The 72,089-nt window shown below is 42.5% G+C and overlaps 2 protein-coding genes and 1 non-coding gene across 4 annotated transcripts; all 3 read right to left on the bottom strand.

Annotated features, from left to right (window-relative positions):
* Positions 1-19,524: 19,524 nt before the first annotated feature.
* RPL39 (ribosomal protein L39) lies at positions 19,525-24,095 on the bottom strand. Its single transcript, XM_004442282.2, has 3 exons — positions 23,847-24,095; positions 22,229-22,332; positions 19,525-20,128 (listed from the first exon to the last, which is right to left on the bottom strand). The coding sequence occupies exons 1-3, from the start codon at positions 23,847-23,849 to the stop codon at positions 20,080-20,082; spliced, it is 156 nt and encodes a 51-aa protein (XP_004442339.2). The 5' UTR covers positions 23,850-24,095; the 3' UTR covers positions 19,525-20,079.
* LOC147911800 (small nucleolar RNA SNORA69) lies at positions 20,622-20,754 on the bottom strand. The gene has a single exon (XR_015550755.1). It is a non-coding gene; the product is annotated as a small nucleolar RNA SNORA69 (small nucleolar RNA).
* A 19,750-nt stretch (positions 24,096-43,845) lies between the features above and the next one.
* UPF3B (UPF3B regulator of nonsense mediated mRNA decay) lies at positions 43,846-60,741 on the bottom strand. Of its 2 annotated transcripts, XM_004442276.3 has the most exons (11): positions 60,505-60,741; positions 59,499-59,605; positions 59,222-59,328; positions 54,946-55,044; positions 53,344-53,454; positions 52,272-52,315; positions 51,614-51,796; positions 51,182-51,220; positions 49,183-49,343; positions 48,563-48,857; positions 43,846-44,843 (listed from the first exon to the last, which is right to left on the bottom strand). In XM_004442276.3, exons 1-11 carry the CDS (start codon positions 60,658-60,660, stop codon positions 44,694-44,696), a joined length of 1,452 nt encoding a protein of 483 aa, XP_004442333.1. In that variant the 5' UTR covers positions 60,661-60,741; the 3' UTR covers positions 43,846-44,693. The 2 variants fall into 2 exon arrangements, with proteins under 2 accessions (XP_004442333.1, XP_004442334.1); XM_004442277.3 differs by lacking the exon at positions 51,182-51,220 and having other exon boundaries at positions 60,505-60,740.
* Between the last annotated feature and the right edge of the window lie 11,348 nt (positions 60,742-72,089).

The raw sequence follows: 72,089 nt of genomic DNA, 5'->3' as shown, positions 1-72,089 counted from the left end.
CTTTCAAGATGTAATTCATGCTCTCAATCCCCCTGCTCCTCCTGGGGCTTAATTCTGCCGGTTGTCCCTCTCCTGGATCTTCAAGCTCACCCTCAGTTTAGTTCAGTGCAATAAACATGTATTGAGTACCTACTAGGAGCCAGGCTCTTTGAGTGACAAACAGTCTCAAGTCTCTCCCAGCCTTCTGGCCCAATCTTGTGACTCTCCCTCTTCTCTTTACAGCCAAGCCTCTCCAAAAGGAGGTCTCCTCCCTTGAGTGTCTCCATTTCCTCACCTCTTAATCACTCTTCAACTCCCTGAATTCTGGTTTCTGCCTCCATCATCCCAGCACAATTGCTTCCAGGAAGGTCTCCCCTGGAAACCTCCCATCTGCCAAATGCAAGTCCTCATCTTAGTTCACTTCTTGGCTGCCCTGGCCAATGTTGGCTATTTCCTCCTCCTTGAAACTCTCTTCTCTAGTCTTCCATGACCTCCTATGGCTTTAATTGCTGGTGTTTACCAGGTGGAAGTCCCAGAAACTTTTCTCTTCAGTCTACATTCTCTCCCTAAGTCATTTCATCCCTTCCCCACTCACCCTCCCTCACTCTGTTCCAACCACATAGTCCTCCCTGTTGTTCTTTGAAAGAGCCATGTTCTTCTGAACTCTGGGATTCCTAACGCTGTTCCCTCTCCAGAAACACTCTTCCCTCTATCCCTTGTCCCCTTCACCTGGCCCACTCACACTCATCCTTCAGATGTCAGTTTAAATGTCACCTCATTAGGGAAGTCTTCCCTGCCCCAGGCTAGGTTAGCACTTCTCCCATTCTGTTCCCTTTCATAGTCCTTATCACACTGAGAAGTTATTCATGCAGTTATTAGATTAATATCTCCCCTACCCCAACTAGACTTAAATTCCATGAGGGTAAGGCAGGGTACCTGAGGGTTACTGTGAAATATTCAATAAGATTACCTTTGGACCTTGTTATGAAAAGAAGTTAATCTTGTCAATTTGCTGTTTTCCTGTTTAATCTGAGGGATAATTCAAGGGTCACAAGGATTTATCAGCTTGTTTTACAGAAGAAGGAGAATACCTTCAAGGATCATCAGATAACCAGCCCCCAGCTGCTGTTGGTGTCCAGAAATCAGATTGCCCAGGGGCTTATCAGGAGTGAAAGAAACACGGATGACCCCTTTGTTTCTCTGAAACTCTTCCTGCCACATCCCTTAGCTCTATAACCCACCCTGCCTTCTTCTCTTGTTAAGGCAGATTTGAGAGAACTCATGCTCCTGCCTTCTGTCTTGGCCAATTCAAATAAACCTTTCTCCATCTCCAAGCACCAATGTCTCAGTGTTTGGCTTGCTGTGCATTGGGCATGGGAACTTGAGATTAGGAGGCTCAGTATCAAGGGCAGGGACCAAATCTGTCTATTGATCACAGTATCCATAGTTCCTGGTAGATGGAAGGTGCTCAATAAATAGGTATTGATTGGCAATGGAATCATAGATTTGACCACAAAAGCACAAGAAACAAAAGAAGAAATACATAAATTGGACTTTAGCAAAATTAAAAACTTCTGAGCCTCAAAGGAAACTATCAAAAATGTGGAAAGACAACCCACAGAATGGGAGAAAATATTTACAAACATATATCTCATAAGGGTCTAGTATCCAGAATATATAAAGAACTCTTACAAATCAACAACAAAAATATAAACAACCTGATTTAAAAATGGGCAAAGGACTTGAATAGACATTTCTCTGAGGAAGAAGTGCAAATAGCCAAGAAGTACATGAAAAGGTGCTCAACATTATTAGTTGTTAGGGAAATGCAAGTCAAACCCAGAATGAGATACCACTTCATATCCACCAGGATGGCTATAATCAAAAAGTAAGATAATAATAAGCATTGGCAAGGATGTAGAGAAACTGGAACCCTCATACTCTGCTGGTAGGAATGTAAAATGGTGGAGTCACTTTGGAAAATAGTCTGGCAGTTCCTCAAAAGTTAAAAATAGAGTTACCATATGTGATATTGTGATTTATAGTAAGAAATATATATGTGGTCTTTGACCCCATTCCTGGCACAGAGCTCCTAAAACCCTTGGAATTTTCTGTGATAAGAGTGATATCATAGGGCTTTCGGAAAGCCCTTAGGTAACCTAAGGATGGAGGCTGGTTTCCAGGGGAACCAACCATGTGATTAGAAGGTTGGAACTTTCAGTACCCTCACCAACCTCCAGGGAGGGGAGAGGGGCTGGAGGTTGAATCAATTGCCAATGGCCAATGAGTCAGTCAATCATGACTATGAAGCCTCCATAAAAACCCAAAAGGATAGGGTTCAAAGAACTTCTGGGTTGGGGAACACGTGGAGGTGCTGGGAGAATGGTGAGCTTGGAGAGGGTATGGAAACTCCTCGCCCTTTCCTCATGCCTTGCCCTATGCATCTCTTCCATCTGGCTGTTCCTGAATTATATCATTTTACAATAAACCGGCAATAGTAAGTAAAACGTTTCCCCAAGTTCTGTGAGCCACTCTAGCAAATTAATCGAACCAAAGGAGGGGGTTGTAGGAACCTCTGATTCATAGCCAGTCTGTCAGAAGTACAGGTGGCAACCTGGTTTGAGACTAGCATCTGAAACCCAAGGAGTGAGATCGCTGGAACCTCTCATCTATAGCTGGTCAGAAGCACAGGCGACAGCCTGGACTTGTGACTGGCATCCGAAATGGGGAGGGGGGAAGTCTTGTAGGACTGTGCCCTCAACCTGTGGAATCTGATGCTATCTCTTGGTAGATAGCGTCAGAATTGAGTTGAATTGTAGGACACCTAGCTGGTGTTGGAGAATTGCTCCTTGTTAGTGTGGGGAACCCCTCTCCACCATACACATTGGCATTGGTACCAGAACCTATTTACCAAATGAATCAGAAATTCCACTCTTAGGTATCTAGGTATCTACCCAAGAGAAATGAAAACATATGTCCACACAAAAACTTGTACATGAATGCTCATAGCAGCAATATTCATAACAGTCAAAAGGTGGAAACAACCCCAGTGTCGGGGGCTGGTCCCGTGGCCTAGCGGTTAAGTGCGCGCGCTCCACTACTAGCGGCTTGGGTTCGGATCCCAGGCGCGCACCAACACATCACTTGTCCAGCCATGCTGAGGCGGCATCCCACATAAAGCAACTAGAAGGATGTGCAACTATGACATACATGGGGCTTTGGGGAAAAAAAGGAGGAGGATTGGCAACAGATGTTAGCTCAGAGCCGGTCTTCCTCAGCAAAAAAAGAGAAGGATTGGCATGGATCTTAGCTCAGGGCTGATCTTCCTCACAAAAACAAAACCAAAAAACAAAACAAAAAAACAACCCAGTGTCTATCAATAGAGAATGAATAAACAAAATGTGGTGTAGCCATACGATGGAATATTATTCAACCATGAAAAGGAATGAAGTTCTGATACATGCCATAACATGGATGAACCTTGAAAACCTTATGCTAAGTGAAATAAGCCTGTCACAAAATACTGTATATTATATGATTCCATTTATATGAAATGTCCAGAATAGGCAAATCCATAGAGACAGAAAGGAGATTAATGGTTGCTTAGGGCTAAGGAGGATGGGGGACTAGGTGGATGATAGCTAAACAGCAGGGAATTTCTTTTTAAGGTGACAAAAGTGTTCTAAAATTGTGGGGGCCGGCCCGGTGGCATAGCAGTTAAGTGCGTGCACTCCACTGCTGGTGGCCTGGGTTCGGGTCCCGGGCACGCACCGATGCACCGCTTGTCAGGCCATGCTGTGGCAGCATCCCATATAAAGTGGAGGAAGATGGGCACGGATGTTAGCCCAGGGCCTGTCTTCCTCAGCAAAAAGAGGAGGACTGGCATGGATGTTAGCTCAGGGCTGATCTTCCTCACAAAAACAAAAAAACAAAAACAAAATAAAAAAATAAAATTGTGTTAATGGTTGCATATATCTGTGAATATACTAAAAATCACTGAACTGTATACTTTAAATGAGTGAATTGTATGGTTTGTGAATTATGTCTTAATAAAGCTATTTTAAAAAAAACAGAACAAAAGGCAAATGTCCTTTTATACTTGAAAGCGGTGAGAATACACACACAGCTATTGAATTAATTAATAAGAGAAAAGTATCAACTTTTATTGTTCCTTGTACCCTCAGTACCCAGTGTGATATGAACATTCATTTCGCATAATGCTTTTGGTCGGTCTATTCCATATTTGACACTTGTCTCAGCCTCAAGGACAGAGAGAGACCTGTAGGACCAAGGTTTGTTCCCACAGCAACCTGTGTACAGTTCTTTCAGCTCTCATCACACAGCAAAGTTTGTTGCATGTAGTGTGTAGGAGAGTCAGGCTGATGGCAGGGAGGAGTGGCAGCCTTCAGAAAGGGAAGGGGGAGGAAGTACATCAATAGAAAGTTGACAGAGGAACTAAAAGAACTAGAGCATTGAGGTCTCTGCGTGTGGAGGTAAGGCACCTTCCAGGCCTCAGATTCCCTGAAGCATCCCTGTGAGCTCAGCTCAGTATGAAAAATCATGTTCACATTGGGGGCCCTGGGTCATAATGACCAAATTAAAATGTTTAGTATTTCAGTTGAAGAAAGCAGAGTTTAGGATGCATCCGAAATAGGTAACAGTCTAAAAGCTTTTGTTCATAAGGGGTACTCCTCAGTAAACCAGAAAATGTACATTTATGGAACACAGTCAACAGATGAGATGCTCCTGGATTTAGAACATTTTAAAGGTTAATGGGGGCCGGCCCTGTGGCGTAGTGGTTAAGTCTGGTGCGCTCTGCTTCGGTAGCCCGGGTTTGTGGGTTCAGATCCCGGGCATGGACCTACACCACGGACCTACACCACTCGTCAAGTCATGCTGTGGTGGCAACCCACATAGAAAATAGAGGGAGATTGGCACAGATGTTAGCTCAGGACTAATCTTCCTCAAGCAAAAAAAGAGGAAGATTGGCAACAGATGTTAACTCAGAGGGGCTCTTCCTGACCAAAATAAATAAATAATTAAAGGTGCAATGGTCTTTTTGATATGTCACCTTGGCTAGGCTACAGTCCCCAGTTATTCACTCAAACACTAATCTAGGTTTTGCAGTCAAGGTATTTTGTAGATGTGATTAAAGTCCATAGTTAGTTCACCTTAAGTAAGGGAGATTATCCTATGTAAGCTGGGTAGGCCTGATTCAATCAGTTGAAAAGCCTTAAAAGCAGGATTGAGGCTCCCCTGAGAAAAGAAATTCTGCCTGTGGACAGCCCACATCTGTGAGGTGCAGTCTGCCCTTCTGGAAGGCCTGTCCTATGAGCGCCCAATTTGCCTAGTGTGGCCTCACAATCACAGAAACTGATTCCCTGCAATAAATCTCTTAATATATATCTCCTATTGGTCCTGCTTCTCTGGTTGAACCCTGACTCATACAAAAAACAACCATGTTAGTCCAAGATGATAAATTTGTGATCAGATTAAAGTTTATTCAGATGAACACACCTAGCACCCAGATCTTAGTTTCTAATATCATTCTCCAATAAAAGGAACCAAGGTTCCTAGGTTCCTTGAAGAAATGGCTGATTCTAGGGGTGGGAAAGTATTGGATTATAACACAAAATATTAAATTAATATCAAGATGGGTAGAATAAATAAAGAAATAGGGAAGAAGCGACAAATCTCCCATGCAGAAAAATTCCAAATAATTTATGGAGATACTCGTCCATTAAAGAGGGGGAGTGTAACTCCCCACTCCCACTATTTTACCCATTGTGACTTCCTTCCAAAGAGTACAATTGGGAAGGGGGAAAAACGAGTAACTTGACAGTGGAGAAACCTGACCAACGCTACTTTAGCCAGGTGATCAAGGTCAATATCAACATGATAAGTCATGCTGATAGTATGTACCCTTGATATGATCTGATGAGAATAGCACTTTACCTCTGTGATCTTCCTCCCCAAAATGTATAACCTCAGTTTAATGATAAGAAAAATATCAAACAAAACCCAATAGAGGAGCATCCTACAAAATATTTGACCAGTATTCCTCAAAACTGTCAAGATCACCAAAAACAAGGTAAGTCTGAGACATTATCACAGCCAAGAGGAGCCTAAGGAGACATAAGGATGATATGCAAAGTGGTATCCTGGATGGGATCCTGGAACAGAAAAAGGATATTAGGTCAAAACTAAGGAAATCTGAAAAAATTATGAAATTTAACTTTCGGTATTATCCTCTCACTTTTTCTGTAAATCTAAAACTATTCTAAAAAATAAAGTCTGGGGCCGGCTCGGTAGCATAGTGGTTAAGTTCGCATGCTCCACTTCAGCGGCCCAGGGTTTGCAGGTTTGGGTCCTGGGCGTAGACCTACACACTGCTTATCAAGCCATGTTGTGGCAGGCATCCCACATATAAAGTAGAGCAAGATGGGCACGGATGTTAGCCCATGGCCAATGTTCCTCAGCAAAAAGAGGAGGATTGGCAACAGATGTTAGCTCAGGGGTAATCTTCCTCACACACACACAAAAATAAAAATAAAAAAATAAATAAAAATTTGAAAAATGAAATAAAAAATAAAGTCTATTAAAAAAACTAGATCAGGAAAAAATTAGATGAACAAAACCTTATGAATATGTACTCTGTACAAGTTTCAGTACTAGGCTACAAAATTAGGAGTAATTCCACTGTTTCCATTTTCGTGTGTGTGTGTGTGTGAGGAAGATCAGCCCTGGGCTAACATCTGCGCCCATCTTCCTCTACTTTATATGGGACACCGCCACAGCATGGCTCGACAAGTGCTGCATCGGTGCACACCCGTGATCCGAACCTGAGAACCCTGGGCTGCCAAAGCGGAGCACGTGCACTTAACTGCTGTGCCACCTGGCTGGCCCCCACTGTTTCCACTTTTACTTTAAAAGTAAGTGTTGGGCCAGCCCCGGTGGCCTAGTGGTTAAGTTCAGCACACACCGCTTCTGTGGCCTGGGTTCGGTTCCTGGGCGCGGACCTACTCTACTCCTCAGTAGCCATGCTGTGGCAGCTGCTCACACACAAAATAGAGGAAGATTGGCAATAGATGTTACCTCAGGGCAAATCTTCCTTAGCAAAAAAAAAAAAAAAAGTAAGTCTTAATGATTTAAATGACTGGCAGTGGGCAGGCCCTGTGGCTTAGCGGTTAAGTGCGCATGCTCTGCTGCTGGCGGCCCGAGTTTGGATCCCGGGCGTGCACCAACTCACTGCTTCTCTGACCATGCTGAGGCCACGTCCCACATACAGCAACTAGAAGGATGTGCAGCTATGACATACAACTATCTACTGGGGCTTTGGGGGAAAAATAAATAAATAAATAAATAAATAATTTTAAAAATAAATAAATGACTGGCAGTGACTGTCCTATCTCCTAATCAATGCCAAATGAGTGGCTTTCTCCACCCAGAGGCATTAGCATGTAGCCCTTGAGTAGATAACCTCACCTTCTATTTCATCAAAAGACAGAAACCATCTAAAAAAAAATTTGTTCAACTTCCTGTAACCAAACCTATGAACTGATCTGCATGTGCACCCATTTTTTTTTCCCTCCTGTGCTCCTGTTATAATAACAACAGCTACCATTTGTGCAGTGTTAACTACGTGCCAGGCACAATAGTAAGCATATTATGTGCATTATCTCCTTTAATCATCAGACCAAACTTATGAGGTAGGTTCTCATAATTTCCCCGTTTTATAGTCAAGGAAACTGAGACTCAGGGAGAGCAAGTGACTTGCCCAAGGTCTCACAGCTAGAAGGTGATAGAACCAAGTCTTCAAACCCAGACTCCAGAGTGTGAACTCTTAGCTCCTAGGCTAAGAGTTAGCTCCTCTCCTCCTCTGTAAGAAAAATCCCTAGTCCTGTGCTCTGACTCATCCCTTCCCAGCCCCTGGGAGCTTTGATCCATTGACTATTCCTAGTGACCTCTCTGTCTTCTTACTTCTCTTCTGTGTCCTTCATATCCTTATGCAAACAAGCTGTCACTCCCAGGTCAACATAGAATCCCCTCCCCTAACCCCACAGCCACCTCCAGTTCTCTCTTGACTTGCCCATCCACAACCCAACTGTCTATTGGATATCTTCACCTGAAGTCTGACAGCCATCTGAAACTAAATATGTACAAAACAGAACCACTGATCCCACTTCTCTCCCACCAAAAACTATTCTTCTCATGGTCTTTCCCTCTCAGTAAATAACACCACAATCCACCCTGTTGCTCAAGCCAGGAACTTGAGCGTCATCCTTGCCACCTCCCTCTTTCTCTCCCCCTATAGTCAGTCAATCACAAGTCTTGTTGATTCTACTAAATCTCTATTATCTGTCCATTTCACCCCATCTCCACCTCCTCTGCCCTCTTCCCGGTCACCATCATTTCTCACCCAGACTACAAACCACAGCCCCCTACCAGTCTCTACTTGTAGCCTACCTGCAACCAGTCTGATCTCAGCAGTCCACACACTAACCTCAGTGACTTCTTAAACCCAAACCTGATAGGCCACTGTCCAATTTCGAAACCTTCACTGTTTTTCTGGGCCTCAGGATAGAATCCACGCTCTCTCTCAAGGCTTAGTGGATCCCCATGATCTGGCCCCTCCCTGCTTAGCTCTCCAGACTCATCCTCTCCACCCTCATCACTACTTCCTCTCAGCACCCTCTCCTGCCACCCCCAAATATGTTCCCTTTCTACACCCCCGCCACAGAGTGACTTTCAGTTCCCTAGTCTCCCAGCTTTCTCCTGACTGGGCACTTTTGCCGTCTGTTTGCCTAGGATATGAACACGCCACATTCCAACCCCCCAGACCTAACTCCTCTCTGGCCTTCTGGGCTCAGCTTGCTCTTCCTCACCCCCTCCCAATTTTAGGAGACATTCCCAAAGCCCTAGTGCCCTCCTCACCACAGCTCTTGGCACTAGGGGCTGCAAATGTCTGCACACTCGCCTGCCCCCCTGTAGACTGGGAGCCTGTGAAGATGCGGGCCTGTTGCTGTGGCTCACCGCTGCAGCCCAGCACACAGCACTGTGCGTCCGCCTCATAGCCTGTAACTGGTGTTTGCGGGATGAACAAGTGGGAGTTGGAGGCAGCTGACCTTGAATTTATATCCACAGCCTTTCTAATTAAACTAATCTTTTTTTGTGTGTGTGAGGAAGATCAGCCCTGAGCTAACATCCATGCTAATCCTCCTCTTTTTGCTGAGGAAGACTGGCTCTGAGCTAACATCTATTGCCAATCCTCCTCCTTTTTTTACCCCCCAAAGCCCCAGTAGATAGTTGTATGTCATAGTTGCACATCCTTCTAGTTGCTGTACGTGGGACGCGGCCTCAGCATGGCCGGAGAAGCGGTGCCTCGGTGCATGCCTGGGATCCCAACCCGGGCTGCCAGTAGCGGAGCACACGCACTTAACCGCTACGCCACGGGGCCAGCCCATAAACTAATCATTTTTTTGTAGCTCATTTGCCTTCCATTCCCATGCCCTTCTCCCTTTGGTGAGCCCTGTGGAAACACTTTGGCTAATGAACACTACATTGGGTGTACATTTAGAGAGTAACAAATGTGGCATTAGAGGGTCATGATTTTTGAACCAATTTCCTCATTTCAAATGGAAGAAAACTGAAGTCTCAAAAGCTGAAGTGGTTTGTTAGTGGCAGGCTCATTGTAGCTGTAAAACTGGGACTAGGCCTCAGATTTCTTGATTCCGCTACTTGGTCCCCTCTCTTACACCATGCTGTGATGGATTACAGACAACCTTCCCAGTGACAGCTGGGGTCTAGATCCCCTTCCATTGAATCTAGGTGGGTTCTGTAACTGCTTAGACCAATAAAATACAGCAAAAGAGATATACTGGGCAGGGCCCAAACTGAAAATGTGGGATCCCTTCTAAAAATTTGCTAAGAATTTCAAGACGGCAAAAGCAGGGCATGGAACTAAGTGCAGGGCCCTGTGTGACTGCACAGGTCGCACACCCAGGAAGCTGGTCCTTTGCCAGTTTCAGGGCCCAAGATCTTAAGAGACTGACAGCTGTTTCCAGTTCCTCTCTCTTGGAAAACTCGGTCAAGCCAGCTGCCACATAAGCAGTTGACTCCCCTGAGATCATGCTGTGAGAAGCTGAAGCTGCATGGAGAGGCCCTGGAGGATGAGACGCCATGTGGAGGGAGGCCAAGGAGTAGCAAGGTGCCCAGCATGTGAGCAAGAAGCCTCTCGAGAGCGGATCTTCCAGTCCCCGCTGCCCCTGCCACCCAGCCCGGGCCTGCCCACATTCCTGACCCACAAAATGACGACGGAAACAAAATGTTCTAAGGCCGCTAAGTTTTGGGACAGTTTGTTACCCAGCAATAGAGAATGGAAAAATATACTGTTTCTAGTGTTCTTCAAAATATCAGTGAAAAGCTATCTTTTAGAGCACAAAGCTTTTGTTTGTATAAAATGTTGCCATTCTGGGATCCCCAAATTACATAGTAAATATATGTGTACGCATATTACAAACATATGTCACTTTGGTGATTAAAACATACAAAATTGCATCTCACACAAGGGACATACACTGTTTTCACATCAGCCTTAATCAAGTCTTTTTTATTTAAAATACGTGAGTTCAGAATACTTTCCTGGGCCCCCAGGAATACTTCTCTATCATTGTACTTATAACACTGTGATCATTAATTGTCTATGTGTCTATCTCCCTGACTAGACCAGTGTTTTGCCAATTGTGGATGCAACCTATTATTGGGTCATGAAATCTATTTTTTAATGAAACAGAATAAAATAAAAATATAAGTATGCATGGCACACAAGTATTAAGTCAAGAAAATTGCAGGAGTGTGTGTGGCCACAGGACTAGACTGTGAGATCCCTAACGCAGCATCCAGGCCTAGCCTCTTCACCACTGTATCCCCAGCAGCCAGCACACTGTTTGGCACATGTAGATGTTCTATAAATATTTGTTAAATGCGGGCCAGACCCGTGGCGTTGCAGTTAAGTGCACGCGCTCTGCTGCTGGCGGCCCGGTTTCGGATCCCGGGCGCGCACCGATGCACTGCTTATCAGGCCATGCTGTGGCGGTGTCCCATATAAAGTGGAGGAAGATAGGGATGGATGTTAGCTCAGGGCCAATCCTCCCCAGCAAAAAGAGGATTGGCATGGATGTTAGCTCAGGGCTGATCTTCCTCACCAAAAAAAAAAAAATTGTTAAATGAACGAATGTTATTCTTGACTGTTCCTATTTGGAGATGAACATTCTCATCTTCTTGGGACCCTTTACTGTTTCCTAAGAATAGCACTGGGCTCCAGACGTCCACTTCCTACATAAATTAGGAAGTCTTATAGCAGTTTCTTATCTGCTCACTTTCAGTTTTCAGTTTGGTCCTAAATATCTACACCAGCGTGACCTGTTAACTGTCTGCTGAAACAGAAACTGTCCATCCCCTCCCGAATCTGGTTGAAAAATAAACAAGGGGGGCCGGCCCCGTGGCTTAGCGGTTAAGTGCTCGCGCTCCGCTACTGGCGGCCCCGGCTCGCACCAGCGCACCGCGCACCGACGCACCGCTTCTCCGGCCATGCTGAGGCCACGTCCCACATACAGCAACTAGAAGGATGTGCAACTATGACATCCAACTATCTACTGGGGCTTTGGGGGAAAAAAAAAAGGAGGAGGAGTGGCAATAGATGTTAGCTCAGAGCCAGTCTTCCTCAGCAAAAAAAAAAGAGGAGGATTAGCATGGATGTTAGCTCAGGGCTGATCTTCCTCAAAAAAAAATAAAATAAAATAAAAATAAAAGAAAAGAAAAGTAAAGAAGGAAGAAAAGGAAGGAAGGGAGGGAGGAAAAAGAAAGAAAAGACAAAAAACACTGGCCCGATGACGAGTGGTGTAGGTCCATGCCCAGGAACCGAACTCGGGCTGCCAAAGCAGAGCATGCCAAACTTAACCACTAGGCCACAGCACCAGCCACTATAATAGGGAACTCCTAAAAATGAATTGCTACCATTTACTAAATCCCGACAATAGGCCAGGCACTTTTGACACATCATCTCATTTAACTGTCACAGCAAGTCTGTAGCACAGTATTATTAACCCCCATTTCACACATACTCAGGGAGGTTAAGTAGCTCCTCTAAAGTCACCCAGCTAGTAAGTGAAAGGTATGTGATGTAAACCCCGCTTGCCCAGCTCCGAAGCTCTGTGAGCTTTCCACATGACTCTGCTGCCCTTAACCAAAGCACCTACAGGCAGGGGTGTGCTAAGTGCTAAGACCGGACAGCCTACAAATAGTACATTTTCTCTGTCAACTAAAAGGGAACCAACCCCCATAGACACAACCTTAAGGTAGCTGTTTATGATGTAGACATCATCAGTGGAGCTCAACAGCTTTTGGTGATTTGTAAACGTACCAGGAACACACTCTCCCATCAGCACGTCTCCTTGAGCGCCACACTTTAAAATGCATGCTTAATCAATTTCACTCCCAGGTTCAGGTGTTTGATTGGTTATTTTATTTTATTTTTAAATAAACATTTTATTTTCAAATAGTTTTAGATTTGCAGAAAAGTTGCAAGAATATTACAGAGTTCTCGTATACCCTATACTCAGTTTCCCCTAAGGTTGCTTTATATTTTAAATGTTTTCAATCACAACCACAATCATGAATTGATAACAACAGAAAAAGTTACCTCTACCCTGTGATGTTTGGAACCCATAAAAATATGTCTCAGAGGACACTCAGAGAGACAGGTGTCAGGTCATAGTGCATAAGGCAGTCACAAGGGCTTCCTCCAGAACGAGTGGTTCCAGATAAGAACATGGGACTCGTCCCTGAGTCTCCGGAGGGAAGTAACATTTGATTCTAGCTTGGACTCCTAACCGGCCGTGTAGCCCAAACCCAAGAATTTGGTCGTAGATGAAAAGGGTATGTCTTTTTCAAATGCCACAGCTCATAAGGTTGTCTAATTTGTTTCAGGATTCTCTCTTGCTTACTTGACATGTCATCTTTCCTATGTCTCCGTATTCTTGGAAGCCTCTGAAAATACTCACAGAAAAGCAAACTTAAAAATCAACATAGGGGGCCGGCCCCGTGGCTTAGCAGTTAAGTGCGCGTGCTCCGCTGCTGGCGGCCCAGGTTCGGATCCCGGGCGCACACCGATGCACCGCTTCTCTGGCCATGCTGAGGCCGTGTCCCGCATACAGCAACTAGAAGGATGTGCAGCTATGACATACAACTATCTACTGGGGCCTTGGGGGGAAAAAAAGAAATCAACATAGGGGCCGGCCCCATGGCATAGTGGTTAAGTGCGCCCGCTCCGCTGCTGGCGGCCTGGGTTCAGATCCCAGGCATGCCCTGATGCACTGCTTGTCAGGCCATGCTGTGGCAGCGTCCCATATAAAGTGGAGGAAGATGGGCACAGATGTTAGCCCAGGGCCAGTCTTCCTGAGCAAAAAGAGGAGGATTGGCAGATGTTAGCTCAGGGCTGATCTTTCTCACAAACAAAGAAACAAACAAAATCAACATAAAGGACTGTAGAAAGCACTGGGTGAACAGAAGCAAACAGAAGAGGACAAAGACACAGACACATAAGGGATTTCTTGAGGCAACACCAGGATGAGTGTGCAGCTCTCTTGTTCCCAGTTCAGAGCTCCATTGGAGTAAATGCTCTTGGGGGTGTCTGCTCAGTCCATACTGTTCTCTCTGGGCACCAGCCCACCCACAGGGCAGTCATGCTTATACAGGACCCTGCCCCCCTCAGCCACAGTTGGCTGACTCTTGACTAGCCAATCGGGCTCACCCTCTCATGATCTTGCCTAGTGCCTTAAATTCCCACCCTTTCCGCTGGTCGCCTGGCCTGGGACAGAGAGGACGCCATGTTTGGCCTTGTGCTGAGAGAAGCAGAGGAAGCAGGTCTGCCGAGGGACGAGAGTAAAGTGGACATGCTGGAAGAAGCTGAAAGAAAGGCCCAGAGAGGGAGAGCGGCCTGTCTGGCTTCTCAACGGCTTTCAAGACCCTCGTTCTGGTTCTTCTTGAAGCCTGGCTGCCTCCTGCTCTTGGGTTCCATGAAACATCTTTAAAGGCTTCTATTAAATTCCCCTCTTTTGCTTTAAAAGAAAAAAAAAAAGCAACATGTGAGCAGCTCTATTCTAACCCTGAAAGCTAAGTTTAATTTTCTTGTTCTTTAAAAAAAAATTTTTTCTAAACACATGCTCATTGTAGAGATTTTAATTAGCTCTTTTCATTATAAAAACATTTTTGTTACATCTATACATTCTGAAAATATAAAAATGAAAACTACCCATAACGAGATACATACATGTTTGAAAAAAGATGTGTACAAGCTGTTCATAGCAGCACTATTCATAAAGGTCCCAAACTGGAAACTATCCTAATGCCTATCAAGAAACTGAGGAAATAAATTGTGGTGTTGTCTTGACATGAGTACAGCCATGTTTGGCCGCTCCATTGACCTATAGCCACCAGCACAATAAGAAATATAAAAGCTGCTTTCTGCGTGGTGGAACTGGCCCTTCTCCCACGGAGAGAATTGCAAGTTGTAACATTTCAAGGCTCTTGGAGCATCATAGCACAGGATGGACTGGCCATCTGTGCCGCGCTAAGACGATAACCAAAGAGAACAATGCACGTACACAATTACTGGGCTGGGACGTTAGCCAAGGGGCTCAGTGCGCGTATGCCACTGATAACCATTTGTGCATGGGAACACTAGATGCTTGCTCTGTAAACTCTGTAACTGCTTATATAAACTGCTGGAGACTGAGACCCGGTGAGAGTTCCACCTGTGGAAGGGATGCCTTGCCCAGGACGTGTGATCCTTGCCCAGCCGTGTCGATTGACAGGACTCTCCCGGCAGTGGGGCGTGGATGTTGAGTAATTGATTTATTGTGAAGTAATTGATCTGATGTGTTCTCTTTTCCGTCAATCTGGTGTTTCTCTTTCGGGTTGATTTGTGTCATTTCCCTTCAATCGATCTGGTGTTTCCCTTTCCGATCAATCTGGTGTTTCCCTTTCCGATCGATCTGATGTTTTTCCCTCTTATTATATGACCTATTCGGATCTGCTGCTATCTCAGCCGATGTGGATGTTTTCCCTTTCCAGTCGAGCTGGTGTTTTTTCCCTCTTATTATTTGACCTATTCGGATCTGTTTGCAGACTATTGCCTTTACTATCCTCTATATAATAAAATATACCTTCAGTCCATTTGTTTGGAGTGGAAAGTTTCTTTTACGTCTCCGATCAAATCCCCAAACCTCTCATAACAGTGTCTTCACACAATGGAACACTATACAGCAACGAAAACAAGGCATCCACAACGGCATGCAACAACTTAATCTCACGTGACGGTGAGTGAGCAAAAGACACAAAGGTGCAAACTTTATTATTCCACTTATATAAAATGCAAAGACAGACAAGACTAATCTTCTCTGTTAGACGTTAGGACAGTGGTTATACTTGGGGGTGATGGTGAATGAAAGGGGGCCCGAGGAGGGGCTTCTGGGATGCTGATCACGTTGTTTCCTGATCTGGGTGGTGGTGACATGACTGCATTCACCCTGTGAAAATTCATCGAGCTATTCATGTAGGATAAATGTACTTTTCTGTATGTATGGTTATATTTCAATAGATTTTTTTTTAAATAGCTTTTAATTCCAGTACTGACAGTAGTAGGGGTTTTTTTTCGGGGGAGAGGGTAATTAAACTTTCTCTTTTTCTCTGCTTATTCTAGAAAACGATTCTGGTCAGACCTATGCTGCTGGTGCTTGCTTTTTTGGTGTGTTTTTGTATCATTTCCCTCACTGCTATTATATGCATCCTTGTCTTGATAAAACATCTTCAAAACATCTGTATTATCAGTTCTGCTGGAATCTAAATTATTCAAATTGATGGAGATAACAGTTTCATTTAGGGTCAGGCTGACAGCCTGTCCTGTCCTGCTGCTCCTGCCAGTCTCCATCAGCACCCTCGGCCATGCAGCCCCAAGGGGCCTCATCAGTGACTGTATTTCAAGGGCAGGCGCCAGCCCAGCAGTGTGATGAAGGAGGTGCTCCTACAGAGGTTGAGCGGCGAGAACAGTTCCATCCCCAACTCGCGGCATGACTGAGCTTTCATGATCTGAAAACTTTCAGATCCTTTCCCTACGGCCTTAAACTCCAGCCACCTACTCACTGTGTGCGCACACACGCATGCACACACACACACACTGGTTGCCTCGTGAACCTCGGTGAGGCCTTCCCTATTATCCCCATGTTAAGGCACACATTTTGTACTGCTCTTGCTCACTTGCATATCCATCTCCTCATTCACGCATTCATTTACTCATTCAATAAATTTACTTACTGAGCACCTCCTTTGTGCCAGATGCTGTTGTTAGGTGAGAGCAATCAGCAGTGAGCAGGACAGACCCTCTCCTTGGAGAGTTCAGTCTAGGGAGGGAGGCATATGTCAATTAACCACACATATTCCTTTAGTTACAACTGTGAAGGAAACCCACAGGGCGATTTGAGAGGTACTAAGCAGAAGGACCTAACTGGATTGTGAGGAGAGGAGCAGTCAGGGAAGGACTCCCTGTGGAGGTGAAAAGTAGGTTGAGGCCAGAAAGATGAATGGAAATTCCCCAGGTGAAGGACAACATTCCAGATAGAAGGAAGAGCATGTGGGAAGGCTCTCAGGCAGGGGGGAGCTTGGTGCTTTGAGGGACAAAGAGACCAGTGTGGCTGGATCCAGCTTAGTGAGTGAAGAGGTAGGAGCCACACCGTGCTCCTTTTGGGCCATTTTAAGGAGTGAGATTTATCCCAAGAGCAGTGTGAAGTGGAGGAGGAGGGGAGTGGTGTGCTGAGCAGATTTTTCTCGAAAAGCTTGCTCTGCCTGGCTTCAGTGCTATTAAACCCGAGTTTCTCAACCATGGCACTACTGACACTTTGGGCCAGTAATTCTTTGTTGTAGGGGGCTGTCCTGTGCATTGTAGGATGTTTGGCAGCATCCCTGGCCTCGCACTACTAGCCATCACTGGCACCTCCTCTCTCCCCAGTTGCGGAAACCAAAGATGTCTCCAGACATTGCCAAATGTCCCCTGGGTGGCAAAATCGCTCCTGACAAAGAATGTACCAGACCATTTATTTGGTTCAGCCCACTTAGTTTTCTCTGATGATGGTTTGCCATCTTCCCTCCCTCCGCTCCTAGATACCCATGTATGACGTGCACAGGCACAAACACATGTGCATGCTGTCGTGACTGTGACACCCTTACAGGCCATACTTGCCTCTGGCTCCCCAAACACCCACCAACGTTCTGCACAGGCAGAGGCTTGATATTCGCTTCTCCAGAATATAACACCAGGGAGGCGTAAATGGTTAACATTTCACCCTGTTCTTTCCAACAACTTAGAAAATCTACTCCCTGTTCAATCTGGTTCTCATCACCATTCCTGCTAACAGCAGCTACCTGGCATGTTAAGCACTTAAACTGTTAGTTGCTATTAGCAGGCATGGGAGTTGCACAACCTTTTCTCATCCGTAAAATGGGAGAATATCTGGTGGAGTTGATCCTTTACAGACATCATTCAATCCTTACAAACCAGAAGTAGTCAGCAATGATTCTGGATGAGTCTCTTAAGAGATAAAGTTTCCTCAACTAGTTCAGTGATGGAGCTGCGATTCAACCCGAGGCCTGAGTGCAAGGCCCAGGACTTTAACTCTTAAGTCACCCTGCCTCCCTTCCAAGGCCTTGAGGGGTCATCCTACTCCTCCAAGGTAGAATTCTGGAACTAGAAGGGAACCGGCATTTATCTAGCAGCTGACCATCTCTGTCCCAGCTCTGCCTGACTTCTCCCAGGAAGCCCTGCCCCTCCCCACCATCTTGGGTCCCTGTCTTATTTTAGCTTTATCCAGCATATAACGCTTGTCTGCTGGCAAGGGATAAACACCCAAACTTTAACCCTGCTCACTCTCCCTTCCTCTCCTCCTTTTCCTCTAGTCAGGCCCTGAACCAAGTGCTTTAGTCCATCATTACATTTCACCCTCAGGTGAATTTCACCCTCAGATCTCCCTCAGGGAGATCCCCCTGGCCCCACGTTGCAGATGATGATGAGGCTTACAGCTGGTGAATGGTGAAGAGCAAGATTGGAATCCAGACTATTCAGTTGTGTCACACTTCAGACTCCCAACTCTTGACCACGCTGCTGCCACCTGCTTCTCAGCTGGGCCATCAAGGGACAGGCAGTATCACCAGAGCTGACTGCGGATCTTGCAAAAGCTGACGTCTTATATTGCACCTCTGGTAGATAAATATAAATCCTAAACATCTCAAATCTCCCATTCCTCCCTTCAGGAAGCACCGATCTAGTCCTTCATATGAGGAAACGGAACCAGAAACTATGCCCATCTGCCAGGCTCAAAAGAAACCCCTTATACAACGGCCAACCATCCTGGTGTCCATGTCATTTTCCCTCTCACTTCTAATCTTACCTATCACCTACTCAAGCTCTGTAGAGAAAGCTCACCTTGCCATTAGTGTGACCCTGGCCTTGTCACCTCCCTGGACCCAGTGAATATGTCACAACCTACCTTGAATAGTGAGACTCAGATATTTTTTTTTTTTGGTGAGGAAGATCAGCCCTGAGCTAACATCCATGCCAATCCTCCTTTTCCCCCTTTTTCTCCCCAAAGCCCAATAGTTATGTCACAGTTGTATATCCTGCTAGTTGCTGTATGTGGGATGCCGCCTCAGCATGGCTGGACAAGCGGTGCATCGGTGCGCACCCGGGATCTGAACCCAGGCTGCCGGTAGCAGAGCATGCGCACTTAACCGCTAAGCCAAGGGGCCGGACCCTCAGGTATTTCTAATACTCCAAAATGGTTAGAAATTTCCCTGTCACACGACTGCCAGTTAACTGTATCAAGTCCCGCTGCTTTGGACTTGACTAACACTTTTAGCATGTTATCATTTACCAACTGCTATCCACATAGTGGCAGCTGTCTTTGAATGTGAAGGCAACACTGATGCAATTAGAGAAAATATTTGAAATCTAGGGGCTCGTAAAGGAAGTTGAGATGTGTTCCAAAGATCTGTTGGCAGCTCCAGGTTGCTGGGTTGGTTGGTATTCTGCAGCCCACTCTCAAACTTCTGGTAAGCACAGGGGTCCTTTTGAAGGACTGCAGTCATCTGAGCTTCCTAATGTGGTTGCAGGTAGGAACTCTTAATGTGCAACCCCCTCCACCACTTGCTGCACACTATACACAGCACCAACATCTCCTGCCACTTGCCTTTTCAGCTATGTCCAGCACAGGCTCCCTACAAGCTGGGTAGGGAGTTAACCCCAAACTTGATTCCCCTTTCCCTTGCTGCTGCAGTTTCACACCAATTCCACAAGTAATTAGGGCACTTTTATTTCCTCCCACCTTTTTCAGACATTTGCTATGGCTTGCGTATTAGCCTTTTATTAGCCTAACATACCATATTTGTCTATCAACCGATTAATCCCAAGTATCTAGAACAGTGCCAAGTACATAAATGCCCAGTAAATTCAAATTTATTAAGTGTAAAATATTCTTTTAATTTCTTTCAACCATTTAAAAATGCAGAAATTTAGTTCACAGGCACAACAGTTTGCCAATCCCCGGTTCAGATTCCTACTCTTATTGAAAACCGACATCACAGAAGAGCATATAAAGATGCTATTTAAGAATGTGCTACCCTCAGGTCCAAGGGTGACACAGACGCACTTCCCACAACATAAGGTGTAAGAGCCACTAGCCACACTCCAGATGCTGGGTAGCCAGAAAACATTTCTATCATTGCAGAAAGTTCTATTGGACAATGCCGTGTGAGATCTGGCAGGAGGGGGAATTCCATACTTCACAAACCAGAATACAACAGCAGTTCAAACAAAAGGTCTCACATATTTATTACTGAACCAACCTACTAGTTCAGACGCATAGAAACAAAGAGTAAGAGCAATTCCCGTATAAGACACATCCAACTGTCCAGATAGTGGCGTTTCAGAGTGATATGCTAAGATGCAAGTGACCTGGAGACAGCATAAATATGTGTCAGCTCAGCTGCGATTCCTTACAGACCCAGCTTGGTTCTTCTCCAATGTCTCCGCTTGGAGTTGTACCTACACAGAAGGAAACTGCAAGTTACAAAGGCAGTCTGACCTCAACTTAGCTGCTCACACTCACCACAAATTTTGCCTTTTAAGTACCATAAAATCCTTGAAAGGCAAAGGGTCCCGTTTCTCCTTCCTTTAACAAGTTTGGAGCTCTTTTTGGAGAGTAAAAAATGATTTGCTAGATGTATTTAAGAACTAGTCAAATCAATTTTTTACCTCTCAAAACGATTCCAGAAAACACACTGGTTCTTAACTGGGCAAGGAGTAGTAGGGACGCGCTCTCTCTCCAAGCCAAGGCTACACGCACAGCACCCACTTTTGACCAACAGACCTGGGGTAGATCCAGAGACACGTATTTGCACCCTTCCTTCTAAACATCAAAAACAGTCATTTCTACATAATGAGTCACACATAAAATCCCCTCCATAATTTTTACAATAGATTAACACCCCCATTTCAATACCAAGGCAAATGATTTGCAGAGCTAAGGCCATCTCAGAATTGTCCATGTCAATCTGTCGTGATTTTACCCTCATAAAGGCAAAATCAAAAATGATCAACACAAGATTTTCTTTCAGCAGGATAATGTCAGTACTTCCACAAAATGAAGCACTGTAATTGCAACCTGCTTTCAATACATTTTAAATGTTGGAAGACAACTGAAGCAATAGCAAAATTATTCTATTGTGCCAATTCTCTGGGCCAAGAGTGTATAATCCTAAATACAAAATACCTTCCCAACTCTAGGAGACCACAGAGCAAGAGACTAATACTGATAACTGCAAGTACCCTCTATTGAGCTAGACACTGAGGTTTATATAAATCAGAGTTCTATGCTAGCTTCATTATTCTGGGCTCCTGAGCTTTAAAGTCTTTATCTTGCAAGAGGGACCCCACTTGCTAGGCCCATTCTACAGCGTCAGCTTAAAAATGCTTTGAAAATAAGAATTTTTGTAATAATATTTGCTATGTCCTCCTCTGTGGTCTTCTGGGCTCAATTATTTGGGAGAACCAGGAAATCTAATACTTCATTTTAAATAAACCAAAGTTCTGAAAGCTGTTAACACACAAGGGCTGTCAGCCCTTGGGCAAATCTGATTTTTGTTTCGGGTGAGGAAGATTAGCCCTGAGCTAACATCTGTGCCAACCTTCCTCTACTTTATACGTGTGATGCCTGCCACCGCATGGCTTGACAAGTGGTGCGTGTGTCTGCGCCCGGGATCTGAACCTGCGAACCCCAGGCTGCTGAAGCAGAGTGCGCGAACTTAACCATTATGCCACCTGGCCAGCCCCTGCAAATCTGATTTTTGATGCTTATTTTTCTTCCCTTCAAGACCCGTCTGGTCTCCAAAGAGCAGTGGGGCTGAATGCCAGGCAGGAGACCTGACTTTTAGGTCTAGTCTTGCCTGGAGTTGGCCTTGATGACCTTGGAGGTCCTTTGTAGCAATTCTGGTAATGTCTTTCTTCCAAAACCATCAATTCAACTACTACTGCAGTAGAGAGTAATCGTCCAACCTTTAGAAAAGACAAACACTTCAAAAATGGATTGGGTGAGGGGTCGGTCCTGTGGTGTAGGGGTTAAGGGCGCGTGCTCTGCTGCTGGGGGCCCGGGTTCGGATCCCCGGCATGCACTGGTGCACCGCTTGTCAGGCCACGCTGTGGCGGCGTCCCATATAAAGTGGAGGAAGATGGGCACGGATGTTAGCCCAGGGCCAGTCTTCGTCAGCAAAGAGAGGAGGGTTGGCATCAGATGTTAGCTCAGGGCTGATCTTCCTCTCACACACACAAAAAATGGATTGGGTGAGCAACATGGTCTTGCCCACTGGAATGTGTAATGAGACAGCCTTCCACCTTATGTTCTAGCTCAGATGTGAGACAACCAGGAAATTAACAAATATCAGAGGAGTGTCTGTCCCTAAGCCCAGCTGTGGGCTGGGTACTGTCCAGAAAGCCAGAGAAAACACATTAAAAAAAAAAGAAAGAATTTCAGAATAATGGCACAGAATGAATCGAAATGCATATAACTTTCAATTGTATATTTATGCCCAAAAAGTAATCTTAAATTAAAAAAAAAACAAAAACAACAAGGGGTTGTGGGGTCCTTACCTGATTTTATTACCAGTTTTCATTCGAATCCATTGGGGAATGGGACGATTCTGCTTTTGTTTCTTGGCCAGGAATCGCTTGATCCTAAAAGTCTTGTGAGAAGACTGGGAAGGAAATGCAATCAATTTAGACAGCAATACCAGAGCTTGCTGGTAATTCAAAGTCAAGAACTTCATCAATGCAACAAACATTTGATTGTTCAATACATACCAAAAACAATCCTCTCTATGCTAAACCCATCCCGCCCTTTGCTTTGGTCCTCACAATTTCTCTGGAGGCAAATACCATAATTCTCATTGTTCAAATACACATCAGTAGAGTCAGGGACGTAAGTAAACCTGCCCCAAATCAGAGTTTTACTGTGCAGAGCTGGGATTCAAATTCAGGTCCTCTCTGCTCCAAGGCTAGGGTGCCTTCCAGTCTTCCCTGCTCACCCTAGGACTCGGGACACCACATCCGAGATGGCTAGGACTTGGAAACTTGGTTTTCACGAAAGAACACAGCTCTTGGTCAACCAGAACCTATCGCTTGCAAGTCAATGAGTTTCAGTGCACTACTTTGTAAAGCAAGGGTACCTACTTTCAAGGGTCATTGAGAGTAAGACACAAAGTCCCCGTCATTCGGTAGATCCATTCTAACCCACTGACCATTTTGGTATTAACCCTAACTCTATTTAAAATGTCACTTTTTCAAGGATGACTTTCCCAATTTCCAGTTGCATTTCTGGTTTTCATCAACTTGGGTCATCTAAGCCCAACCCCAACCACTCTCCTCCCCCGTTTGCAGGACAATCCGGAGAAATGGCAAGAGTGCTGGTCTAACGTCTGGTTAATTTGGCCCAACACACCTTGCATAATGATAGGGGCCGTTATAAAGAAGGCAAAGACAACACTCCTCTCTCCCAGCTCACAGTCGTAAATTTTATGTCAACTAATAAACCTTTAAAACACCACATACTGATTCTCTCCATAAACAATTTTAATTTCTCAGGGAACTATCACGGGAAAAACCCACGACACTGACTGTCCGCGGCTGGCGTTTTACGGAGAACGCCCTTTCGGCATATAAATTCACAAAACCGCTTCTTCCAGGCCCTTCCACGGGGTGCCGCTCAAGTCCCTGAAAAAAGGGCTAAAAAGTGCCTAAGTTCACAGCGTGGTATGTTCCTGGACACCAAGGTAAAAAATTTCCGACACCCAGCAGCCCACGTTTCTTTGTCGATACCCAGCACGCCCCGCGTGTTGCTGGTAGCCCGCAGTCGGGCCACGACTCCTGGGGTGTCCCCTCCCCGACTTTTCTCCCTGCCCTAGAATTACAGCTCGCTCCGGGAGAAGGGCGAAGCGAAGCGGGAATCCCTTCCCTCCTGGGCGGCGCCAGGTGCAGAGGGCGCCCCCTCGGCCCTCGCGGCGCCACCGCGGCTCGCTCCTTCCCAGAAGCCTGTTTGCTCGCTAGCTTCCCACCAGGCCCGCGGCCTGGAGCGGTCGCCAAACTCGACCTTTTCTGGAAAAAACCTTAAAAAGGCTCCCGCACTTCGACGCAGCCCCCGGCGCCGGCGAGCTCACGGAGACCCCAAGTCTCGCGAAGCCACCCCGGAGCGGATGGTAACGGATAGACTCACCATAGCGAGGACCACAGTCAACCGCACGCACCACGATCGCGGAGAAAAAGGAAGAAGCGGGCGGAAGGACGTAGTTAGAAGGCGCTCCGGAGGCGGGGTTTGGGAGTGACGTCACGCGCCGACCACAACCTCCTGTCGGCCCCACCCCCGCGCGCGCTTCCGAGAGGCCGTGGGAAACCGCGCTCGCTCGTGCAAAATGGAATTCGCTTTGCTTCACTTCCGTGAGTGGGTGCCTCAGGGGCCCGTCAGTGTGCCAGGGGCAACCTGTTTCGTGGGTGAGGCAGACAGCCCGTGATAGATGCCAAAGCAAAAACCCTTCCGAAAGCACAGGAAGCACAGTGGGCGGGGCTTACGCCAAGGGAGCGCGAGGGAGACGTCACGTCCGAGCGCAAGGGACTTCGGTCCTGGGTCTGGGAGGGAGCGCGCCGAGGGGCGGGGCTTGCCCCGCCCCGCCGCGGTGGCCTGGCGGGACAACTTCCTGGCCTTTTCTTGACTGCGGGTAGTAGTTTCCACCTGGCTGGGTGGTGCGGGACGGGAAATCACAGTGATGTTGGAGGAAGCAGGAGAGGTCAGTGGGGGCTGGACTAGATGGGCCCTGTAAGTCTAGGGACGGCCATGGAGCGTTAGGCTGGGCAAGAGGTTGCCAGTCAAGGTTTAAGCTGAGTTCAGTACAGAACCTTTTCCTTGGCTCCTAGGAAGCCCAGACTGACTGTACTGACTGTAACCACTTTGGCAAAATGTACAGGAATTAATGGCATACTTTTTGGATGTTAATGATCCCCATTTTCATCTTTTTCTTCTCCCCTTTTAAAAACAAAATCCTCTGTATCTTTGCAGTCACCTCAAGCATTTTTGCACCAATAGATTAAGGTAAGGGTTTTTAACCTGGGGTCCCCAAAGAGTCCATGTATAGACTGCAAAATGAACTTGGATAAAAAAATCACAAATTCGGTAGCCTCTATGGAAAACGGTATGGAGATTCCTCAAAGAATTAAAAATAGAGATGCCCTATGATCCAGCTATCCCACTACTGGTAATCTATCCAATGAACATGAAATCAATAATCCAAAGGGGCTTATGCACCCCTATGTTCAATGCAGCATTATTCACTATAGCCAAGAAGTGGAAGCAACCTAAGTGTCCCTCGACTGACGATTGGATCAAGAAAATGTGGTATATATATAAAGTGGAATAGTACTCAGCCATAAAAAAAGACAAAATCGTCCCATTTGCAACAACATGCATGGGCCTGGAGGGTATTATGTTAAGTGAAGTAAGCCAGAAAGAGAAAGACAAACACTGTATGATTTCACTCATATGTGGAATATAAACCAACACATGGACAGAGAAAACTGTATTGTAGTTACCAGGGGCAATGGGGGTGGGGGGTGGGCACAAGGGGTGAAGGGAGACATATATATGGTGATGGACAAACAAAAATGTACAACCCAAAATTTCACAACGTTAAAAACTATTAAAGCATCAATAAAAAAAATCACAAATTCGTGGGGCCGGCAGGGTGGCGTAGTGGTTGGGTTCGGGGGCTCCCGTTCAGCGGCCCAGGGTTTGGATCCTGGGTGAGGACCTATACACCGTTCATCAGGCAGTGCTGTGGCAGCACCCCATAGACAAAGTAGAGGAAGATGGGCACTGATGTTAGCTCAGGGACAATCTTCCACACACACACACATACAAAAAATCACAAATTCGTTTTCATCGAACTCTGACTGAAACTTAGTGCTTTCTTTATTTTTAAATGTATGCAACAAACTACGGTACCTGTGACTTAGTCACCAATAGAAATCAAAGATGCTTTCATATCACATTACAGTTGATGGAGATGTCTCAAAATATCTAATGTTTATACACTCATCACTTTTTTTTCCCTCCCAAAGCCCCACTATATAGTTGTATATTCTAGTTTTAAGTCCTTCTAGTTCTTCTATGTGAGCTGCCACCACAGCATAGCTACTGACAGACAAGTGGTGTGGTTCCCTGGCGAGGAGCTGAACTGGGCCGCCAAAAGGGGCACATCGAACTTTAACCACTAGGCCGTCAGGGCTGGCTCACTCATCATTTCTTTGAAATTACAGTAGTTATTACTTCCACAAGTAGATCTGTGTTAAGAAGCCCATATGTTACTATAGCACACGTTTCTTTTAGAAAATATTTTGATAACTATATTGTAATATAATTGGTTTTCTTTGTAATCCTATGTACTTTGTTTTATGCGTTTAAAAACATTCTGAAAATAAGTTCATAAACTTCGTCAGATTGCCAAAGGGTTCCAGGCACAAAAATGGTTACGAATCCCTGGATTGGAGTACAGTGACAGATGGTAGAACAAACAAACTAGGTAGGAGGCTTTGGAAATAGTCTGGGCAAGAAATGATGGTGGCCCAAAGTAAGGTAGTCCCCATGACATTGAATAAGAAGAAATAAAATCAAGAGATGATTATGACATAAAATTAACAGGACTTGGTCCCAGGTTTCTGCTTTGGGCAACTGGATGCTGGTGCCTTAGGTCTAGAGAGGGAATACAGAAGCCATAGGAAGCTTGAGCCCAATTTAGTAATTACCATTTTTTAACAGCAAAAGTTTTATTACATTAATCTTATCCAGTTTTTAAATTCAGACCCTCATCCAGATAATTTTACATATAACTGAAGTGAGACTTCAGGCTTCTTAATTTGGATTTTTATTATTTATTTAAGAACCAGTATTTTCTTTTATTTATTTAAAAAAATTTGGGGGGCCAGCCCCATGGTGTAGCGGTTAGGTGCTTGTGCTCCGCTGCTGGTGGCCTGGGTTCAGATCCTGGGCGCGCACCAATGCACCTCTTGTCAGGCCATGCTGTGGCGTTATCCCATATAACGTGGAAGAAGATAGGCACAGATGTTAGCTCAGGGCCAGTCTTCCTCAGCAGAAAGAGGAGGATTGGCATGGATGTTAGCTCAGGGCTGTCCTTCCTCAGAAACACACAAAGACACTAAATAAATTAATTAATTAAAAAAATTTTATTGAGGTATAATTTGACATATAACATTATATAGTTTCAGGTGTACAACATAATGATTTGATATTTGTATATATTGCAAAATGATCACCACAATAAGTCTAGTTAACATAAGTCTAGTTAACATCCGTCACCATACATAGTTACAAATTTTTTTTTCTTGTGATGAGGACTTTTAAGATCTACTCTCTTAGCAACTTTCAAATATGCAATACAATGTTATTAACTATAGTCACCATGCTGTACATTACATCCCCACGACTTAAGTATTTTATAACTGGAAGTTTGTACCTTTTGACCCATTTCTCCCACCGCCAACCCTCTGGCAGCCACCAATCTGTTTTCTATGAGCTTGTTTTTTTGTTGTGGTAGTGGTTTTAAATTCCACATATAAGTGAGATCATTTGGTATTTGTCTTTCTGTGTCTGACTTACTTCACTTAGCATAACGCCCTCAAGGTCCATTCATATTGTTGCAAATGGCAAGATTTCATTCTTTTTTTTATGGCTGAAAAATATTCTGTTGTATATGTATACCACATCTACATTATCCATTCATCCATCGATGGACCCTTAGGTTGTTTCCATATCTTGGCTATTGAAAATAATGCTTCAGTGCACATGGGGGTACACATATTTTTTCGAGTTACTGTTTTCATTTTCTTCAGATAAATACCCAGAAGTGGAATTGCTGGATCATATGGTATTTTTAATTTTTTGAGGAACCTTCATACTGTTTTCCATAGTGACTGACCAATTTACATTCTCACCAGCAGTGCACAAGGGTTCCCTTTTCTCCACATCCTTGCCAACATTTGTTATTTCTTGTCTTTTTGATAATAGCCATTCTAACAGGTGTGAGGTAATATCTCACTGTGTTTTTTTTTTAATTTATCATCTTATTTATTTACTTTTTTTGAAGAAGATTGGCCCTGAGCTAACATCTGTTGCCAATCTACCTCTTTTTCTTTTTTTTCCCCAAAGCCCCAGTACATAGTTGTATATCCTAGTTATAGGTCCTTCTAGTTCTTCTATGTGGGATGCCACCTCAGCATGGCGTGATGAGCGGTGAATAGGTCTGCGCCCAGGATCTGAACCGGCGAACCCCAGGCTGCCAAAGCAGAACACACAAACCCAACCGCTACGCCATGGGGCCAGCCCCCTCTCACTGTGGTTTTGATTTGCATTTCCCTGATGATTAGTGATATTGCACATCTTTTCATGTACCTGTTGGCTATCTGTATGTCTTTTTAAAATGACTTTTAAAAAAAATTTTATTTATTTATTTTTTCCCCCAAAGCCCCAGTAGATAGTTGTATGTCATACATGCACCTCCTTCTAGTTGCTGTATGTGGGACGTGGCCTCAGCATGGCCAGAGAAGCGGTGCGTCGGTGCGCACCTGGGATCCGAACCCGGGCCGCCAGCAGCGGAGTGTGCGCACTTAACCGCTAAGCCATGCGGCCGGCCCAACTATCTGTATGTCTTCTTTGGAAAAATGTTTGTTCAGATCCTCTGCCTGTTTTTTTTTTTTTTTTTTTTTTTTGCTGAGGAAGATTCACCCTGAGCTAACATCTGCTGCCAATCTTCCTCTTTTTGTATGTGAGCTGCCGCCACAGCATGGCCGCTGACAGACAAGTGGTGTAGGTCCATGCCCAGGATCTGAACCCAGGCAGCCAAAGCAGAGCACACCAAACTTAACCACTAGGCCACCGGGGCTGACCCTGTCTGCCCATTTTTTAATTGGATTGGTTTTTGCTATTGAGTTGTATGAGTTCTTTATGTATTTTGGATATTAACCCCATATCAAGTAGGTTCCTTTTTCATTTTGTTGATGAAACCAGTATTTTCTTTTGGTGACCAGAAGGAGCAGCAAATAAGCCTTTAGTTGATAAATTATCATCATCATCTTCCTCATAGCCACCATCTACCTCAAGTTTAGGGTGTGAGTGACACTGTGCTAAGAGCTTATATAAATCATCCTTTTAATTCTTACAGTTTTATAGGGCGCTTATTATTGTTGTTCTTCCTGGCTTTCCTTCTGCCTCGCATGCCACCCCTTCTCAGTTTCTTTTGCTGATTCTTCGTTAACTCACTTACTTTTAACATTGGGGGGCCCTGAGGCTCAGTCTTGGACCTTGTCTCTTTTCTATGTACACTCACTTCTTTGGTGATCTCATCCAGTATCATGGCTTTAAATACTCTCTTGGTTGACGACACCCAAATGTATCTCCAGCCTGGACCTCTCCTCGAACTTCCGCTACCTTCTCAACATCTCCCCTTGGATGTCTAATAGACTGCTTAAACTTAATATGTCTCAAACCGAACTCCTGATGTTTTCACCCCCAACTGGGTCACTCAGAGTCCTCCCCATATCAGCAAATGGCACCTCCATTCTCCCTGTTCTTAGGCCAAAATTTATCTTCCACTCTTCTCTTTCTCTCACAACCCACATCTGGTTTGTCAGCAAATCCAGTCAGCTTGCCTTTGAAATTTATCCAGAATCTCAGGATTTCTCATCACCTCTACCCTGGTCCAAGCCACCCTCTCTCCCCTAAATTGTTTGAAGGCTCCTCACTGGTTCTCTCCCTGCTTCTGCTCTGGCTGCCCTGGAGCAGCCAGAGTGGTCCTTTCAGGACCTAAGTCAGATCATGGCACTTTTCTGCTCAGAACCCGCCAATTGTTCCTCATCCATCTCCTAATAAAAGTTCAGGTATTTGCAGTGGCCTAAAAGGCCTGAACCAGTTGGACTCCATTATTTCTCTGATCCAACCTCCTGCTACTCTCCCCCTCGCTCACTTTGCTGAAGCCACACTGACCTCTTTGCTCTTCCTCAGGCACGCCAGACTGTTCTCTCCACAGCCTGAGTACTAGGTGTTCTCTGCCGGGACTCCATTCCCCCAGGTATCCCATGGCTGGTTTCCGCACCTCCTGCCAGTCCAGGCTCAAGTGTTGCCACTTTAGAGAGACCACCCCCTGAACACTCTATATCACCCTCCCCTGCTTTGTTTGTCTTGATAACACTTATCACCTTCTAACATGCCTTATCCTTTATTTGTTTATTGTCTAATTCCCCACTGGAATTAAGCTCAATGAGGGCAGAGATATTTTTTAACTTTTTATTTTGAAATAATTATAGATTCACGAGAAATCACAAAGAAATGCACAGAGAGGTCCTGTGCACCCTTCACCCAACCTTCCCCAGCATTAATGTCATACATAACAACTGTACAATATTAAAACCTGGAAATTGACATTGGAACAATCCAAAGAGCTTACTCAGATTTCACCAGTTATACATGCACTCATTGGTGTGTGTGTGTGTGTGTGTGTATGTGTGTATGTGGTTCTATATAGTTTTATCACATGTGTAACTTTGTGGAACTCCCACCACAATATAATTTTATTTATTTATTTATTTTTCCCCCAAATCCCCAGTAGATAGTTGTATGTCATAGCTGCACATCCTTCTAGTTGCTGTATGTGGGACACGGCCTCAGCGTGGCCGGAGAAGCGGTGCGTCAGTGCGCGCCCGGGATCCGAACCCCGGGCCACCAGCAGCAGAGCGCGTGCACTTAACCGCTAAGCCACAGGGCCGGCCCCCCCACCACAATAAAATACAGAACTGTACCCCCAGCTCCAAGACCTGAGCCTGATACATAATAGGTCTTGGTATCTGTTGAACTGAAAAGGCACTAGAGTGTAGTGACAGCACAGACTCTGAAGCCGGGACTACCTGGGTTTGAGTACCAGCTGTGCAACATACTAGCTGTGTGACCTTGGGTACATAACTTAGCTCATCTGTGCCTCAGTTCCTTCTTCTGTAAAATGGGGATAAGTAATAATACTTAACTCAGTGCTATGGTGAGGATTCCAAGTCACTGGTAAGACATGCCAAGCACATAGTAAGGCATGAGTTAATATATACCCAGAACGTAATAGCCATCAAGGTCAGTAAACAGCAGCGATTATTACTTGCATTCCCTTGTATTGTAACAGGGTAGATATTGCTAGGAACTATAAGAAAGGTACAAATAACCTATTACAAGAATGTTGAGGGGGTGCTGATTGCCTGCTAAGGGGAGGAGGTGGCATTTGGATTCAGCCTTACAAGGTGAGTGGTGGTGTTATGGGCTGAATTGTGTTCCCCCCAAATTCACATGTTGAAGCCCTAACCTCCAGTACCTCAGAATGTGACTTTATTTGGAAGTAGGGCATTTACAGAGGCGATTAAGTTAAAATGAGGCTTGCAAGTGTGGGCCCTCATCCAATCTGACTGGTGTCCTTAACAGAAGAGATTAGGACACACAAGGACACACCAGAATTCACGCACATGTGGAGAGACCATGCGAGGACACAATGAGAAGGTGGCTGGCCATCTGCAAGCCAAGGAGAGAGGCCTCAGGAGAAACCAAACCTGCTGACGCCTTGACCTTGGACTTCTTGCCTCTAGAACTGTGAGAAATTTCTGTTGTTTAAGCCACTCTGTCTGCGGTATTTTGTTATGGCAGCCCTAGCAGACTAATACAGGTGGGATCAAGACATGGGGAGATGGGCAGAAGGGCATTCCAACTAGAAGGAACAGCATGCTGCCAGTCACAAGAGTCAATGTGGAGTACATTCTGATTGGCTAGAGCCAGGGGAGGCAAGTTTCAGGGACTGGAATTCAACAGAGCTGGGTCCCACAGGGGTCAGAAAGGACAAGGGCTGTGAAGAGGCTCCAGGATTTGACATAAGGTGCTCCTTGGTGCCCGCGCAAGTTGGGCAGTATAGATGGGAGGTGGGGAAGGTAGTAAGAAGGGGAAAGAGTGGGTGGTGAGGTGGGGTGGGACTTGAGGGGAGGAGCTGCTTTTAGGACGTTTGGGTGTGAAGGGAAGGAGACAAAGGAGGGCAGTGAGAGAGGGCGGTGAGCTCAGGAGTTGGTCCTTTCTGGTAGATCATGGAGAAGAAGACAGGAAGGAGAGAGATTAAAGATACAAGAAAACCCAGGTATGATGGATAGTGGTGGGGGCTGGGGATCTCAGAGGACATGGGGGTGGGCTGGGGGCATCAGGAGAGGAGTTTGCTCTGAAAAGGAGAACAGTCATTTCCTGCAGTGGGAGGGAAGGAGAAGGATGGATGAAGAGAAAATTTGTTCTGTAAATTTAATTTTGTTTTTTAATGATGTAAATATTTTACATGGTTCCATTTACATCCTACATGACCCTACATTTCCTCTCCTATGTGTTTCCCCAGTAGAAAGGTGTACACATGTGCATCAAAAGTATGTACTAAATTGTTTATTATTATTATTATTTTAACTCTTTCTTTTTGCTGGGAAAGATTCACCCTGAGCTAACATCTGTTGCTAATCGTCCTCTTTTTTTTTTCCTCCCCAAAGCCCCAGTATATAGTTGTATATTCTAGTTGTAAGTCCTTCCATGTGAGCCACTGCCACAGCATGGCTACTGACAGATCAGTGGTATGGTTCTGCAACCAGGAACCGAACCTAGGCCGCCAAAGCAGAGCATGCTGAACTTTAACCACTAGGCCATCAGGGCTGGCTCTGTACTAAATTGTTTATAGCAGAATTATTTCTAATAGCCCCAAACTAGAAACTCTCCTAATCTGTCACCAGGTGAACAGATAAATTGTGGTATATTTCCTGAGGGCTGCTATATAGCAGCAGTTCTCAAAGTGTGAGCCAGGGAACTCAGGGGCGTCCTCAAGACCCTTTCAGAGGGTCTGTGAGGTCAAGGCTATTTTGATAACAAGACGAAGAAGTGATGTGCTTCTTTCACTCTCATCCTCTCCTGAGTGTGTGGTAGTTTTCAAGAGCCTCCATGACTTGTAATGACATCATGTCTCTGACAGAGAATAGAATGTGGGCTTGTGTGTTCTTGGGTTTTAAATATTTCTCAGTTTTCATTTCTAATACAGTAAATATCGATAGATATAATCCACACAAAAAAGGCCCTTTGAGGTCCTCAATTTTTTTTTTATTTTATTACTATTTTTTTTTTTTGGTGAGGAAGATCAGCCCTGAGCTAACATCTGCCAATCCTCCTCTTTTTTTTTTTTTTTTTTGCTGAGGAAGACTGGCCCCGGGCTAACATCCGTGCGCATCTTCCTCCACCCTACATGGGATGCCGCCACAGCATGGCCTGACAAGCGGTGCGTTGGTGTGCGCCCGGGATCCAAACCGGCGAACTCCAGGCCGCTGCAGCAGAGTGCGCGCACTTAACCGCCTGCGCCACTGGGCCGGCCCCGAGGTCCTCAATTTTTAAGTGTAAAGGGGTCCTAAGACAAAAACATTTGCAAACTGCCCCTATATGGCAATGAGAATGATCAAGCTATGCCTACCCACAACGGCATGGATGATGGATCTCACAAACAGAACATGGAGCCAAGGAAGCCAGACACAACAGCATACATACTGTATGATTCTGTTTACGTAAAGACGAAACACAGGCAAAACTCATCCATGCCATTAGAAGTCGGGAGAGTGGTTATCCTTGCAGGGAGGGGGTGCTGGTCATATTCTGTTTCTTCCTCTGGGTGCTGGTTCTCTGGGTGTGTTCACCTTGTGAAAATTCATCTAGCTGTACTCTTTGGGTTTGTACACTTTTCTATATGGGTGTTATATTTCAGTATAAAGTTACAAACACATTTATATGGGGGCTGGCCCTGTGGCCTAGTGGTTAAGTTCAGCACAGTCCACTTCAGTGGCCTGGGTTTGGTTCCCAGGCCTGGACCTACACCACTCATCGGCAGCCATGCTGTGGTGGTGACCCACATACAAAAGAGAGGAAGATTAGCACAGATGTTAGCTCAGGGTGAATCTTCCTCAAGCAAAAATACACCAAAAGAACCCACATTTATATGGACCTGCAGACAAAACTATAAATGAAACATTTACAGAGGTCTAGCTGCCATCCCAGTCTTCTCTCCCTCCCCCTTAGGCTATTTTTTCCCCATCAATAATTTCTATTAGTTGCTGGTCTCTCCTTCCACGATTTCTTTTGGAAAATATCTGAATATTTTCATTTTCATTTGATTTCAAATATTCATATATTTGAATAATCCCCACCTCTGCCTTCTACGGCAAAGTAGCATGTTGTATGCAGGAGAGAGAGCGTGTGAGGTGGAGAGAAGGAGAACCGGAGTGGTGCACAGGAGATGGCTTGGAGTGCAGGAAATTAGGAGGCTCAGCGGCTTCTGCAGAGAATAAAGGGATTTGGAGCAAGAGGACAGGACTTGGAATACACACATGCATTCACTCGAGAAGGTGAATGCCCTTACCAGGTGCAATAGTGGGACAGATTGTTCTGTCACTTGCAGCACAGTGTGGCCCATGTGCTGAGAGGGGTGCACGGGATGCTGGGAGAGCACAGAGGAACCCCTCCCCCAGCCTGGGCAGTAGCAGGTGGGGAAGAAGTCTTCAGAGGAGGGGCTGCTTGAGGGAAATCCTGATGGAAGAATAGGAGGGGGCAGAGAAGGGGAGTGAGGGATGGCTTTCCAGGAAGAGGGAACTATATTTGCAAAGGTGTAGAGGCCGAGAGCAGGTATCCAGGGCCTCCCAGGGTAGGCCCAGGAGTCTGAGCTTTATCCTGGAGGCCAACAATGTGCAACTTCTTTAGCAGAATAATTCTTTGGTTTAAAAGCCATTTTATATAGAAACCCACCCTTGACTCCTCTTTCTCTTACATCCCTATTGCAATCTAATAGCAAATTCTGTCAGTTCTCGCTTCAATATATATCTAGAATCCAAATGTTCCTCACTGCCCCCACCCTGGCTCAAGACACCACCATCTCTCACTGAGATCATAACAAAAGCCTCCTAACTCTTCTCCTTTCTTCTTCTTCTTCTTCTTTTTTTTTTGGTGAGGAAGATTGTCCCTGAGCTAACATCTGTGCCAATCTTCCTCTAATTTTGTATGTGGGACGCCACCACAGCATGGCTTGAAGAGTGGTGTGTAGGTCCACACCAGGGACCTGAACCTGTGAACCCCGGCCACCAAAGCAGAGCACAGAAACCTAACCACTACGCCACCGGGCCAACCCCCTCTTCTCCCTTCTTCTGACCCTGCCCCCTAAGGTCTTTTCTCAGCACAGCAGCAGAGTGATCCTGTTAAAACCTGTCAGATCATGTCACTCATCTGCTTGCATGGCTCTAATGGCTCATCATCTCACTCTTGCAAAAATCCAAGTTCTTACAACAGCCTACAAGGGGCAAACACCATCAGATCTTTCCACCCCCACCTCTCTGCCCTCACTTCCTCCTGCTCTCACCTTCAGTTCACTCCAGTTTTCTCCATAGAACTTATCTGACTAACATATTTTATTTCTTCTTGTCTGACTCCCTCCCTCTAGTGGAAATTCCATGAGGAGTTCGGTGTTTTGTTCACTGCTGAGCCTAGAAGAGTGCCTCGCACATAGTAGCTCAGGGAATATTTGATGAATGAATGAAGGAACTCTAATACAGCCAAGAGACAGAAGAACAGGCTCCTCAGGGCAGTCTACATCTTCATTGTTTGGCCGGGATACTTGTTTGAGGAACCCCTGAAGTGCTTCTGCCCAGCCAAGATGGTTTCTTAGAGAAGAGTTTCAACATGACTGCTGAAAGCAAATGGGAGCCATTGAAAGCTTTTGAAGGGTAAGTGGCAATTATGTAAGTATTTTAGAAAGATCCCTTGGGCAGCTATGTGGAGAGCAGACGAGGGTAGAGGCAAGAGTGGAAACAAGGAGATCGACGGGAGGCTGTTTCCCAATGCGCTGATGCTCTTTTTTGTTGCAGTTGCCTACCAGTCCCTGAGTCTCTCCCTCTCATTCCTTGCAGATTTAGCTCCTGGCTCACTGTCACTCTCTCAAACACTACTCCTGTCATGGTGAGTTCGATATTCATGCAGACACCTCCAGACCCTTGGCCTCCTCTCCTTCAGCCATCTTGTCTTCCACCACACTGCAGCCACTTGCTGCCTTGCGATTCCTTCGACCTTGGCATTAGCCCATTCTCTGCTCTCCTTGCAGCTCCCTTCCCCTAGTGCCCCAACACTGACTCCATTTCCACCCCACTGGGACCGGCAATCCATTGAACCTGTCCTTTTTCGTTTTTCTCTCCACCACCCCTCCTTGTCTCCTGTTCCATCCTTACTTAGCTTAAATTATATCAACCACTCACTTGTACACACCTTGCCCTTTCTTGTACTTGCTGGGAGAAACCATAACCCTGGTAAATCCAGTTCTCCACCTGCTCAACAACCTGCACCTGTGGCAGCTGAAGGTAACCGACTAGCCTCACTTCAAGTTCATTACCACTGACTTCAAATGGGCCCTCAATTCTGCCCCACAACCCTACATTTCTTTAGTCCAGCCACCCTCCCATTCTCCTAGAGCACTGCTTCTCAAGCTTTAATGTGCACACGAGTCACCTGTGGATCTTACTAGACTACAGATTCTGATTTTGCATTTCTGATAATTTTCCAGGTGATGTGCATGCTGCTGGACTGTGGACCTGCACTTTCAGTAGCAAAGTCCTAGACCAGGGGTTGGCAAACTTCTTCTGATAGTAAATATTTTAGGCTTTGCAGGTGACATAGTGTCTGTTGCAACTACTCAACTCTGCCATTGCAGCTAGACAATAAATGAATGGGTGTGGCGGGGTTCCAATAAAATTTTAGTTACAGAGACTGAAATTTGAGTTTCATAGAATTTTCATGTGTCACAAAATATTATTATTCTTTTGATTTTTTCAGCCATTTAAAAATACAAAAACTGGGGCTGGCCTGGTGGCATAGTGGTTAAGTTTGGCACGCTCCGCTTCAGCGGCCTGGGTTCTCGTGTTCGGATCCTGGGTGCGGACCTACGCTACTTATAAGCCATGCTGTGGCAGCGACTCACATGCAAAACAGAGGAAGATTGGCCACTGATGTTTGCTCAGGGTGAATCTTCCTCTGCAAAAAAATAAATTAATTAAATAAATAAATAAAAATACAAAAACTGTTCTTAGTTGGCAGGCTGTACATAAATAGGCAGTGGCCCGGTTTGGTCCACAGTTTGCCAACCCTTGGCCTAGACAACTGTTTCAAACCTCTCCTCTCCTCAGACCTGCAACCCTTCCACCGCTGTTCTCACTCGCAGTTGATGACCTCGCTTCCTAGTCACTGAGAAAATTTAAGCAATCACAGGAGAACGTCCATGACTCACCTACCACATCCCAGCTACCAGCACCTGCACTTGAATCCTCTGCCTTTGTCCTGTTCCTACAGATGAAGTGTTGTGCTATGGCCAGCCTTTCTGCTTGCTTGTGCCCACAATCCTAACCCCTGTCACCTAGTCAAGAACCTTCTCTGGCAATTCCTCCCTTTCTGTCCCTGCTTTTCACTGGATTGTTCCCATCAACATACAAATAAATAGGCTCTTTCTCCCAACTCCCTTTCCACTACTGCTCCTTTCCTCCTTCCTTTTACAACAAAACTGTGAAAGATTTGTCTGTATTTACTGGGTCCAATTTCTCTCCTCTCATTCTTTTTTTTGAGATATAATTCACATACCATACAAGTCACCATTTTTTGTTTTGTTTTTTGTTTGTTTTTAAATATAAGCTAAAACCATTTAAAAAGTTACCGTGTTAAAACATACAATTCAGTAGTGTTGAGCGTGTTCACAAGGTTGTGCAACCATCACCGCTGTCTAATTCCAGAACACTTTCATTACCCCAGAAAGAAACCTCTACTCATTAGCAGTCACTCTCAATTCTCCTTCTCCCCCAGCCTTAGGCAAACACTAATATACTTTCTGTTTTTATGGATTTGCGTAGTCTGGACATTTCATATATATGGAGTCATACATTATATGCCCTTTTGTGTCTGGTTTCTTTCACATAGCATAATGTTTTCGGGGTTCTTTCATATTGTAGCATGTGTCAGTACTTCACTCCTTTTTATGGCTGAATAATATTCTACTGTATGGATGTATTATTTTGTTTATCCATTTATCAGTCGATGGACACTAGGGTTGCTTCCACTTTTGGGCTATAGTGAATAATAAAGACTGGCATACAATTATCTGTGTGAGTACCTGTTTTCAGTTATTTGGGGCATATACCTAGGAGTGGAATTGCTTGGTCATATGGTAACTCTATGTTTAACATTTTGAGTAACAGCTGGACCATTTTCCACAGTGCCTGCACCATTTTACATTCCCTCCAGCAGTGTTATGAGGGTTCCAATTTTTCCATATCCTCACTAATGCTTGTCGTTTTCCATTAAAAAAAATTATAGCCATCCTAGTGGGTGCCCATCCTCTCAGGAACCCACTCCAATCAGGTTTTCATCTAGCACTCAAACTGAAAGTGTTCTTAATATCACCAGTGACCTCTGTGTTGCTAAATCCTAATTTATCTGATCTGATCTTAGTTGACCTATCCATAGCATTTGTCTTAGTTGACTTCTCTTTGGAATACTTTCTTCACTTGGCTTCCAAGACAGTACCTTGCTTGGTTTTCTTCCTGTCTTTCTGATGGCTGCTTCAGAATCTCTTTTTCTGGTTCTTCTTTTTCTGAAATCTTTTTGCACATGGAGGGTTTTTTTTTTTAATGTCTTTGCACATGGAGGGTCTTTTTTTTTTTTTTGAGGAAGATTGGCCCTATGCTAACACCTGTTGCCAATCTTCCTCTTTTTGCTTTTTTTCTCCCCAAAGCCTCAGTTCATAGTTATGTATCATAGTTGTAAAGTTGTAGCTCTTCTATGTGGGATGCCACCTCAGCATGGCTTGATGAGCGGTAAGTAGGTCTGCGCCCAGGATCGGAACTGGCGTATCCCGGGCTGCCGAAGCAGAACTCGCGAACTTAACCGCTATGCCACCGGGCCAGCCCCTTTCTGGTTCTTCTTTATCTCATGTCTAAATGCTTGAGCACCCCAGACCTCAGTTGTTGAATCTCTTTTCTTCAATCTGTCCTCACTCCATGGTGATCTCAATCTCATGGCTTTACATGTCCAAAACTGAGCTCCTGATAGCCCCCTTCAGCACCAAACACACACACACAGACACACACACACACACACACACACACACACCCCTGCTTCTCTTGCAGTTTTCCCCATCTCAATAACTCCATCCTTCCAGTTGCTTAAATAATCTTTGACTCTTCTCTCTCACACCCCACATCTGGTCAGTCAGCAAATTCTGTTGGCTCTACCTACAAAATATGTTCAGAATTTGATCACTTTTTTTTTTGTTTTGGTGAGGAATATCAGCCCTGTGCTAACATCTGCCAATCCTTTTTTTTTTTTTCTGAGGAAGACTGGCCCTGGGCTAACATCCGTGCCCATCTTCCTCCACTTTATATGGGACGCCGCCACAGCACGGCTTGCCTAGCGGTGCGTGGGTGCGGACCCGGGATCCGAACCGGTGAACCCCGGGCCGCCGCAGCAGAGCATGCGCACTTAACCGCTTGCGCCACTGGGCTGGCCCCAGAATTTGATCACTTCTACCTCCACTGCTACCACCGTAGTCCAAGCCAGCACCAGTTCTCTACTAGATTATTGCAGTAACTTAACTTCCCTCCATCCTTCTATCCTTTCCCTCTTTTGGTCTGTTTTCAACACAGCAGCCAGAGAGATCCTTTTATTTTTAAATATTAAGTCAGATTATATCACACTTCTGCTCAAAACTTTGCAATGGTTCCTATGTCATTTGGAATAAAAGCCCAAGTCCTAACTATGACCTATAGGATCTTGCCCCTGTTAGCTCTCTGACTTTATTCCATCCCTTTCAACTACTCTCCCTCTAGCTCACTCTATTCCAGCCATAATGGCCTTTGCCATTCCTGAAGAGGCCAGGCCCACTCCCACCCCAGGGCCTTTTCACGTACTTTTTCCTTTGGAGGATTCTTCCCCCAGATATCCATAGAGCTAGCTCCCTCATTTCCTTCTCAAGTCTTTCTTTATTCAGAAGTCGCCTTCTGACTGAGGCCTTTCAGCCCCACCCATAAACATCACATTCCCTTCCCCTGATCTATTTTTTCTCCTAAGCACCTGTCACTTTTTTTTTTTGTGAGGAAGATCAGCCCTGAGCTAACATCCATGCCAATCCTCCTCTTTTTGCTGAGGAAGACTGGCCCTGAGCTAACAAACATCCGTACCCATCTTCCTCCACTTTATGTGGGATGCCGCCACAGCATGGCCTGACAAGCGGTGTGTCAGTGCGCACCCAGGATCCGAATCCAGGCCACCAGCAGCGGAGCACACGCACTTAACCACTATGCCATGGGGCCAGCCCCTGTCACTTTCTAACAATACACATTTTGTTTATTTTATTTACTTTCTCTGTCCACTTGAATGTGAAAGCTCCACAAAGGCAAGAATTTTGTCTGTTTTGTTCCCTGATGTAATTCCAAAATCTAGAAGATGAATGGCACACGGTATGTACTCAAAAAATAGTGAATGAATAAATGAATGAATGAACAATGGCAGCCTGAACTAGGGCAGTGAAGGGGTGGAGAGGAGGGTGAGGAATTGGATGGACAAGCAGAATACAATGATTGATTGGCTGTGGGGAGTGAGGATGGAGTCAAATATTACCCTCAGTGCTGAGTGGATAGGTGGTTAATGTCCTCTGTGAAACAGGAGGGTGGGAGAAACCTGAGTTCAGTTTGGGACCAGAGATACCTGTGGGTGATTCGGGTGGAGATGTCCAGTAGGCAGCTGGATCTGAGATCAGGGGAGTGGTCAGGGCTGGGGATACAGAGGATAGGCTTAAAGTCTGCAAATATAGATAATATATCATGTATTACAATAGCAATGAACAATTATGTATTTACCCATGTCTCCATAGTTGGAGCTTAATAAATATTTGGTGAATGAATAAATGAGCTCTGTGCGATTTCTAAGGATGGCTAATCCTATGTATGTAGCTGTCAATATATACTTTCCAAGAATTCACCAAGTGTGAACCTATCTTTACTACCTTGCCTTCCTTAATGATATAAATAGTCATAATAAATTTTTGTGGTACAGAGGACAGCCCCAGAGACAGTAAAGAAAATTCTGGGCAGCCCCCATAAAAACTTATACAGACATATATACCAACAAAAGGCTACAAAACTCCTCTAATTAACCTCTATCCTATGGAATTAGTTTAAAGATAACGTCTCTGAATACCATAGAAAGTTACATCTTAATTTATAATCAGTTAAATTACTGCCTCAGCACTACCTTGTGTATTCCTGCTGGGCCAAGGGGGTGCCGTTCCTGATTCTGAAGGCATGAAAGCCTCACAAATGCGCAAACCATCCTGTTTTCACTGCCCTCGAGATAACTATTCCCACTGCCCTCACCCCTTGAATTTTCCCTGCCTACCTCCCTTAGCCTCACTTCTCTCTACCGGAGCAGCGAACTCCCCATGGCTGTAAGCATCATGAGGGCAGGGACCGTAGTCTCAGTGCCAACACATAGGAGGTGCTCAATGAATGTTTAGATATCCAGTGTCTGAGCTGTCTCCATCCTGTCTTTATTTCCAAAGAAATCAAACCTGTGTCTGAGGAAAAGTAGGTACAAATGGAATGAATGCTTACTTTTCTATTGTTTACAGCATAGTTTATTTTTATTAAAACACGAAAATATGAGTTATGAGGAAGTGGTCCTCCCCACCCCCTGACACAAGGAAGAGAGCAAGGGAGCAAACTAGAGAAAGGTGGCACTGTGGAAAAGGAAGTCAAGATGGATTTTAAAAATTCCTTAGCAGGAGGGAGGGCCCTCCGGCAGTCTCACCAGTTGATCTGGTTTAGGGATCTTCTCCAGCAACACTTGGTAGCTTAGGGGCAGGAGACTCCCACGCCAGGCCATGCCACCCCAGCCCTTTTCACATGGTGCATTGTGCTCTGGTTATTTCTACAGTCACATGTCACTTAACGACAGGGATGTGTTCCGGGATATGTTCTCAGAAATGCGTCATTAGGCAATTTCATCATTATGCAAACATCCTAGAGTGTACTTACACAAACCTAGATGGCATAGCCTACTACACACCGAGGCTAGATGGTACTAATCTTATGGGACCACCATCATATATGCAGTCTGCCGTTGACCAAAATGTCGTTATATGGTGCATGACTATAGTTGTCTCTTGCCACTACTGGACCATGGTTCCTCAAGGACAATGGTCTTGACCCCCCAGGGCCTGGCATACAGTCAGTGATTAGTAAATGTCTGCTAAATGAATATATGAATGAGTGGAAGAAATTTAAGGGGGGGTGGGGAAGTGTGGTTTACCAAGTTGGACTGGCAAGGCAAGTAGAACAAGAAGGAGGTGCTAATGTGAGAACAGCCTTGAGGGGCTGGCCCCGTGGCGTAGCAGTTAAGTGTGCACGCTCCGCTGCGATGGCCTGGGGTTTGGGTCCCGGGCGCACACCAACATACCACTTGTCAAGCCATGCTGTGGCGGTGTCCCGTCAACAGGCCCCAGGCTGGGTAAGGAGGCAAGTGATGCCAACTCATGACTGATGGTTCCGGAATCACTTCTCCCAAGGCCAACTCTAACCTCTGCCACCCAGAGGCTCTGTTTTCACCTGCCTTCTCAGGAAACCTACACTATTGGTTATTACTTCTCCTGGGTATTCATCCTTTCTCAGAGCTTTCCTTTTGGCTTCTAAACATGCTTTAGTACTCATATTTAAAAGAATCCTTCATCAATACCCTTGACCTATCTCTCTCACTGCCAAACTTGTCTAAAAATTTGTCTATGCTGTTTCCATTCTCAACCCAGTCTTGGCTTCTATTCTGCATAGTTCCAGGTCATCAATGATTTGTAAGTCACTGAATCCCATGGCCTTTTTCAGGCACCACACTTGACCTTTTAGCAGCATCCAACCATGATGGCTGCTCCCCTCTCCTTCTTCACTCTTTTCTCTTGGGTTAGGTAATACCAGAGTTGTCTTTTTTTTTTTTTGCTGAGGAAGATTGGCCCTGAGCTAACATCTGTTGCCAATCTTCCTCTTTTTGCTTGAGGAAGATTCACCCTGAGCTAACATCTGTGCCACTCTTTCTCTATTTTGTATGTGGGTCGCCGCCACAGCATGGCCGCTGCCAAGTGGTGTCAAGTCCGTACCTGGGAACCGAACCTGGGCTGCTGAAGTGGAGCACACCCAACTTAACCACTAGGCTACCAGGGCTGGCCTTGGAGTCTTCTGGTTTTTTGCCTACTCCTTTTCTGTCTTTGTAGATATGCTTCCTTAACCTGTATAGTAACCTTAGAGTTCTTCAAGGCTGGGCCGTAGGTCTGCTTCTGTTCTTTCTTCACTCTCTCTCCCTAAGTGACTAAATCCAGGCCCATGGCTTCAGTGATCACCTAAAAACAGATGAATTCCAAATCTATCTTCAGCCCAAATCTCTTCTTTGAGCTCTAAGACCCATTTATCAAACTGCCCCCATCTACATTTCCCACCTGCCACTCACCCCTCACTGTAACATGGTTTCTGCTTCACCAGTTCACTAACGACCTCAATACTGGCAAATCCAATGAACACTTCATATTTCTTATCTTCCTTAACCTCTCTGTGGCATGGGACACTGCCAGCCATTCTCCTCTCTGAAATTTTCCCCACCCTTATTTTAGTACTCTCTCCCAGATGAGAACCATTCTCTTTCAGTCATCTTCGATGGCTCTTCCTCTTTACCTGCTGCTTCAAATACTGGTTTCTAAAAGCTGAGTAAAACAAAGCAGTGACTTATTAAGTAAAGGCACACGGATGCCATGTTAGGAGAAGCTGGTAGGATGAAAATTAAGCAGCAGCTTAATTAACCAAACATTTTGGTTCTTATGGAACAAGTGTAGTGAACTATGATTTGCTCTTCTTAGTGGGCAAAATAAAGGCATAATGCTAGTGAAGGCAGAAACGAATATCATTCATCCTCTTTCAAAATTCCCAAGAGGTTAATTCAGTATCAGAAGTTTAATTTCTCAAAATTAATAGCTATTTAGTAAAGTTAATAAATGCACTTAGCTTCATACTTGAGCAATGTTCATATTTATTGACATCAATGCAAAACAAGTTAAGACTAAAAGTTGCTATTTAACAGGAACAAATACTGGTGCAGTTGCCTTCCTGGGGAGGTACGCACTCAGATCATGAGACCTAAGATAAAACAAAGACTGGATTGTCAAGAACCAAACAAGGGTTAAATTTTACTTATTAATATAAAAATTGCTAAAGGCAAAAGGAAATGTTTAAAAATAATCTTTATGCTAAGCTCACATAAGCAAACAAAAAACTAAACCTCAAACTTTAGGACATAGGATATAGACAAAACATGACTATTTAAATTTTTGCATAATCGAAATTTGTTATATCCTTCACCGTACTTGTACTACAATTACATGCTTGTTGCTTCTACGCTATACAAAGTCAACAGTTATCACCAACAATGAATATAACTAGATCTGAACAAGACTTCAAAGTGACTCTGCTCCACTCAAATTAGGAAAATTCAATCCAGGATTAACAAAACCTTTTGATTTTAGAGCCAGCTCTCTTTTCTTCTCATGTCATACCTAATTAAGTCCTCACTTAACATTTCCCGCTGGCAAATTGCAATCCATGTCCTCTCCCTCATCTTTGTCTGACACTTTAAAATTAATTTGTAGGAACTGCATAAAAATGAAATTGTACTTCCAATCTGAACCTGCAATCAGGTTCCTGCTTTGACACAAAACATACTCCTCTGCAGTGTACCCCACCAGCACAGCGACCCCCTTTCTCTCTCTCTATTCCTTTGCCCTGAAGGCACTTCTGGATTGCTTAATACGTGCTCTTTGGCTGCCTAGACGGTCAGGACACCTAAGGCCATTTGGACTTATCACTCCTCTCCTCCTTCTTTTCTATGGCTAATACCACTTTCCTGCTTTTTTTCTACTGCTGAATCTCCAGACTTGGTGCTGTCATCAGGGGGACAGAGTCGATTTCGGCTTCGAGCTCCTGGTTGGTAAAGCTGCATTGCTGGGCGATCCTAAGATAAAATGAAATGTTAATGTTACAACATTGCTACTAAGCGTTTACAGGGGATTTTCAGTTATAAGTTATGTATTGATATATACCAACAACAACTCCTACAAGAGCAAAAATGTGAGGACACAGTATATGACAGTACGTGTTGATGGTTGATTTGCTTCTAACTGCCCACTTCCTTTCCCCTATCTCTAAAGGAAAGCAACCATTTCCTAAGTATTATTTTATATGCCTAGGGCAAATTTTTGATAAATCTACAGCTAAATTTTCTTAACCATCTCAAGAAGAACTGAATCAGAGTGAATTTTTTTTTACTTAAAAACCACAGCCATTACCTAGCTCTCCTCCCCATCAGGAAATTGACTTTTTTCCCCCTTTTCTCCCCAAAGCCCCAGTAGACAGTTGTACATCATAGGTTGCACATCCCTCTAGTTGCTGCATGTGGGACGCCGCCTCAGCATGGCCGGACAAGTGGTGCGTCGGTGCACGCCTGGGATCCGAACCCAGGCTGTCAGCAGCGGAGAGCGCACACCCAACCGCCAAGCCATGGGGCCGGCCCCAGGAAATTGACTTTAAAATGCACCACCACATATGAAAATTTTAGGAGTAAAAACAACAATAAGAAAGAACGCAAAGTCTTAAGTGGAGACCTCCCTGAAGTTATGAGCTCAGACCCCATGTAACTTGCCACAAAATTTTTTTTTTCCTGAGGAAGATTTGCCCTGAGCTAACATATGTGGCCAATCTTCCTCTATTTTGCATATGGGTCACTGCCACAGCATGGCCGCTGACGAGTGGTGTAGGTCCACACCTGGGAACTGAACCTGGGCCACCGAAGCAGAATGTGCCGAACTTAACCACTAGGCCACCGGGGCCAGCCCCATGATTGTTTCTTAATTCAGGTATGACAACGTAACACCCCAGCTTGAGATTCTCTAGCTGGCGCTTTTGATCTCAGATTCCTAAATAAGCCTCAATAAAGTCATCATGTACCTCTCAGTTCAAGTAATGTATTTGGTTTATGACAATATGATCCTGGAAAACTTAAACGTATAGGCCTTTTTTAGAATCCAACAAAACATTACATGACGCTTCCTTACCCTGTCTCCCTGATGTATGAAAGTTAGCGTTAAAGCATTATTCTCAGTTGAATAATTCCAGCAAAGTATTTCACTATTTTCACAAGAAGAAATGTTAAAACAGATAAGACTCCTGCATAGTAAAGAAATGGATGATGGGGCTCCAACTGTGCAAAGATGGGACCATTTAAACATCAATGAGGACAGTTAAGTGATAATGACAAGTTGAAATACACCAAATGTTTCTAAATCCATGAGTTCTTAACGACTAAACAAAACTCATTGATGACCACTAGAAGTTGCTGGGACACCAACTCATTACTCTGAGTTGTAAATAAAGGGAAAGGATCAAGTGTTTATCTTGCCTTTCCCGTGTAAACTGAATTTCAGGCTAACCAAACAGATGATGAGGGAAAATTCCTCTTTATAGAAGAACATCAGACAATAAATGCAACAGGAAAGACAGAATTCGTATATCACCATTTTCCAATCCCCCCAACACATGAAATAATGAATCTAAGCAAAATCATTAGGAGAAGGGCTGATGAAATTTTTTATGACAAATGGATCAGGCTTATAATACCTGAACCTATTGTTCAGTTGTTTTTTTCAACTTTTTATCTTGAAGATGTTTAAATCTATAGAAATGTTGCAAAACTTGTACAATGAATACCTAATTCTTGCCCAAAATTGAACCAGAATATATTCAGGCCACTAGGTGAGGGCCACCTATTTTTGTGAATAAAGTGTTTTTTTTTGTGTGTGTGTGTGTGTGTGAGGAAGATCAGCCCTGAGCTAACATCCATGCCAATCCTCCTCTTTTTTTGCTGAGGAGGACTGGCCCTGGGCTAACATCTGTGCCCATCTTCCTCCACTTTATATGGGACACTGCCACAGCATGGCCTGACAAGCAGTGCATCGGTGCGTGCCCAGGATCCGAACTCGGGCTGCCAGCAGATGAATGCACGCACTTAACCGCTGCACCACGGGGCCGGCCCTGTGAATAAAGTTTGATCAGCACACAGCCATGCTCATTCTTTTACATATTGTCTATGCCTGCTTTCCCACAGAGCTTGGTGGTTGTGATAGAGACCATACGGCCCACAAAGCCTAAAATATTTATCATCTGGCCCTTTAGAGAAAAAATTTGCTAATCCCTGCCCTAGATATAACTGCCAGTTTTCAAGGAAACATAGAAGATAGAGGAACATGTTAAATGATACCCCAGGGATGTAATTAGCCAATCCAGACCGTTAGAAGCTCTACAGGACAAATTGGTTTCTGCAACAAATAAATGGTAGGAAAACAAAAGGAGGGGGAATTGTTTAGATTAAAAGAGTCTTAAGGAGGGGCCGGCCCCATGGCTTAGCGGTTGAGTGCGTGCACTCCGCTGCCGGCAGCCCGGGTTCGGATCCCGGGTGCGCACCGAGGCACCACTCCTCCAGCCATGCTGAGGCCGCGTCCCACATACAGCAACTAGAAGGATGTGCAGCTATGACAGACAACTATGTACTGGGGCTTTGGGGGAAAAATAAATAAATAAAATCTTAAAAAAAAAAAAAAGAGTCTTAAGGAGACATTTCAAGCAAATACTATTTGTGGAATTTGTTTAGAGCCTATAAAAAAGATATTAATGGGGGCCAGCCCGGTGGCACAGGGTTTAAGTGTGCGCGCTCCACTGCGGCGGCCTGGGGTTCGCAGGTTCGGATCCCGGGCGTGCACCAACGCACCACTTGGTAAGCCATGCTGTGGCGGCGTCCCATATAAAGTAGAGGAAGATGGGCACGGATGTTAGCTCAGGGCCACTCTTCCTGAAGAAAAAAGGTGAGGATTGGCATCGGATGTTAGCTCAGGGCTAGTCCTCCTCACACACACACACACACACAAAAAGATATTAATGAGGAGCCGGCCTGGTGGGGTAGTGGTTAAGTTCACGCATTCTGCTTTGGCGGCCCGGGGATCACGGGTTCGGATGCCAGGTGCTGACCTAAGCACTGTTCATCAAGCCATGCTGTGGTGGCATCCCACATGAAAAACAGAGGAAGACTGGGACAGATGTTAGCTCAGTGACAATCTTCCTCAAGCAAAAAGAGGAAGACTGGCAACAGATGTTAGCTCAGGGCCACTCTTCCTCACCAAAAAAAAAAAAAAAAAGATATTAATGAGACAATTGGGAAAATCTGAACACTGAGTAGGTAGGATGTTAAAGAATTATAGTTAGTTTTTGTGTGTGTGTGTGTGTGGGGTGTGTGTGTGTGAAAATGCTATTAGGGTTATATTATTAAGAAAAAGAGCCTTTTATCTCTAATAGTGACATATTTAAAGAAGAAACTGTATGTCTAGGATTTGCTTGAAAATAATCCAGTAGGGGTAGAGTAGAAAGAAGGTTGCCCATGAGTTGATAATTGCTGAAGCTGGGTGGTGGGTACATCATATTATTCTCTTTTCTCTCTACTTTTGTGTTTATGTTTGAAATTTCTACAAGTTAATAAAAGGACCCAATCAAGACTGAAAAAAAATTGCAAATAAAGTTCCCCTTCAAAAATTCTATAAAAAAACGAGCTAGCCCTTTCCTTTACGCTTGTAGGAAAAGAAACATAAAATCCTCATGACAATAAACAAGGGTAACGAAAAGCAGCACCTTGTTTCTTATGCGATCTCTCTTAACCACTTCCTCTTTCTTTTCAGTTTTTTCTGAGCTGCCTACTGATTCTGTATTTTCAGGCTTCTTCCCTTTATCTCGAAGTGCTTCTTTCTCTTTTTTCACATCTTCCTCCTTTCTTTTAAAAGCCTTCTCTTTCTCATAGCGCTCCTTCTGCCTACGGCGCTCTTCTTCTTGCCGCTTGAGTCTCTCTCTTTCCCGAAGTATGCGCTCTTGATCGCGGTCGTATTCCCGTTCCCTCTCCCTGTAGTCTCTGCCACTCTCATCTTCAGGTCTGCATGAAAAACAAATCCGAGTGTACTCTCAAAGAACTCCTAATCACAGATGCAGAACACTCTGATTCTGACTTGGCCACTGCAATGAGGCTGCACTCTTGGAGCAGAGTAAAAAGACACTAGTGTTTTGAAAAACACTAACAAAAACCAAAAGTCATTCACCCAGATTAAGACAGTAGAATATTTGAAAGCTTTCCTCCTTCTCCCTCTACCCCTCATAATACAGTGTATCTTAATTTAGGTACAAGTCTAAGACACAGCAGTAAAACTAGCATCTAGAAACACACTGAAAACAAATGTATCAAAGAGCCCTTGACTACCGACCTCTTAGGCTTTTCATCCTTAAGTTCACCATCAGACCGCTTGGGCAGTGTACAACTTTGCCCACTGGCTCTTTCATCATTCAGATTCTCTTTGTCCAATTTCTTGGCTTTTTCTCTTTTGTCCAATTCTTTTTCATCTCCTTTTTCTGGCTTCTTGAGCAGCTTTAAAGAGAACAAATTTATTTTTATTTTGAAGAGTGGGACATTGTCTTCTGACTCGATCAAAGAAAACAATATACTAAATATTTTTAACTTAGACTATAGACGGCCCCATCTCTGCAGGTACTTGTAAACTTTCAGATGAACAACTAGTGCACAAGAGCAGTAATTTACTAAAAGGATGCTATTAATGTGAAAGTGTTATCCACTCAAATGAAGTGGTTTAATCACTTTGTGGCAATAGGATCAAGACTCCTTTGGCTTTAAATGGGTCAACCTTTAAGTGAACCAATGCATACTTCCAAGCATGCCTTCTGTAGCAAACCAGCATGTTGATATAACTTGATGGGAAAATATGCCACAAATTTAAAATGGCAGGCATATCATTACTGTTGGACTGTTTTTATGTAGTACTTGGAATGACAAATACCTTGATCACCAAAGGAGAGATCCATTGCAAGAATAATTTTGCCTTGAGCCTGAGAGTAACATACTTATGACGGTACAATCATATTATCATTAGAGATGAAGAGCAAGAATTATTTGGCATTTGACTTAAAAATTCAAATACCTCATACAACGGAACAGCGAAGTTCCATATCTACTGAGTAGGAATTCTGCTTAATGTCATATATATATATGACAGAACGCAATTCTAAAATAAAAGTGGTGTATAAAGTCCAAATTGCTAACAAAAGTTTCTTTCTCACACCAATGCTACAAATCTCTCTAGAATACCCCTAAGTGTTGGATATTCAGAGAGATCCTTAGACAAAATAGAAGAATTTCAAGTCTCAGAATGAAGGCATCATACAAAGGTTCATCTCAGGGTGAAGGCATCATACAAGTCACCAAGCAAAAGGCAAAGCACCACAAGACTTAAGCGTGAAGTACTGCAGCACACAGCCACTGCAAATGGCGAGTCCCACTGGACCCTAAGAAGGCACCAGTGTGAAGTGAGGATACCATGTGCAGGTTTCATTGGAAGTGTTCTTATTTCTCTAATGAACATCTCTGTTAGAAGCCAAGATGTTCATTACTCTAATAAGAACATTAACGAATGTCTCGAGCATGGCTGGCTCTACCTCTGCCTTGCTGATAATTAGGAACAGCAAGTCAAGTCACTTGTAGCATGGCGGACGGAGAGAATGCTAGAAGGAATTAAGATGGGAACCTCCCCACCCCGCTGTCAAGCCCCTTAGCACCAATAATGAGCCCTGGAGAGCCTCGGGGAACCCTAACCACATCAACTTCTGAATTTTGAGGAGGTAAAAGGAGGAGACCCCGCCACCATCTCTGTGAGATTTTTCTCTGACTTTCTCTGAAGTCCTAGGTACTAGTACTTCCCCAGGAAGTTCACTGGAGCAAGGGCTACCCAAGCTATGCCCTCAAAAGGGAAGCAGCAAGGCTGGGAGCTTTCTATAGGTTTTCCTCTTCCTACATGCAATGCGTTAATCAGGTTCCCAGGTAGATGCAAAAAGACAACGTGGGGGATCATGTAAGAGGGGAAAGCAGATAATGCAGGATATTTCTCCCTAGTCCTCCCACAAGGCAGCCAGTTATGAGAGGCATAGAAAAAGAAGAGAAAGAGCTATTTAGGCATGGTTGTCCTCTAGCTGTATACTGTTGAAGCTTCTGGGTGCACAGCAGAGCATCAGGAAGTCATCTAAGCTTCCTTCTAAAGTAGGAATTTAAAATGGCTCAGCTTTTAAGAAGACTCAAGTCAGTCTGAAGGCGTTTTCTACAGGTAACACTACCACCACCACCAAAAGGACTTATTAACTAAGACCTGTGTGTGTGACATGATACTAGGTGCTCTGTATCATGTACTTGGTCCTTACATTTTTCTGATTCACAGCTTGTAACAGAAACCTGTGTACCTGAAGACAGTGGAAAACAAACAGATGAAGCAACTTCACGTATCAAATATGAAGGAAAAGCTGAATAAAACCCACAATTCATGCCAGCCAGCCCTAAGCCCTTATTTATGAAGAATTGAATAATAATCCCCAAATTGAACATTTTCAATCATAAAAATAACACAGATCTGCACTGAAGAAATATTATGTAAACTACTAAATTCTTTTAAATTATCTTAAATTTTAAAAATAATACTATTATAGGAAAGATTTCTATTGGTTCACTCCCCCCAAAAAAAGACAAAAACAAAACCAAACAACTATATTTACACCAACACAAGATGCATGCATATTTAAAGAAGTAGATACATGCAGTTTTCAGCAACATGCAGTCAGTTTAAGTTATTTTCATACCTTAATCTTTGGTTCATCCTTTAATTTGTCCCTTTCTGGAACTCTGTCTATCTTCTTTAGCTTTTCTATATCTTTCCTTTTTCGTTTCTCTTCTTCTTTCCATTTCCTCCTCTCTTCTTCTCTTTGTCTTTTTCTTTCTATTTCTCGCCTCCTTCTTTCTTCTCTTTTTTCTTCTCTCATTCTCTAGAAAGTAACATCACACAAGCCTTCAAACAAGATAATCATCACCAAAAACTTAATCCATCCCAAAGGTACGGTGGGCACCCACTAAACTGGGTCATCTTTCCTTCCGACTTTCTACAAAGTGGCATTCTACCTCCCTAACCTCCCCCCACCCCGTTCAGAATATGAGAGAGAATAAAGACCAGGGCCTGCTAGTATCACAGTCTCCCACTGCTGCCTTGCTATATTTCCAGGGGCTTTCAGAAAATCAAGAGAGTGTCTTTGGAACAAGCTAAGGACTCTGGGTTTGCAGTGAATCCTTGGTCCAATAACCAGAGTGAAGAAAAGGGCCAGAGTGAGGCCAGTGGGCCAGATCTTTAGAATAATGGTAGAAAAAGCAGCCATTTCTTCTATAGGATCCCAATGCTCTTATGTTTACAGAATGTGAACCAATAAAATAAAAGTATTGAGAGAACTATAAAAACAAAAGGTTTACCTGCTTGTTTTTCAGGAAGCTCAAAAGTGGGGTTGTCTTTTTAGCTACATAAATGTAAACAGATTATTAATAATACTTATCAACCCCTAGAAAAGGATTCCATTTTCTGACATTCCCTACCAACCACCCAAGGTGGGAAAATTACACCCCTTAAACAGAAAGTTCACAACTTTATTATCAGAAAGAAGTTTTACAGTATTTTATTTCAATTCTGAAAGTTTAAAATACTTTTTAAAAAGTGAAGAAATTCAAATTAAAACAATTTTTTAAAAGAGTAATTCCCAATGTTGGTGAGGATTAAGTGCAAAGGACATTCTCTTGTTTTACAGATGGCAGTATAAATTTGTTCAACTGGGAGGAAATTGAGGGAAGGGGTTAAAAATATCTAATCCTTTTGACCCCATAATTCCACTTCTGGGAATTTATCGTAAGGAAATGATCAGAGATAGGCTTACACTATGCATCCAATAATAAAAACCAAGTTTTAGAGGAATATGTAACTCATTTTTCAATGTTCTGAACAATGCTATCTAGCCTAGCTAGCTTTTCGAAAGCATACTTCCTTTGGATAAATTCCTGAGAGGAAACCCTGGGTCAGAGGCTATGCTTATGTTTAGAGCTAACAGAGTGGTGACAATTTACTACTAGAACCAAGATTCAAGCTAGACTTTCTCAAGAGGTTTTCAATTTTGCAGTAACTAATTTCATTTTTTGATATTTTCAAGTCAAAGATTTTTTTTTTAGGAATGGGAGCTTCTTTACTAGAAAACACCAACTGATCTTCAAACACTTACCAACATCTAAAGATATCATTAGTCTTCAAACTTTTTATACTTATGTCACATTTATGTGGCACTAAATAGGCCACAGATAATTTTCCCCATCTTATCAATGCATTCTCATAATCCTGTGAGGCAAGCATTATCACCTGCACTTTACAGTAGAAACAGAGTCTCAGAGAAGTTAGTGCCTTCACCTTGGTCACACAGCTAGCAAGTGGCAGAAGTGGGAGTCAGACAGGTAGGTCTTCTGATGAAAAAGCCATTGCCCTTAATTCCTTTTGCCCACTTACCTATTAATTCTCTATTTTTTGCTTCTATTTCCTCTAGCAGTGTCTCTGGAGTAGATGTCATTTTCTCATTATCTGCAGCATAACTTTCCAAAAATTTTCTATATTCTGGATCTAAATAATTGTTTAAATAAACAAAATATAGCAAACTTTAAACAAAATAGGAAATATTACCTAGGATATTTATTTATCAAAGATAATTTTTATTATTAAGATATTTATTATTTATCAAAGTATCAAAATATTTATCAAAGTACTACTTATCAAAGTATCAAAATATTATCAAATATTTATTATTTAATCAAAGAAGATAATTTTCTACTTTATGGAAAACTGAAAATAAACCTAACCATGGTATAGTGTAACAACAGATAGATTACGTAGGGCTTTATTGGTCACTTACTCTCAGAACTACTATTAGGGATATCCACTAAGGGAGTCTGGTGTCACATTGGGTCCAGGAAAATGAGACACCACACATTATAGCAGAACCTCCAGGAATGTTAAGTAGTTTGCTTTTAGAAGTCACTGCTCCTACTAATCCAGAGTCACACTTATGGGAGAACTGAAAGTTATAGTCATTGGACCTTAAGACAGTATTACGTATAGCATGTAAGCAATTCCTGTATGGGTATACCTCACTTTAAGTAAACTCAACATATGAAAATCAGGTGTTCCAAAAAGACAAATTAGGGGAGATGTCTAGACGTGGCCTGGAGGTGTTGGTAATTCCTGGAGTTCTTTCCTAGACGCCACTGACATCAGAAAGGGTAATACATCTGAGTCATTATATTGCTTGTATTTGGAGTTTCTATGCACTGTGGAGCATGTCACTTGATCTAGTCTTCCAGGTCTGAATCTATGATATAATAAGCAGTTGTGTGCTGAGTCTTTTCTGTGTTTTCTTTATAAAATACTCATTATAGTAAAATAAATAATGGAAATCAAACTAGATGATTCTAAAATATCAATCTGATATAAAATATTGCAGCTAAGTCCTTATTCAACATAACAACATTACAGAGATCTCAAAATCTGGATCTAGTTTCCCTTAAACAGCAATTATTCCAGCTTTTCAGTTCCTCCATCACTTCAATGTAATTACTATTTGTGCAGTTAACTATATATTCAAAGCCTAGAAAATAGGACTGGCCACTTTAGCTACTTTATATATTAAGTTACTAAAGTACAGAAATTTTTCCATCACAGCTCTCAGTGATAAGTCTTCCTCTTGATAAAAAAAGTCAAATAAATAACCATAAAAATGGTAAGAGGCCTCAAGGAGTTGTTGTACTTTGAAACATCCGATTTTTTTCCATTGTCTTCTAATCTGCAAACCTACAGTGATTTACTACTCAAGAGTCAACAATAAATTGCTTAATGGTGGAGGAATGAAATGCCACTAGGCAAAGAGAGTGGAAATTACAGGAAACCCACCTTCATTCTAAAAATTAAGCAAAGCTTTAAACAGCGAATTACACTTCTCATGAACTTTATTCCATATGTTTTCTTATTTAAAAGATTGGAGTCCAGTTAATTCCCACAAAGGTAATATTTTTTAAAAACTCAAGGCAATAGTATTATATAACCAGAGCTATACTGTACCATCATCGATAGTCCCAACTTTGGTATCTCTTTTCTTAGTCTTCTTTTTTGCAGCTTTTTGAAAAGGTGCAAATTCTACTATAGCAGGATATTCCTGACCTGTTTAGAAAAAATACCACACTTGCTATAACAAAGAAAATGTCAAAAGTGGATACAAGAGAGTCAACCTACTGCTCTCTATGCCTCCTTTGATGGCAGTCATCTGAACAGGGTCTCCTAACGGGCATAAATCACACTGGCACAACTAAAATCAACATGTTACCAAAGAAGCCCCAAATTCATACTGATACATAATGAAAAGATATGGCAGGGAATTAAAATATTTATTTAAATTCAACTGCTAAAGTATGATATTTTGATATGTGGGAACAAAATCTACCAACTAATTTTCATTTAAAAAATACATCAGAGCCAGCCCCGTGGCTTAGCGGTTAAGTGCGCGCGCTCCGCTGCTGGCGGCCCAGGTTCGGATGCCGGGCGCGCACTGACGCACCGCTTCTCCGGCCATGCTGAGGCCGCGTCCCACATACAGCAACTAGAAGGATGTGCAGCTATGACATACAACTATCTACTGGGGCTTTAGGGGGAAAAAATAAATAAATAAAATCTTTAAAAAAATTAAAAAAAAATAAATAAAAAATACATCAGAAATAGAAAGTAGGGTCAGCACAGTGGCTTAGCGGTTGGGTTCGCACGCTCTGCTTTGGCGGACTGGGGTTCACCGGTTTGGATCCTGGGCACGGACCTATGCGACGCTCATCAAGCCATGCTGAGGCAGCGTCCCACATAGAGCAACTGGAGGGACGTACAACTATCTACCAGGGCTTTGGGGAGAAGGAAGGAAAAAGGGAGGAGGATTGGCAACAGATGTTAGCTCAGGGAGAATCTTCCTCAGCAAAAAGAGGATGATTGGCCATGGATGTTAGCTCAGGGCTGATCTTCCTCACACACACAAAAATATTTCTTAAAAAAAGAAATAGAAAGTAGACTGGGGTGACACCTAATGGGTATGGGGTTTCTCTTTGGAGTGATGTGTTCTAAAAGTAGATTGTGGTGACAGCTGCACAACTTTGTGAATATACAAAAAACACTAAACTGTATACATTTTACGGCATGTGAATTATATCTCAATAAAGCTGTTATTAAAAAATATACCAGGAGACACCAAAAGCACAGGCAACAAAAGTAAAAAACAGATAAGTGGATTACATCAAAATTAAAAACTTCTGTGCATCTAAGGACACAATCAACAGAGTGAAAAGGCAACCTACAGAATAGGAGAAAATATCTGCAGATCATTTATCTGGTAAGGGTTCAATATACAGAATAAAGAACTCCTAGAACTCAACAACAAAATAACCCAATTAAAAAATGTTCAAAGGATTTGAATAGACATTTCTTCAAAGACGATATACAAGTGGCAACAAGCCTATGAAAAGATTACAATATTACCTCAATAATCATAGAGAAATGCAAATCAAAACCACAATGAGATATCACCTCACACCTATTAGAATGGTTACTATTACAGGAAAAAAACCCAGAAAATAGGAAGTGTTGACGAGGAGAAATTAGAACCCTCGTGCATTACTGGTGGGAATGTAAAATGGTGCAGCTGCTATGGAGAACAGTATGGTGGTTCCTCAAAAAATTAAAAATATAATTACCACATGACCCAGCAATTCCACTTTTGGGTATATATTCAAAAGAAGTGAAAGCAGAGACTTGAACAGATATTCCTACACCCACGTTCATAGCAGCGTTATTCACAATAGCCAAGAGTTGGAAGCAACCCAAATGTCCCTCGAAAGATGAATGAATAAACAAAATGTAGTATGTACATACCATGGAATATTACTCAACCTTAAAAATAAAATTCTGACACATGCTACAACATGGATCCACTTTGAGGACATTATGCTAAGTGAAATAAGCCAGTCATAAAAAGTCATATACTCTATGATTGCACTTATATGAAGTACCTAGAATGGTCAACTTTATAGAGACAAAATGGTGGCTCATAGAGGTAGAATGGTAGTTGTCGGGGGCTGGGGAGAGGGAGAAATCAGGAGTTGTTGTTTAATGGGTATAGAGTTTCAGTCTTGCAAGATGAAAAAGTTCTAGAGATCGGTTGCACAACAATGCGAATGTATTCAACACTACTGAACTACATTTAAAAATGGTTACGATGGTAAATATGTGTATTTTACCAGTTTTTAAAAATGCAAACACAAAAAAGGAATGAGGTAATGATGCATGCTACAACATGGATCAACCTTGAAAACATGCTAAGTAAAAGCAGCAGTCACCAAAGGCCACATATTGTATGATTCTAGTTATATGAAATTTACAGAATAGGGAAATTCATAGTTAGTAGATTAGTAGTTGCCAGGGGCTGGGAGGAGGGGAGAACGGGAGATGACTACCAATGGATATAAGATTCTTTTCGGAGTGATGAAAACATTCTGGAATTACATAGTGGTGATGGTTGCACAACTTTGTGAATATAGTAAAAACCATTGACTTTTATGGTATGTGAGTTACATCTCAATAAAAAGAACAAGTGACTACTGGAAAAAAAATACACCAGATCCCTGCTATAGCAATGTCATACAAGGTATAAAATACTATCCTTAGATCATTGGCATGTAGACATAAGCCAGAAGAAAATAACTAGAATTGACCAGAAGGCATCACAAACCAGTCATGAGGAAACATGATTTTGGAAATCCTAGTGAATGCAGAATCAGATTAAATTAATAACTGATATATTTGAGAAGGAATAGATAAACCAGACTGAAATAGAAGGAAATTGTGGAGATAGGCTGAAAAAAAAACAGAAGTGAGGCCAGACCATGGAGGACCCTGACTACGAGGCTAAGGAGTTTGGACTTTTTTTCACAACTGCTATTTTAAATCACTACTTTCAAAAAGATTAATTTCAAGGCAGTATAACAGACTGAATTATACAGAAATGGAAAAAATGGAAAATCCTTTAAGTTTAGAGACAGTGGTTGTCTAAGCATTAGGTGAGAGGACATCAAGTGTGAAAGTATTAGTAAGTCTAGATGAACAAGATATTAAAAAACAATAAATTGACAAGATTCATCATTTATTTAAATGTATGGGATAAAAAGAGAGGAAAAAAACATAACTCAGGGGCTGGCCTGGTGGCGTAGCGGTTCAGTTCATGTGCTCCACTTCAGCGGCCCAGGGTTCATGGGTTCAGATCCCGCATGGACCTACACAATGCTTACAAAGCCATGCTGTGGTGGCGTCCCACATACAAAAAATAGAGGAAGATTGGCACAGATGTTAGCTCAGGGACAATCTTCCTCAAGCAAAAAGAGGAAGATTGGCAACAGATGTTAGCTCAGAGCCAATCTTCCTCACCAAAAAAACAAAAAACAAAAAAACAAAACTCAGATTTCCAGGAAATCATTGCTATCTACTGGAATAAAGCTGGAGTGGAGAAGTAGCTGGTTTGGGGGATTAATAAAAGCTGGAGAAATACAGTGACAATCCTTCAACTTTTACTGGCATATTCCCTGACAAAGATTTCATTTTTACCAACTTTGAAGTAACACTGAAAAAACATAACCCAACAAAAATACACATCATTTACCTAAGATTGCAAAGCCAAAAGCGAAGTGGGAAATGGCAGCTTGGACATTCTCTGGCTAAATGCTGCAAGCAGCAGATAATAAATACAAAGAGAGTTAAGACAGAAGTTTTTCTTCCCTATAGACTCCTGGATACAAAGTGGGGGATCTACAGGTTCAATGTTTTAATTACATACAACTTAGAATGTTAAACAGTATTCTGAATGGGAACTATTAGCTTAACGGATTTGAATTAAATAAATAAATGTTGGTCCTTGAAGCAAGATGAGAAGTAATTATTTAAAACTTGTCATACAAGTTTAAAGAGTCATTTATCAGTATTAGTGCTGAAACTAGTCAATAGTCAAAACAACACATCTAATCCAGGGCAAAAAATTTATCACAGGAGGAGAAAACAGTGGCAATTTCATTCAGTTGATCAAACTACAGAAATCACAGGTTAATAAAAATACCCGAGGGCTGTGAAAAGTAACATATCTATTTATAAGACAGTAATAAGCTTATCAACGGTGTAAAACTCTAAATGTTGCACATTTCATCACCCAGGATTTTAGAAAAGCTATGAAGGCATTGAGAAGAAAAACACTGTGATACACACATTGTCTTAAACATACAAATGACAAAGAAACTCCCCTTCTGTTACAAGGACTCACCTTTATTGTCAAGGAATACATAACCATCAAAGCGATCCCTGAACAAAATAATGTCCTCTTGGTTTTTAAAGTTGATGTATGCCCTGGCATACATATGAGGATACAGACTGCAGAGAGGAAAGCAATTATGTAAATGTGCTTTCAGGTGTCTGGCTGAATTACAAGTATGCATATATTAAAGAGACAGACTCAAAAATCAAATGGAAAACAGCAGTAGGATCAAGAATGGAAGAAACCTTTTCATTGACCCCCTCCCTCTTTTATTTATTTATTTTACCTAGTATCATTAGAAAAAAACTCAAAATAATCATGCTCGGGCATAGGCTGAAGATGTTCCTGAAGCTGCTCCTTGGTCAAAGTGGGAGGTAATCTCCGAATGACCACCTTAAGAAATGAATAAGGAAAATAAAATGAGTACAAATCAATTTTCTGTCGTACCTGGAAGAATCACCGTCCCTGAAGAAAGCTGGGCTTTAAAAGATGAGATCACTTATAAAAACCCAGGAGAAAAAAATTTTTTAATGCTCAGAATTAGTCAAACATAATGGGAACGCTGTTTTTAAAAACTTAGAAATGAGAACTGCCTAGAGCAAGGAAAACCTCACGTTGCATTAACTCGAAGCCCCGCAGTTTACTAGGTTTTCGCATCATTTTCTCTCATTCGTTTTCCAACAGATGTAGTGGTAAGAAATTAGTGGGCCAACCCTGCTCTTTTGTGGGTGCCACGAACTCTGGATTTATTAATATTTCTCTACCACATCCAACACATCCTAAACCACAATCCTTCCCCATTCAGCATAAAGAATTCAAAACTCTCAAGAATACCAAAAATTCCCTCATTGCTCCCAAAATAGTATGCACCTGATCTGGCCCGAGACCATTAATCCCCCCACACTCCCTCAACTTGCTTCCGTTAATACTCCTATCACAAACTACTCCCACCCTTGACGGCCCCTTAACTATTTAATAATTATCCCCAATCAACCTTTCATTCCGCCTTCTCTTTACTATCGCTCCCCCTCCCATTATCATCTCCCAGCTCTGACCTAACCCCTTCTCGTCTGGGAATCCCCTCCTTTTCCTCACTCCCACCCCAAGGCTTGGCCGGGAGTGGGGCGCCCCGCTTTTCGGACGAGTGGATGAGACAGGGTGATGTGATCTGCACTCAGGTGAAGAAACAGAGGGGGACACTGGGAGAGGAAGAGGGCAGCCCCATTCCCAACCAGCCTCCACGAGTGGCGGACCCGTCCCGCCCTCTCCTGGGCCAACAGTCGGCCAGGCACCTTGCTCAGCGCCTCTTTCTTCTCCTTGTTCCGATCCTGCTTATCTTCCCCTTTGGTGCTGTCCGCCGAAGCCCCACCGCCGCTGCTTGTAGCCCCCGGGGGAGTCAAGAGGGTTACTCGCTTCTCCTTAGGCCTGTGCTCCTTCTCCTCCTTCATGGCCACGGCTTTACTCCTCAAAGCGGCAGCTCGGCCTAAACGCCGCTACGCCGGGCACCTACGACTCCCGGCCCACTCCCGTCAGAGCTCCGCCCCCAACAAACGACCCTAGTGATAAGCCGGGGCCCGCGTTCCATTGGGCCCAGCCAGGATCTCGCGAGACTTCAGGGCGTCCGGGTTCCCTCGGTGGAAAGGTTTTAACACCTGGTCTTAACTTCCCGCCCGCGGAGTCTCCGGACCGCCCAATCGCTTCGCGGCCCAGGCTCCCTCGGGGCCCGCTCTGCGCAGGTCCTTAGCAACTCCACCATCTTGACTAGAACGACTCTTTCGTGGACTACAAATCCCGGCATACAAAGCAGCTACTCGCTTCTTGCCCGGAGTTCTGGAACCATCGATATCTTGGGGTCTCTATTTATAAGTACAGTAAATGGAGTAATTAATTTTGAAAGTTTAGTGTTTTTCAGATCAAAAGATAGGTTCTGCGGGCTGTACTTCGCTTCGTTTTCCTCAGATAAACCCGATGTTATCCAAAGTTTACCTCGCTAGGAGAGCGATTGGTATGTTCTATCATTGATTCTAAGCGTGCTTTCAGAAGCTCTAGAATTTCCTTTTTATATTAAGATTCAGAGATACTTAATAAACATTCATAAGATACTGATATTTAAAGAAGTAATATGACTAGAACGTATGAAATTTGTTTTCATCTCCCTTTTTTAAGTAAAAGGATTGTATGATGGTACTGATGCCCCACAAGGAGGAGAAAATAAAATATAATCCAACTTGCTTTAGATGGGATCACCCTCCTTCCTGCCTTAAAAAACGGCAAGGATACATTATTTATAATAGCCCGAAACTGGAAACAATCCACGTCTGTCAACGGGCAAATGGGTAAAAAAATGTGGCAGATTCGTAGAATGAGATACTACTCAGCAATAAAAACGAACTGATATGTCCATCAACATGAATGAATCTCAATATGATTAAGCTGAGTGAAAGAATCCAGACACAAGGAGAGTACATGCTGTATAATCTCATATCAAATTCTAGAAAAAGTAAAACTATAATGATAGAAAGCACATCAATGATTGTCAGGGGATGGGGGAGGGAGAAGGGATTGACTGCAAAGAGGCTCCAGGGGACTCTGGAGTGATGAAAATGCTCTTTATCATGATTGTGGTGGTGGTTGCATAACTGCACACATTTGTGTAAACTCATTGAATTGTACACATAAAATTGCTGAATATTATTTTATGTAAATTATACTTCAATAAAGTTCAGCCCTCCAGAGTTTAAAAAAATGCAGAATTCGAAAACTATTGCCCTAAATGATGGAGCATTTGTATTTCATCAGATGTAAGATACCACTGCATTTAAGACCACCATTTTTATTATTATTTATATATTTATTTATTTTTGGTGAGGAAGATTGGCCTTAAGCTAAGGTCTGTGCCCATTTTCCTCCATTTTGTATGTGGGATGCTGCCACAGCATGACTTGATGAGCAGTATGTACGTCCATGCTCAGGATCTGAACCTGCGAACCCTGGGCTGCCAAAGTGGAGGGCGAGAACTTAAACCACTATGCCACGGGGCCAGCCTAAAGCCCACTATTATTTTATATACCAAGAAAGAAAAAAATGCTGCCAATTGAACTGTGACACACCAACAATTTTAAGATGCATCCTGATTTCAGAGGTGTTAAAATGTGAAAAAATATGTCAGAATCAATTGAACATAGTATTTCTGTATTATGTGCAATTAAGGAAAAAGCAAGAGAAATGGGAGAGAAAGGCAAATGATAAACTAGAGAGATACACAGACACCCACAGTGGGCAGGAACCATGTTAAAGATGCAATAGAAGCCGAAGGCAGGAAGCTGGCTCAGGGCCAAGGTCCCATTTTTGCTGACGTCTAGAATATATTACCCACATTCTGTACTTAAATTTTCTCACCCGTATTGTGAAGCATATGCTTGAGTTTCTAATTCCTGTTGCCAAGACCTTTTCCACGTATTTGGGATCTGTTACTCGATCTTGCCTCCAGTATCTGCCCATTCTTACAAGTCTAGCTTAAGTATTGGCCTCTGACTTACTACCTAGCCCTCCATTTACATCTTTTTTTAAAAATTTATTTTATTGAGGTCATATTGGCTTATAACATTGTGTGTATTTCAGGTGTACATTACTAAATTTCAGTTTCTGTATTGACTGCATCATGTTCACCACCAATAGTCTAGTTTTGAACCATCACCATACAGATGTGCCCCTTTACGTAAACTCTTTCGCCCTCCCCCCCATCCCCTCCCCCTCTGGTAACCACCAATCTGTTCTCCGTATCTATGTGTTTGTTTGTAATTTTATTTATTTATTTTTTTTTCCCCAAAGCCCCAGTAGATAGTTGTATGTCATAGTTGCACATCCTTCTAGTTGCTGTATGTGGGACGTGGCCTCAGCATGGCGCGAGAAGCAGTGCGTCGGTGCGTGCCTGGGATCCAAACCCAGGCCGCCAGCAGCGGAGTGCGTGCACTTAACCACTAAGCCACAGGGCCGGCCCCTATGTGTTTGTTTGTTTATCTTCCACATATGAGTGAAGCCATATGGTAATTGTCTTTCTCCATCTAACTTGCATTTACATCCTGATGTATGCCTCTGTTTCGGAATGCTCACCAGCTTTAAACCACCAGCTACATGTCAGTCGTCAGCGTTGGGTGTTCCAGGGCTCAGTCCCCAGACCTCTTTTGTCTACACTCACTTCTTTGTTAATCTCATCCATTCTTTTGTTTTCAGCTTTTCTCTCTTCAATGACAACTCCAAAATTTATATCTCCAGCCCATACCTCTCCCCTGAATTCCAGACACATATATCCAACTGCCCCCTTGACGTCTCCACTTGATGTTTAACACGTTCAGATTCTCTGAATATATCCAAAACCGAACACTTGATCCACACCAACTGTATTAGTTTCCTATTGCTGCTCTAACAAATTATCACAAATTTAGTGGGTTAAAATAACACAAATTTAATATCTTACAGTTCTGTAGGTTAAAAGTCCAACACGGGTCTCACTGGACTAAAATTAAGGTGCTGGCCGAAATGAGTTCCTTCCAGGAGGCTCTAGGAGGGAATCCAGTTCCTTGTCTTTTTCAGATTCTTGAGGCTGTGCATATTTCTCAGCTTGTGGCCCTTTCCTCCATCTTCAAAGCCAGCAACATAGCATCTCTCTGATCCTGCTTCATCTATGTCTCTTGCACTCTCTCTTCTGCCTCCCCCTTCCACTTTTATGAACCCCTATGATTACATTGGGCCCACCTGGATAATCCAGTATACTCTCGCTATGATGTCAGATGATTAGCAACCCTAATTCCCTTTGCCATATAATTTAACATAGTCACAGGTTCTGGGGATTAGGGTGTAGACAGCTTGGGGGGGTGCATTATTTTGCCTACCACACACTGTAAGGTTTCTTTCTTCTTCTTTTTTTTTTTTGGTGAGGAAGATCAGCCCTGAGCTAACATCCATGTCAATCCTCCTCCTTTTTTTTTCGCTGAGGAAGACTGGCCCTGAGCTAACATCCATGCCCCTCTTCCTCCACTTTATTTGGGACGCCGCCACAGCATGGCGTGACAAGTGGTGCATCAGTGCATGCCCGGGATCTGAACCCTGGCCGCCATCAGTGGAGCACGTGCACTTAACCGCTACGCCACGAGGCCGGAGCCTAAAGTTTCTTTTTAATTAAACTTTTAATTAAAGTATGACATGTATAGACAAGTGCACACATAATAAATGTACAGCTTGATGAATTTTCACAAAGTGAACACACTCATGTAACCAGCACTGAGATCAAGAAACAGAATGTTGCCAGCATTCCACATGCTCCCTTAGTGTCCCTTTTCAGTCACTTCCCCCATCAAGAATACAACCATCCTGATTTCTAACACCATTGGTTAGTTTTGCTTGTTTTGAACTTCACGTGAACTGGATTACATAGTACGTATTCTTTTATGTTGGGCTTCTTTCTCTCAACATTTGTGACTATGAGATTCATTTATGTTGCCATATGGAGCTTTGAATTGTTCGCTCTCATTACGGTATAATATTCCAGTGTATGAATCTTCCACAATTTATTTATCCATTCCACTATTTGGGGTGCTGCTCTGAACACTGTAGTACATGTCGTTTGGTGATCATATGTATGCATTTATGTTGGATACATACCTAGGATTGGAATTGCTGAATCATGGAGTAAGCATATGTTCTGCTTTAGTAGATAGTGCTAAAGAGTTTTCCACCGTGGTTGTGCCAATTTATACTAAGCAGTGTGTGAGAGTCCCGATGGCTTCACACCCTTCCCAACACTGGATGAGTATGTAGCGGTAGCTCATTGTAGTTTTACTCTGCATTTCTCTGATGATTAATGAAGTTGAGCATCTCTTCACATATTTATTTTTCACTGTATGCCTTTTTAACCTTTTGGTTATTGCACCATGTCAATATATTATTTATTCCAAAGCAAGAGAAAAAACAAACAAAATCAAGGGTTGGGGAGGTGTAGTGGCTCCTTTTCACCAGCTAAGGGGGAAGACAAAAGAGAGAGACAGAGAGAGAGGGAGAGGTATAGAACTCTCCCAAACTTCCTCACATCATTGATCCTCACTGTTTCACTGTACACCCCAAGAACCTTCTTCCCGCATTCCAAGCTGGGCAATCTCATGGTAGGGACTGCTTCCCCACCAGAAAAGCAGAAGGAAAATGTTTACACATGCAGAAAAACCTTACTGTAAAAATTCTTCCCTGGCCTTCATTGGGCAGGCCATTTTTTATAAGTTGTATTGCCCCTTTTATATTAATCCTTTCACAAATAAAACCCCTTATGGGAATCATATGGGACTGCCTGGCATTCAACTCCACTCAGCATAATGAGAACTATAAGACTAGCATCCATTTTCAAGATCAAAATGACTTTTATTTAAATGCTGTTGTGGTCGTCGTTGTTTTTAATTAATTCTTGTCCCAGACCAGCTCTGAAATTTACCCAAATCCCAAGCAGACAATTAGGGAAGGAGTTGGATAATTTGTAAAGTATAAAAAAATTATGCACACAAGTGCCTGCTGATTCTAATGTTTCCTGTGAAGGACAGGATAATATTTTATTTTATATATTAGCCAAGTTAAAGATATGTTTGAGAACTTGGGCTCCAATATAAAAAGGAGGCTTACATAGTATAATTATTTGAAGTACCTTCCCATCGGTCAAGGATTATAACAAAAGATGTTAACCAGCTATTCCCCATGTCTCCTGATGACATAAAACAAGAGGTAATGGAAGATATGACATAAGTGATTCAGTGTCATGGGAAACAAAATTCGTTAAAAATGAATTTCTTAATTAAAAAAACTTTTTAGTTTAAAATCGGTGGCTGAGGCTTGGAAGAGTGACATTAGATTCTGAGTGAGAATACCACACTTATGTAAACTTGTAAGGAAATCAAATAAGCTTTAAAATCCTGAAAGTTTAATTTTCTCAGGGGAATAATTTTACAAGGTATAAAAGTCAAACGAAAATTAGAAGTTAATCATATTCTCTAATGTGGACTTAGAAAGATCCTGTGTAGTGTAAGTGAGATGAAATTTAGACGAAGGAAGACTTACAGACTTGCACAACAATGAAAACAATCGTGATAAAAACCCATTTTTGCCCTGTGCTTGGCATGTTAGGTGTGATAACTCATTTGGCCCTCACACCAGCCCTTGAGGTGGGTGCTATGGTTTTCCCTATTTTTGCAGTGGGTGAAATTAAGACATATGTTGATGGCTCAAACCCAAAATTACATGGCTAGCAAGTAACACAGGCAATTCAGGAACCCAAATTACATCTCCAAGGCTGGTAATTAAAAAAAAAAAAACTAGAAAAAATTACAGTCCTCTTAAGAATACCGGTAAATTCTCAGATGTAACAGTAATATTAATAAAATGTTGTTTATGTTATTTTACAAAAATATGAAGAGATTTTAAGTCAAATATTAAACAAGTACAGCAACACATTGTAGAGATATAGAAGTAAAGGAAGAAAGTTAGAAAGAGAAATAATGGAACTTATAGAATTTCAGGTTTGAGGGATCTGGAGCTATAAAGAAAATCCAAAGGAAAAAAATTCAAAGAAGAACATATAAGAACACAAAAACATTAAGATCAGAAATGTTTCTTCTTTGTGTATGGTAAACCACTACAAAGCAGCAAGTTCTAAGGGTAATGGGGAAAATGGTTCAAAATTAATACTTTGCTAATTTCGAGTAGGGCAGCATCCCAAAGACAAAAAAAACGCTTCCAATGTTAAAAGATCTCCTAGTTCATGTTTTCTCTTTATGGAAATTAGAGATCCTTTGCTTTTTGGTTGTTTCAAATACTTTATTTTTTTTTTTATTTTTATTTTTTTTTTTTAAAGATTTTATTTACTCAGTTTTTCCCCCCAAAGCCCCAGTAGATAGTTGTACGTCATAGGTTCACATCCTTCTAGTTGCTGTACGTGGGACTCGGCCTCGCGTTGGACGGAGAAGTGGTGCCTCGGGGCGCTCCCGGGATCCGAACCCGGGCCGCCAGCATCAGAGCGCGCGCACTTAACCGCTAAGCCACGGGGCCGGCCTAGTTGTTTCAAATACTTTAAACCATTGTTCAGATAATGATATGAGTAATGAATAACAACGAGTTTAAAAATGAAATCATTTAGAGTCACCAGAGAAGAACAGTGTATTCAAAATAGAAAAGCTTTATCTTTTTTTTTTTTTTTTTTGCTGAAGAAGATTCACCCTGAGCTAACATCTATTGCCAGTCTTCCTCTTTTTGTATGTGAGCCACCGCCACAGCATGGACACTGATGAGTGGTGTAGGTCCGCACCCACTAACCGAACCTGGGCTGCCAAAGTAGAGCGCGGTGAACTTAACCACTAGGCCACTGGAGCTGGCCTGAAAAGCTTTATCTTGATGATGTTATGATGAATAATTTTAAATTAGTCTTCCTGCTAAAATTTAAAAAAAATTATTTGGATTTTTTTCTAAATTTTAAACTCAAAACACAAACTTGTTTGCCTAATTAAGTCCCAAAGCCTTCTCCTGCTCCACTCAGTTTCACACAGAAACAAAGGAGGGAATTATTTATTGAATTTTATTGAAGATGAGCATTGAGTTCTCTGATAGCCACCACCTCCCACAGATGCACACGTGTGGGCACGCGTAGAGTCAGAAAGTGTCTGAGAGGAGAAGTGTAGCAGACAATCATTTGTGTCTTCTGTCCACTCTCAATTAAAAGAGAAAAATGGACTAGGAGTATTGAACAGAGAGAAAACACTTTTTTGGACCTAAAATATTCTGTTCATTTATGTGCTTTGCTGTAGATTGCTTTTCTCCATACTCATAAAAACAAAAGCTGGAGAATATTTAAGACCCTATTAGCTAAATAAGAAATCTTGTTACCTGACTAATCATCTTGAAGGCAAGTTTCCAAGTAAGAGTCAATTTGACTGTACTGTATTCTTTCTCATAAGCTACCGGGGTCCTCTCTATCGTGCCTCCCTGATGTTCAGTATAAGGAGATAAGGACTCTTGTCATAATATTTTACTAAAGAACCTGTCTTTACCCATCCTGTGTTAAGGCATGTATTAGCTCCAACAGCTTGTAAAACATGTTTTGGAGAATTTAATGATGTCATAAAAATGTCTATTGTAGAAAATAGTTTCAGCTCACAAATTTTATCTGCTATTAATTATTCAAGTCATGGCAGATTAGCAGACTACAAGTAAATAACAGTAGTGCTTGGGACAGGATTTATTCACAATGCAAGCCTTGTTCTTGTATATACTTCCCCTTATTCCATTTAGTTGTATTTTTTCATTAAATCATAATTCAGTGTTAACATTATTATGACAGTGTAAATGTTGTTCATAGCTGAGACATACACAATATATTGTTATTATGCTTTCTTTCATATATGACATTTTGTTTTTCCTGGAGTTAATGATTACTTTGGTTATTTTGTTTGATTGGTTTCCTTGTACCTATTACTAATTTATCCACCAAACCCTTCCAGAGATGTAAAACCCAACTCCAGAAGGTCAAACATATCAGGTAATGTATTAGTTCTTGTTTTTGTTTTTGTTTTCTATTTAGAGATGTATTTCCTCCTGCCATCCATGCTTCTACTCCTGTAAGGACTGATTGAGCCTTAGGCCTGCTACCTAGATATTGTCCTGGGACTTCACTTTGTCTTTCTTGGATTCTCCTATTTACTGTATGTCTTTCTACTGGTTTTGACCATTTGAGTTGTTTCCAGTTTTTGGCTTTTATATAATGTTGCTATGTACACTCTTGTACATTTGTCTTAACACAAGTATTTCTGTTGGGTATATACCTAAAAGTGGAATTGCTGGGTCATAGGTTGCGCGTATGTTGAACTTGTGAACTTGGATGGAAAAAAATTACATCTTTATTTTCACTAACTGTTAAATGAACTTGAGCATTTCCTTCAATTATGAATGTAGGCAACAGACCATAGCAGTATTAGCAGTACTTGGGAGTTTGACTGATAGAAATTATAGATCTTTTCCTAGCACATTACAGTTGTTGCACATAACGTGAACTATGTACTGTTTACGCTGATGCCTTCAGGTCCTGAACTTTCTGGGTTTCTGCAGCACAAATTGGCTTATATCCTTTTGGCTTCTCCCATGTGTGTGCTTAGTTTCATAATTATTCCATTCAGCTAAGGAAGTTTTCTGTCCTTGTGGGCCAATATATTTTTAAATCATCTATTATCATTTTAGTAGGATTTCAGAGTGTTGTGGAAATGAAAACATTTTCATTCTGCCATGTTTCCAAAGTGTTCTGTATGGCTTTAAATTGAAATTGAATCTGTAGTTGTGTCATTTAGTCAATATTATTTATGTATACCTTTGATCTTTTTGATAGAGGTATGTCTATTATATTAGTCTTTTCAAAGAACCACCTTTTGGTTTTGTTGATCATTTCCATTCTTTGTATATTTGTTTTGTTTTATTAAATTTTGCTCTTCTCTTTATTATTTTTTCCCTCTATCTTCTTAGGTTTATTTTGCTCTTTCTCTAGCTTCACAAATTGAATTCTTTATGCATTACTTTGGAATATATTTTAAAAGTACATTTAACACTATAAATTTTCTTCACTGTTCCATTTTAGATGCATCTCACATGTTTTTATATGTATTTTATTGTCATTCAGTTTTAACTTTTTCATGATTTCCATTAAGATTTTCTCATTAACTCATTGGCTATTTACAGTTGTGTTTTTAGTTTTTAATATGTGTTTTTGTTTGTTTTTTAACATGTGTTTTGTTTAAAAATTAAACATGCATGTTTAATTTTTAATAAGTTTAGGGTTAATAAGTAACTATATCATTCTTCCAAACAATACATGGAGTTTTTGGTGCTTTAACTCCAATCCTTACTATCACACCATCCACTTTTTAATGTTATGGTTGTAAGGTATTTGGGTTTCATTTTTTTATCCTCCTCTTTTTATATTAACAGTTAGTACACATTGAGATTTTGCAAAGTCTTCACTCACCATTTCTTTTTTTTTTTTTTAATTTTGAATGATTTTATTTGCTTCTTTATTCTTTCCTGTTTTCTAAAATTTCTGCAATGAGTACACATTTTTAGAATTAGAAAAAAATTTTTTTTCAAGGAAAACAACCTCCCCCCTTTTAAAATAACCTCTCTATTGACACACAGGAAAGAGTGCATGGTCACTTACCTGCCCTCTGCTCCATACTGGGTTTCTGATAGCTGAAATGCACAATTCAGGGACATGTGTGTGTACACTAACGTATCTGTTATAAAATCTCACCAGACATGTGACTTCTGGTACACAATACAGTCCGAGTACAGTATCACAAAACACATCACTAAAGTATACTAAAATAAGGTTATTTACTTAAAAATGATACATTGAACATAATCTATATATAGAATAAGCAATTAACGGTAAACTTAAGGCACCTTTTAAACCAGATGCTGTACAAAATACATTTAGTGTGTTACATATCAAAGATGAATCTATATTTTTGGTGTTTTACAATTGCATAATAAAACTGCTTGTTTTTAACCCTTTCAATGTCTATGTACAACTTCCCTAATTAAGCTACAATGATATTTTCATTTTATACAATATATACCACATTTTAGTTTTTAAACAGGCAAGGACAACAGTCACTAAAAGGGCTTAAATAATTCCATTGAAAGCATAGTACAGAGCACGAGCTAAAATTACAATATATTTAATCCTTTGCAAAAGCCATATTCACATACTTTCCTTATGGGATATCACTCACCATTTCTTTTTGCTTTTTTCTCCTTTCTGGGTTCAATTTCTTTCTTGCAAAAATCTTCATTTTAATAGTTATATTAGTGAGGATTTATGAATAGTAAACACCCAAAAACTTTATATATCTAAAAATGCTTTTATTTCTCTCTCACTCTTAAGTGAAAATTTAGCTGGATACATTTTACCAAGTACCTCACCTCCTTCAAATCTTTGCTCCAATGTCACCTTCTTAATGAGGTGACTCTGACAACCCTTTAAGAACTTTCACCCCACTTCCTGCCCCAGGCAATCTCAATTCCCTTACCTGTTTGTACCTATTATATAATTCACCTATTTGTTTATTGTTTATTTCCTGTCTATCTCCACTAGAATGTCAGTTCCATGAGGGCATGGGTTTCTGTCTATTTCATTCACTATGTATCCCAAGCATTTAGAAAAATGCCAGGCAAATAGAAAGTGCTGAGTTTTCAAAAAATAAATTAATTGCACTTGCTGAGTTTGTTGAATGAATCTAGAATTCCTGATTGACTTCTGTTTTTCTTCAGCACTTTGAAGATATTATTCTATCATCGCTGGTGTCTTTTTTTTGAGAAGCCTGGAGTTATTCTTCTATCATTACTTTGCAGGTAATCTCTCTTATCTTTTAAGATTTTTTCTTTGTTTTTGATGCTCTGCAGTTTTACTACAATGTGTCTAGGTGTGAATTTGTTTTTATTTATCTTGCTAAGTACTTGAAGTTGCTCCTTTAGCTTGAAAACTTACTGTATTTCTAAAAATTTCTCAGTCATTATCTCTTCAAATATTGTGTGTCTCCTATTCTCTCCTTCTTGAATCCCTATTAGATGTGTGTTGGAATGTCTCATTTTCTCTACCATGTAAGCAGGTTTTCTTTTGCCTTTTGTGTTTCATTGTTTTACTGTGCTGGGTTCCAGATGATTTCTTCAGATCTGTCTTCCAATTCACTGATTCTTTCCTTGGTGGTGTCTAGCCTAGTGTTCATTTTGTCTATTAATTTTAAATTTCTTTTCAAAAATTAATGATATTATTTTAAAATTTCTATTTGGATATTTTTCACATCCA

This window comes from Ceratotherium simum, chromosome X (assembly GCF_057802395.1).
Source record: "Ceratotherium simum simum isolate JZ-2026a chromosome X, ASM5780239v1, whole genome shotgun sequence".
NCBI classification, from domain to species: domain Eukaryota; kingdom Metazoa; phylum Chordata; class Mammalia; order Perissodactyla; family Rhinocerotidae; genus Ceratotherium; species Ceratotherium simum.
The sequence above is the reverse complement of the archived record's forward strand: the minus strand, read 5'-3'. Positions and strand labels throughout refer to the sequence as shown.

Excerpts from the sequence above, each read along its gene's own strand:
- RPL39 (XM_004442282.2), bottom strand. Across the intron at positions 20,129-22,228 it reads AAAACTGGTAATAAAATCAG|GTACAACTCCAAGCGGAGAC; the intron begins GTAAGGACCCCA and ends CCTTCTGTGTAG.
- UPF3B (XM_004442276.3), bottom strand. The coding sequence starts at position 60,660 with ATGAAGGAGGAGAAGGAGCACAGGCCTAAGGAGAAGCGAGTAACCCTC. Across the intron at positions 55,045-59,221 it reads TGTATTCCTTGACAATAAAG|GTCAGGAATATCCTGCTATA; the intron begins GTGAGTCCTTGT and ends TTTTCTAAACAG. Across the intron at positions 53,455-54,945 it reads AGTTGGGACTATCGATGATG|ATCCAGAATATAGAAAATTT; the intron begins GTACAGTATAGC and ends ACAATTATTTAG.